Raw genomic sequence first — 72,089 nt, 5'->3', positions numbered from 1 at the left:
TTTATAATTATTTCTATGCATTTACATTTTAAAACATGCAGTAAATCAAAAGTGGAATTAGAAACAAAAATTAAATACATTGGATTTTATATCTGCCCATGTATCTAACGTTAATAAAGATATTTATTTCTTTAAACGTTTTCAAATTACTGTCTAGCGTGCTTTCATTTCCATCTGAAGGACTCCTTTTTTTACTTTTGCAGGGCAGTTCTAGCAGTAATGCACTCCCTCAGCTTTTGTTTATCTGGAATGTCTCTCTCTCTCTCCCTCTCTCTCTCCCTCTCTCTCTCTCTCTCTCTCTCCATATATATCTATATCTATATCTATATCTATATATCTATATATATCTTGCCACCACACCCATCCCCTTTTCTCTCATTTTTGAAGGACAGTGTTGCTGTTTATAAAATTCTTGGCTGACAGTTTTTTATTCTTTTAGCACCTTAAATATGTCAGCTCATCGCCTCTTGGTGATCAGGTTTCTGATGAGAAATCAGCTGTTAATCTTATCAAAGAATTCCTTGTACATGATGAATCACTTCTGTCTTGCTGCTTCCAAGATTCTCTTTTGTCTTTCAACAATTTGTGTCTTGGTATAGTTTTTCTTGTTTAGTTTATCCTACTGAAAAGTTTTTTCGAGGTTCTTGGATTTGTAGATTCATGTCTTTCATCAAACTTGTGAAATTTTTGGACGTTATTTCTTCAAATAAATTTTCTACCTCTTTTTCTCCTCTCCTTTTTGGACTCCCATTATGCATATGTTCATCCACTTGGTGGCACCTTACAGGTCAAAATTAGTACTGAGGAGTGAGGCATTGCTATAAAGATACCTGAGATTGTGGAAGCAACTGCGGAACTGGGTAACAGGCAGAGTTTGGAAGAGTTTGGAGGGCTCAGAAGACAGGAAGGTGAGGGAAAGTTTGAAACTTCTTTGAGACTGGTTAAATTGTTGTGACGAAAATGCTGATAGTGATATGGAAAATGAAATCCAGGCTGATGAGGTCTCAGATGAAAATGAGGAACTATTAGAAACTGGAGCAAAGATCATATGTGTTATGCCTTAGCAAAGAGCTTGGCTGCATTCTGTTTATGCCCTGTGGAGCTGTGGAAGTTTGAACTTTATAGTGATGATATAGGGTACCTGGTAGAAGAAGTTCCCAAGCAGCAAAGCATTCAAGATGTGGCCTGGCTACTTCTAACAACCTATGCTCAGATATGGGAGCAAAGGAATGACTTAAAGTTGGAACTTATATTTAAAAGGGAAGCAGAACATAAAAGTTTGGAAAATTTGCAGCCTGGTCATGTGGAAGAAAAAGAAAAAGCTTTTTAAGGAGAGAAACTCAAGCAGGCTATGGAGCAACCATTTATTAGCAATATTTGCATAACTAAGGAGCCAAGTACTGATAGGCAAGACAATGGAAAAAGGCCATGAAGGCATTTCGGAGACCTATATGGCAGCACCTCCCATCACAGGCCCAGAGGCTGAGAAGGAAAGGATAGTTTCATGGGCCAGACCCAAGGTCTCACTGCTCTATGCAGCCTCAAGGAACTGCTCCTCACATCCCAGCTGCTCCAGCTCCAGCCTCAGCTCAAAGGGCCCCAGGTATAGCTTGAACCACTGCTTCAGAGGGTGCAAGCCATAAGCTTTGGTGGCTCCCATGTGGTGTTAGGCCTGCAAGTGCATAGAGTGCAACAGTTGAGGCTTGGGAGCCTCTGCCTAGATTTCAGAGCATGTAGGAAAAGCCCCGATGTCCAGGCAGAAGCCTGCTGTGGGGTGAAGCCCTCACAGAGAACGTCTACTAGGGCAGTGCCAAGGGGAAATGTGGTGTTGGAGCCCACACACAGAGTTTCCAATGGGGCACTGCCTAGTGGAGCTGTGAGACAGGGGCCACCGTTCTCCAAACCGAAGAATGGTAGATTTACCAGCAGTTCGCACCCTGCACCCAAAAAAGCCACAGGCACTCAACACCAGCCTATGAGAGCAGCCCTGGGGGCTAAACCCTGCAAGAAAGTGAAAAGTAGAACTAAAATGAAAAATTCATTAGAGGGATTCAATAGCATATTTGAGCAGGCAAAAGAAAGAATCTGTGAACTTGAAGATAGGACAACTGAATAACAATTCAACCTTAACAATTGAAATTGTTGACATTGAGGAGCAGAGAGAAAAAATAATAAAGTGAACATAGCCTGATAGATTTTGTGTTAGTTTGTTCTTACATTGCTGTAAAGAAATACCTGAGACTGGGTAATTTATAAGCAGAGAATTTTAATTGGTTCATGGTTCTGCAAGCTGGAGAGGTCTCAGAAAGCTTCCAATCACAACAGAAGGCAAAGGAGGGGCAGGCACATCACATAGTGAGATAGTGAGAACAAGAGCGTGTGCGCGCGCGTGTGTGTGTGTCTGTGTGTGTGTGTGAGAGAGAGAGAGAGAGAGAGGAGCAGGGGTGGTGGAGGTGACACGTACTTTTAAATTATGAGATCTCATGTGAACTTAGAGTAAGAGTTCACTTATCACCAAGGGGATGGCCCAAGCCAATCATGCGGTATCTGCCCCCATGATCCAAACACCTCCCACTAGACCTCATCTCCAACACTGGGGATTATAATTCAGCATAAGATTTGGGCAGGGACAAATATACAAACTATAGCATTCTACCCCAGCCCCTCCCAAATCTCATGTCCTTCTCACATTTCAAAATAGAATCCTGCCTTCCTAATAGTCTCCCAAAGTCTTAACTCATTCTAGCATTAACTCAAAGGTCCAAGGTGCAAAGGCTCATCTGAGATAAGGCAGCTCCCTTCCACCTATGAGCCTATAAAATAAAAAATTAGTTAGCTACTTCCAAGATACAATGGGAGTATAGGCATTGGGTAAACATTCCTCTTTCAAAAGGGAGAAATCAGCCAAAAGAAAGGGGCTACAGGCCCCATGCAAGTTTGAAACCCAGCCGGGCAGCCATTAAATCTTAAAGCTCCAAAATAATCTCCTTTGACTCTATGTCTTATATCCAGGGCACACTGGTGCAAGTGGTGGACTCCCAATGGTCTTATAAATTATCCAGTTTCAGGTATTTCTTTACAGCAATGCAAGAATGAGCTAATACAAAGTCCATCAGGCTATATTCACTTTATTATGCCTGTGGTCTGCAGAATAACGCCCCCCCTAAGATGCCCACCCCAACTCCTGGATCCTGTGAATACACTGCCGTACATGCCAAGATGGATTTTGCAGTTGTACTGGGGGATACAGACCAGAAATGGGGAAATTATGCTAGATTATCCAGTAGGGCCCAATCTAATCACTTGAGTTCCTAAAAGCAAAGTACTCTGCCAGTTGGTGTCAGGGATATCTCAGAAGAGGAAATCAGAGAGATTTGAAGTCTGAGAGGAACTTGACCCTCTGCTGCAGGGGGAGCCAGGTGGAACCCTTGGAAGGGATATGGCACTTTCTTCTAGGGGCAAAGACACCCCTCAACCCTGGCTGAGAGCCAACAAGAAAGGGGACTTCAGTTCTGCAACCACAGGAAGCACTATTGAACCGACAACCTGAATGAGTTTAGCAGCAGATTCATCCTGAGCGCTTCCAGAAAGGAGCACAGCTTGACTGGCACCTGGGTTACAGCCTTGTGAGACCCTAAGCAGGGGACCCTGGTGAGCCTGGAGATACAGAACTTCTGGTTGTCTGGCCCACAGCACTGTAAGAGCATGAATGTGTTGCTCAAAGCTTGTAACTCAAAGCTTGCTCAGTTTGTAGTGATTTGTTATAGCAGGGACAGGAAACCCATGCACCAGGTCACAGGGTCCCTTCCGCCCTTGGTAGCCTGGTGGCAGCTCTGAATTCAGGTTTCTCTGTGGTTCTGCTACTCCCAGCTCTTTTCACAGCCCATGGCCCAGCTGCAGGGCACCAGGAGCTCTTTAAACATGGCCGTGAGGCCACTGGTATTGCCTGTGATTTCCTGACCTGAGCTTATTTCCATTCTACATCTCATCCACCCACAGCAAATTGCAGCCCTTCTCATTATAATCCACCCCCATCTCTTAAATGCTAAATGCATTGCCTGGCCCGGGCACACCCCCGCCCCCCAACTTGGAGGAAGGGGGATTGTAGCAGGTGCATTTCTGCAGCAGCCAGTGGTTTCTGCCACTCCACTCAGCACCAACAGTGGGGTCCCTATGGCCCTGTACCCAGTTGGGGCCCCAACTCCAGAGCCTCACCAAAAATGTGCTTGCTAGGACAATTTTTTTCTTTTTTCTTTTTCTTTTTCTTTCTTTCTTTTTTTTTTTAAGAGACAGAGCCTTGCTCTGGGCAACCTTGCTCTGTCACCCAGCCTGGAGTGCAGTGGCACAGTCATGGCTCACTGCAGCCTCAACCTCCTGTGTTCAAGTGATCCTCTTGCTTTAGCCTCCCCAGTATCTGGGGCTGCAGGCATGCAGTACCACACCCGGCTAATTTGTGTTGTGTTGTGTGTGTGTGTGTGTGTGTGTGTTTTATATATAGAGACAGAGTCTTGTTATGTTACCCAGGCTGGTCTTGAATTCTGGCCTCAAGCGATCCTCCTACCTTGGCCTCCCAAAATGCTGGGGTTACAGTTATAAGCCGTTATGCCCAGACTTGATAGGACAATTTTCAATAACCAATCCCAGAAGCAGAGCCTGAGTTGAGGGCTGGTGTGAAGGTGACTTATGAGGAAAGAGCAGAAAAGGCAGAGGAGCCAAGAAAGGGTGTGAGGCCAGGCAAAGTCCATGATCCCCTCCTGCCGGGCGCTTTTCAAGCCCATTCCAATGTGGAGCGAGGACTGCCACCTTCCCTGCCTGATGGTCACCGGCCGAGGACTGGTAAGACCTGGGGTCTGAATTCTGAGGTGCTCCCCATCCTTCAGGTGTAGACGCAAAGTGGGTTCCAGCAGCTTCAGGGCACCTCTCTCCCTGCAAAGGAGCCTCAGGGGCTGGTAGGGGAGTGGATTTCACCTCGAGACTGTGGGAACAGAGGGTGCAGGAGGCCAGGGCTGGGTGGGACCTGACAGGTCCACTACATCCCAGACTGTGGGAGGTCAGGTGCCTTTGTGTGTTTGCTTAATAAATAGAGGACATTGGGGCAATCCCCCTTTTGGTAGCTTACTCGTAAGAGTGCAGCTGCCCTGTCAGCTCCTGATACTCGGCTGGGTACTGGGCACGGACAGGACCCACCAGATAAGGTCTCTGTCTCAGAGAACCTGGCGGGAGGAAGGGAGTAGCGCTGTGTGTCCAAGTTGGAACAGGTGCTCCATGCATCACAGGGGTACCAGTTCATCCTGGGGTGAGCCGGGGGAGAGGGAGCCAGGGAGAACTTCCCGGAGGAGCAGATGTCTAAGGGGAGACAGATTTACAGTAAAAATAGCAAAGGACTTGTCCTGCCAGAGGAAAGTGTAGAATCCTCTAGTTCCAGGGGCCAGGGAAGGCCTGAGGGTTTGGCTGGGTGGGAAGCCCCATCCTGCTACCTGCCAGCTGTGTCACAGCTACTCTCTGGATCTCAGTGTCCCCACCTGTGAGAGGAGAGAGTGGCCAAGTAGGCGTCCAAGCCCCAGCAGAGCAGGGGGTCAGAGGGACCTGGACTCAGTCATGGGGTGGCTGTGTGAGGGGTCATGGAGTGGCTGTGGGCAGATGTCCTAGTCCCACAGGTTCAGCTCTCAGCCCACGGAACCCAGGGCTGAAGTGCGGCTGGGGCAGCCAGTCAGGCTTTGGACAGTGTGGCAGCTCAGTATTGTGTGTATGTGTGTGGTGCACGTGTGTGCATGTGGTGTGTGAGGCTTGTGTGGTGCATGCGTTCTGTGTGCATGTGATGCATGTGAGATTTCTGTCCTCCCATCCCCTAGGATAAACCCCACCAGCCACAGATCCTTGCTCAGGAGCCAACATGGCCATAAGACCCTCACCCTGTCCCCAGGGCTGTGTTTTCCCTCCAGCCTTGGCCTCCTGGTCAGGGAGCAAGCAGGTGGTAGCACGAGATATCTGAGGCTCAGCTGCTGCTCTGCTCTGGGGTTCTGGGATGGTGGGAGGTGGGATGCAGGGTCAGGACTAGCCGAGAACTCCAGCCTGGCAGCCCACAGCTGACATTTCACCCCCTGCCCAGGCCATGCCACCTGGGGGTGGGCTCCCCAGCAGCTGGCTCTCAGGCTTCTCCCAGGCCAGAGATGGGGGTGGGGACCTGCTGGGCAGGAAATGACCTTGTCCTCTCACTGGCTCTCCAGGGACCTCTGCCCACAGCGCGAGAGTGAACAGAAGACCCTAGGCAAGGCTTGGATTTGGGGGGCTCTCTCTGCACATCCATGTCCACTCCACCTGCCCCACGAGTTCTCACTGGTTGCTCATGGGCGTGAACTCCCCAGAGCCCTGGGTTTCTGATGAAAATGTGTGGAGTGGCCTCAGGCCAGGAGTGGTGCCTGTTGAATAGATCAGAAAACCCCCGGCCCGGTGAGAAGCTCCTGGAAGCCCCAGGAGACTGTGGCCATCGCGACATCCTTGTACTCCACTCTGACAGTATTTCAAAGGGTCTGTGCCTTTTGTGTGTAAAATGGCAGTTGTTATTTTCATCTGGGCCTGTTACCCAGTGCCCTCAGTTGGCGGGGAGTCACCCCTACTGGCTGGCCAGGCAGCCCTCTAATTTAAATTTCGGACTTGTTCCCTTGTTTCCAAATCCCTCCCCAGGAGGCGCCCATTCCTATGTGTTTGGTGTTTCCTTTTGTCTGGAATTTGTTTCTTGAACACATGTTTTGTGCCTGTGAGTTTTTCATGTGGGTATTTTGCTTTTTCTGTTCAGCTCTGTGTCTGCAAAGTTCATCATTGCCTGTTACTGCCATCTGGCCCTCTGAACAGTGCATCAGTTGAATGTCACCGTCCACTGTGCTGGTCACTCAGCTCCTGCTGATCCCTACAGGGCTGAACTCACAACTTTCTCCTTGTCCCCTCTGTGTGAAGTGAGTACATTCTTTAACATAACAAGGCCATTGGTGCTCTGCCCAGAACAAAGGCCTGCACACAGCATCTGATGTGATTTGTTTTGAGCAATCGGCAACCAGGCTTCCAGGGAAAAGTTTGAGAGCAAATTTGGGTCTGAAAATGAAAACTCATAGGGCCAGTGTGATCAAGTGAGTGATACACACATACATGTGCACACACACAAATACATGCCTTGTGTGGACACACAATACACACAAGTGCACACACACCGTATATGCGTGTACATGTGTGTACACACACATACATACATGTGCACACAGAAAACAGATACAATAATATACTCATAAAAACATAGAGATAGACATATCCACACATACACATGTGTAAATGTGCACATATACACATACCCACATAAATACACACACACATTCACACATGTACAACCTGGATAAATATATAATATACATATACATGCACAAATGCATACAAGCTTTTGCATAGCCATACATTTATACATGCATACATATTACAAACATACATGCACACACACATGCATACATATGACAAACAGGTACACACACATATATACACATATGTATGCACACATGTATACATACATACCGTTCTTGCCATCTTCATCATCTTTTTTTCCATCCCCTCCCTTTGTGTCTCACCAGTGCTGGGCTATCAGCTCATCTCCCTGAGGCTCCCTGGTAAGCCTGGGGCAAATTTATTACCACCTTACAGATGAGAAAACTGAGGCCCCGTAAGAACAAATACTCAGGGTCACACAGCCATAAAGGTTGGTGTCAGGGTTTGGTGTGGTATGAGTCTAATGATCATCCAGTGCTCAAACCCCCATGGCTCCATTCAGAACTGAGGGACAGTGAGTTCTGCAGACGTTCCATACACAGATGCCCTTAGGGGCATCCTTGAGCTCCACTGTGTGTCAGGCTCTGGGGACAGATGGCTCCTCCCTCAGAAGGGTTGGAGTCTGAGGGACTTGGGCTCTGGGGACAGAGACTGCACAGGACAGATGTGGGCAGCAGGCACTAATGACAGATTTGTTGCAGATGTGAGTGGTGGTCTCAGGCTTGTTTGAGTGGTTGGGGACACATACAACAAAACACAATGTGCACCTGTAATCCCAGCACTCTAGGATGCCGAGGCAGGTGGATCACCTGAGGTCAGGAGTTCAAGACCAGCCCAGCCAACATGGTGAAACCCTGTCTTTACTAAAAATACAAAAATTAGCTGGGCACGGTGGCACACACCTGTAATCCCAGCTACTCGGGAGGCTGAGGCAGGAGAATCACTTCAACCAGGGAGGTGGAGGCTGCGGTGAGCCAAGATCGTGCCACTGCACTCCAGCCTCGGCAACAGAGAGAGACTCCATCTCAAAACAAAAAACAAAAGCAAACAAACAAAAACCACAATGTGCAATATCATTAATCATCAGGGAAATGCAAATCAAAATCACAATGAGGTATCATCTCACTCCAGTTAGAATGGCCATTACCAAAAAGACAAAAGGCATCAAGTGCTGGTGAGGATGTGGAGAAAAGGGAACTCTTATACAGTGTTGGTGGGAATGTAAACTAGTACAGCCATTATGGAAAACAGCCTGAGTTCCTCAAAAAAATTAAAAATAGAACTACCATATGATGCAGCAATGAAACCAGTATGTTGAAGAGATATCTGCACTCCCACACTTATTGCAGCATTATTCACAACAACAAACAAGATATGGAGTCAATCTAAGAGTCGTCAGCGGTTGAATGGATACAGAAAATGTGGTACATATATGCAATGGAACACTATTCAGCCATAAAAAGAAGGACATCCTGTCATCTTGGCAACATGGATGAACCTGGAGGACATTATGTTAACCGAAATAATCCAGACACAGAAAGACAGATACCACATGATCTTGCCCATATGTGGAATCTAAAAAGGAAAAAAAAGTTGATAATCATAGAAGCAGAGAGTAGAACAGTGGTTACCAGAGACTGGGGAGGGAAGAGTGTGGGGAGGATGGGGAGAGATTAGTCAACAGGTACAAACTTACATTTAGAGAGAAGAAATGAGTTCTGGTGTTCTATTGCATAATAGAGTGCCTATGGTAAAGAGTATAGCATTTTACAAAACAGCTAGAAGGGGGTCTTTTGAATGTTCTCACCACAAATAAATGATAAATGCATAAGGTGATGGATACATTAACTACCCTAATTGGATCATTATACAACATAGATATACATCAAAACATCAAAATGCACCCTATAAATACGTACAATTACAATGTGTCAATTAAAAAGTAAAGTTTGTCATTTAAACAAAAAAGAGCATGTAGTTCAAATTATTAAAATTCAATCCGATGACATTTATCTTTTATGGAAGCATTTGGCCCATGTACATAGAATGTAATTACTGGTATAGCTGGGCTTTAATTTTCCATCTTATTTTCTGCTTTTTATTTGTGGTCTGTTCCATATTTCTTTTCTCTTGTTCCTTTGAATTGATTATTTTTAGCATTTCATTTTTTCCACTACCAGTTTGAAAATTATATACCATTTTTCTTTTGAGATTACTCTAGAAATTACAGTATGTATTATTTCCCAAAGTCTAACATTAATAACTATTTTTGTTCCTTGTAAATAATGTTAAGATCTTACAACACTTTAATTATCTTAACCTGATAGTTAACCTTAATGAATAACGTTATTCATGTGCCCTTTTTATTGAAAAAACTATTTTATAATTGTGAAATATATCAAACATGGGTAAGCATATGTAATGCATGAGGATGTTTTAAAGAAGAAAAATTAAAGGAAAACTCAAACATCCCTAAGCCCACAAAATAAAGCTTTTAAAACCTGACAAACCCGCCTTCACCATGACGTGGGGGATATAGATTCAGGACTGGGGGTTTAGGAGGTCAGAGGGCGCAGAGGAGATGCTTCCAGGAAGTGACCTTAGAAGGCAGGAGCGAGGCTGCAGGACCTGCCCCCAACTCCCCCTCCCTAGCCCCCGCTGGGCAAGGGGGTTGAAGGCTCAAGGGAGCTGCCAGAGAGGAGCACGGAGGTTCTGCTGACACTCCACCGTAGGGCTGGTTCTGGGCTGGGGCCGTCAGGAAATCTCTTTCAGGCTCACTAAAATGAGTGCTGAAGGAAACTGGCCTTTTACATTACACTGCTGCAATGTTCAATGTCCTTGTTATTTGAGTAGCACGAGGGCCTGCAGAGGCCTCTGGCTTCATTCCTGGAGCAGCCCCGGGGCCTGCTGCTAACAGGTGAGGCCAGGGGCCCTGTGAGGGTCCCGCTGTCTGAATTGCAGAGCCCAGCAAGTGGAGAGTGCCTCCCTGGAGGGCCTGGGCACCTGGGGGACAGGAATGTCCCTTGGAAGGGCCTGGGGCCCCCATGCCTGCACCGTGTCCCTGCACCCTGCAGCTCCCCTGCCTGCAGCCCCTCTTGTGCCTACCCCAGTGTCAGGTTCTCAGCTCAGGGACACTGTCCCACCAGGGCAGTGCAGGCAAAACTCAGCTCTAGGAGCCCAGTCAAGTGGGGGTGGAGAGTGACCCAAGAAAATAAGTAAATTCTGTGTGTGTTGGGGGGCACAGTGAAGCAAAATTGCAGGGCCTTGGGCCCACAAGAGACCCCTCTGAAAAGGTAACATTCGGTGGTGATGGAGGGGTCAGAGGTATGGTCTCTGGGATGCTGTGGGGCCAGCTTCTCTCTGAGATGGCCATGGAGGGTCTAGTCTGAGGAGGGATGGTCAGGCTTGGGTGGCCACAGTGGGGACAGGCTGTGGGGGTTAGGGGAGCCAGGGCCTGAAAGGCGGCAGCTGCCACTGTCCAGGATGGGGATGAGGGCTTGACTGGTAGAATTGCAGAGTCTGAGGCCAAGTGGGCAATGGTGAGTGGGGAAGGGAGCAGACACTCTGAGGCCTGTGGCCTGGAGAGGTGGGGCTGACATGCCTGAGATGGACCAGGCAGGTTTCTGGGGAAGATGGACTTTTAACACAGTCCTGCAACATTTCCCCTCCGTATAAAGCCTTCCATTTTCTGGAAGCCTTCTGTTTGTCCACCTGTGGTCCCTGCAGAGATCCCTGGGGATGGGAAGCCAACAAGAGCTGCCTCAGTGAGGAAGGCCCAGGTCTGGTCAGGTGAGATGGCTGGGTCCTGCTGTCACCCACTCACGGCCTGCCTCTAGCAGCGTTGCCCTCTTTGCACCTTGCCCTCCTCTTAGCCTAGCAGATCAGGGCACTCACTCCTCTGTGCAGTGAGGGCCATGCAGACAGCAAGAGGGTTTCATCCCTGTGCCTGTGCGTCCATGGTTCCTCTGCGTGGAATGCTGTTCTCGCCACCTCCATGTGGCCAGTTCCTATTGCTCCTCCCAGACTTCACTCAATTGTCACCACCTCCACGCAGCCCGCCCTGACTTCTCCCACCCCCACCTAAAGACCATGAGCCTTCTTGTGAGCCTCCCGAATGCTTTGTTCATCCTCCACTGCTGCAATCCCCCACCCCTAGGTGAATACTCCTCTGAATCCCCTGGGCAGAAAAGGAAGGAGGAGGTGGAGCCAGGCTCTTTGCAGGGCATGTGTAAGGGGGCAGTTGGAGAGACAGAGATAAGAGAGAGAGATGAAGAGACAAAGAGGGAGAATCAGACAAGGAGAGACAGAGAATCGTACAAGGAGAGAAATACAGAGAAAATCAGAGAGCAGAACACCGGCACACAGAAACTGAGGCCAAGATGACAAAGTAAAAGAACCACAAGCAGGTCCAGAGAGTGAAAGAAAGAAGAAAGAAAGAAGAGATGCAGGGTGAGACAAAGGGAGACAGAGTAGAAGAAAGGGCTAGAGAGAAAGGGGAGAGAGGGAAGCCGGTGAGAAGGTGGAGGAGTGGGGAGAGGGGAGGGGAGGAGGAGGAGTGGGGGAAGGGGCCCGGCCGGCTGGGCTGGGTGTCTCCTGGGGACGCTGACCCCACCGCAGGCGGACCAGCCCACTCACCTCCCAGCTGAGCTCAGATTTCAGGGCTTGGAGCTCACGCAGATTCAGTAACAAATGCATGTGTAACGCATTATGAAGAAAGCCTTAAAAAGCCCTCGTTTATCGCTGTTTACGTTATGTGATTGAGGGGAGAATTTGCCAAGACCAAAGGTTACTGCTGGTGTTTCTGTGACGAATATTACCTCAAACTAAAGCAATTAGCTTCAAGGAACGGTGCATTGTCTTTGGGAGGGTTTTCAAGAGCGAACCCCATAATGTGCCCTGATGGATTTCAACGCTACCAATGTCTCCACGTGGCGCACAACCCACACAATGCACAATCTGCCGTTTTGCTCAGACTTTCCATGGGAGCTGGGTCGGGCCACGTGGCCTCCATGCGCCTCAGCTTCCCTTTCTATAGAATGGGGAAGGGCCTAGACTGGACCCAGGCGTTTTGGGGCTCCCCGTGGCCTGTGTGGTCTGTTTCCATTGGTTTCTGCTCCCGGTGCTGTGCCTTTGGCTTTCCCCCCGCCGAGGCTGTTTCTGCTCACGGTTTGGCTGATCATATCTTTTCTTGAGACAATTATGGAAATTGCCTGAATGGTAATTAGCGAATGGTAATTAGTAAATGTTCTCCTTTCTTTCAAAGAGGACAGGCCTAAGAAATCTGCCCATGGGCCCCTCTTTTCCCTAGCTTCCCAGGCTGGGAGGCAGGGCCTTATGCACCCTCAAACCTGACTGGGCGCCCCTGCTTCCCCATCTGTAAGTACAGTGATGATGGCACCTACACTGCAGGGAGCTGCGACAGAGGGTACCAAGAGTTTCTAACAGTTCCCAGGACACAGGTGGCACTAGTTGAGTGTTGTACCTGCTGCTACCACATTGCTACCTCAGCCAATCAGACTTCCCAGGGTTAGGGTATTGGAGAGAGGCAAGAGAACCCGCTGTGCTCCCTGGGTCCAGCACCTGCTACCTGCTCCTCACTTCTTATCCCAGGCACTTTGCAAACCAACTAGCTGAAGTCATGAAGGTGTTGTATCACACCACACCCCCCTTTGCCACCCACTGAAGGTGAGAGGTGAAGCCAGCTGGACTTCTAGGTCAGGTGGGGACTTAGAGAACTTTGCTGTCTTACAAGAGGCTTGTAAAATGCACCAATCAGCACTCTGTAGCTAGGATTGAAAAACGCACCAATCAGTGCTCTGTGGCTAGCTAGAGGTTTGTAAAATGGACCAATCAGCACTGTAAAATGGACCAGTCAGCACTCTGTAAAATGGGCCAATCAGCTCTCTGTAAAATGGGCAATCAGCAGGATGTGGGGACAAATAAGAGAATAAAAGCTGGCCACCACCACCACCTCCCCTCCGCGCACCCCCCCCGCCCCCCCCCACCACCCAGCTGTCAGCCGGCAACCCTCTGGGGTCAATTTCCATGCTGTGGAAGCTTTGTTCTTTTGCTGTTGCTCACTCTTTGGGTCCGTGCCACCTTTAAAAGCTGTAACACCGCGAAGATCCGTGGCTTCATTCTTGAAGTCAGCCAGACCAAGAACCCACCAGAAAGAACCAACTCTGGACACAAAGGCACATCTTTTGCGTTGCAGTAAGCTGAGACTCTGGCCTGATGTGGTTTGGAGATACCTGGCCCCCAGGCATGCCAAGAGCTAGACTAGCTTCGGAGGGTAGCCAGGCAGCAGGAGTCCACCCCCTGCTCCTCCTCTCACTTTCTGTTGGCACTGGGCAGGTCGCTTTGCTCTCTGGGTTCCTCATTGGAAAACAGGACGAATGGTATCCCTCTCTCATAAAGTTATGGAAAGGGGGCAGTGGATTCTACAGCACGGCACCCAGTAACAGGCACAGAGCAGGCTGTGCACAGTGAGGCCCGTGAGTCCTTGCTAAGCCCCAGAGCCTGGGGGATCAGGATGGGCCCAGAGGACGCTACAGGAAGGACAAAGCCACCAGGGGATGCATGCTGGTGGGGAAAACCCACTCAAAGGAATGGCACTATCACTGCAGGGTCTGGAAACAGCTTTAGATACCAGGCGCCAGGCCTCCAAATTTGGGGAGAGGTCTGGCTGCCTGCCCTCCTACCTCCAGGAGGAGCTGGTGGGCTCCTTCCTGCGGAGGCCCCAGGACAGCCTCACAGCGACATTCCTTCTTGAAACCGCTTCTGAGTCAACTGCAAAGCCTGGAGCTTCAGTTTGTCCCCAACGGAACAGGCAAGACAGTTTTCAGGTGGCATAATGGGCCCAAGTCACAGCTGGGAGCAGGGACAGAGGCGACTCCGGGATGGGGGCCCTGACAAGGTTCTGTGCCCAAAGGGCCACTATTCCGGTCACTGTGACTTCAGCTGTTGGAGACTCACCTCTGCATCCTTCATAGGAAACAGTCTGCCCCAGAGGGTTGTAGAGGGAGGATCAAAACATGCCAGGATGGCCAAGCTCGGCAGCCAGTAGTGGGCAGATGCCACAGGTCCTGGGCAAGAAAGGGGACATCAGGGATCCCCAAACCCACAGCCTGTAGTTTCTTCCTCCCCTGTGATTACCCCATTTTATAGCCGTGGAAACTGAGGCTCAGGGTGGATGTAACCATGCATTCAAGGCTCCAATAGACTTTTGCCAAGTTGCTAAGCGTGTCTTACTCGTTTGGGTTTGGAGCCCCCAGCACCAAGTGCACAGCCGGGCAGGTCCTGGAAGCCCAATGGACACCTTCTTGGCATCTCCACATACGGGTATCAAAGGCACCTCAAGTTCCTTCAGTCCCAAGCCAGTGCACGGCTCACTCTGTGTTGGCACACCCCAACCTCTCCTCTGGGACATTTTCTGATCCCGGATGGCAGCCCCCAGAGCCAGGCCCCCAGGCCGCACGCGGTCTCTTGAGAGCCCAGCAGAGCCCCAGGCACTTTCCGCGGGACCACCCAGCACTCACGAGCCTGTCCATGCCCTCAGTCCCCTCAGCCACCGCCCCCTGGCAGCCCCTGCCCCGCTTCCACGCCTCTGATTCCACGCTCTCCCGAGCTTCCCTCCACGCAGCAGCCAAAGGGGGCTTTTTGCAGCAAACCGCGGACGTGTCCTCCCGGATGGACTCTCCCTTGCTCTCATTGCCCGAGGGTCCCGACTGCTGCCCTCTCAGGCCTCAGGCCTGGATGCCCGGGCCCTTTCCCACCTCTCCAGCGACTTAGCTCCAGACTCGCCGCGCTGCCCCCGCCCTCCGCACCGCCCCGGCTCCTGCCTCAGGGCCTGGGGACAGACGCCCCTGCTGGCTCCTGCCCCCCAGTGGCCCCGCCCCGCCCTCCGCTAGACTCCAGGCTCGACCCACGTGGGTTGATCACCCCCTCCGGGTCACGCCCCCTCCCCGTTTGCATGCTGGCAGCACTGTATGGCCCGATTTGTGCAATCCTTTGCTGCCCTGTAGCGCCGCCGCTCCCCAGGCTGTGTGCTCAGTACACCGGGGTGCCCACCCAAGAGGGACAGCCTGGGCTTCACGGCTAATGGCCAGGAGGGTGCCGGGTCCAGGAGTGTCCACACTGGTCCTCAGGCCCCAGCCCAGGGTTGGCCTCAGCACTGCCAGCCCCTCCTGGGTCAGTGACCACAAACCCTGTAACCCGAGGACACCCGGAGGGACCCGGCAACCAGTCACAACTTAAATTCCCCCTCCAGATGAAGGCAGCTAATTCCTCAAGGTCGCCTGTTCACCTCGGCATAAAGCACCTATTCTTCCTCAGCGTGGGGATCGGGTGGGAAAATATTTTCCAAAGGTCAGTTTTCCAATTATACTTAAAATTTGAAAGTTCATTTTTTTTTTTTTTTTTTTTTTTTTTTTTTGCCTCCCCTCGGTGCAGCCGCGTTCTGCTAATTTCATAAAGATACCATTTAGCTGAGGTAGGTGGGATTCTGGGCATCAGAACAGCTTCCCAACGTCAACAGCCAACCGTAACCGTAACTACCGACTTCCCATCATTTGTGGGGAAAAAAACGTTTTTCTCCCCAAAAATTATGGCCTGTAGGAACCAGACAACATCCCCATTGCCCGGCGGGAAATTACAGAGATTTTCTTATGTACTTAACATTAAGCCCAAGTTTATAAAGTCTACTCGGTTTTAATGACCTGCTCATGGGCCGCCCCGGCCGCTGGGGATGAGGGGCTGTTTGAGGCCATTGCTTTGGTGTGGGGTGATGTGTCTGAATCCCCAAGTCACAGGATGGTAGCCCGGGGTGTCTGGGGGCTGGATCCATAAACAGGGCCATGCAGCTCTGAGGGCAGGTGCAGGGGCTGGGACCCCCAGGCTGGGATGGCGCTACATGCAGCAGCCTCACTCAGTGGCTGAGGTACCAGTCCCAGAGGGGACACAGACGACAGACAGAATTGTCTCTCGAAGGGCTTCTGCCCTTCCCCTCTAAGATGAGGACACCAAAGCACTGCTTCCTGGGTTGCCATGAGGATGAATGAGGGAATGCAATGGAGATAGCATCAGAAGCTGTGGGTGTCAGTCAGGTGGTGGGGCAGGGGGAGTCCAGGAAGGCTGGCTCCAACCAGGAAGGGTGGCCAAACTTTTCTGGGATGGGGAGGGCAGGATGGACCCCCTAACTCCAGAGCTCTCTCATTACCTTTGCCCAGGCTGTGCCAAGGCCCCTCTAAGAATGAATTGGGCTTGAGGTGGTTCCGTCTAGGGCCCAAGGAGGCACCCAGCACAGCTGAGCTGAGCAGAGGACCAGGAGAGGCAGCTGGAAAGAAGTCTGAAACGAGGGCCCTGTTAGGGGCCAGGCTGGAGTCTGTACCCGGAGGATGGGGTGCAGGGGGAATGATGGGCCTCTCTCCTGTGGGGGCCAAGGAGGGCTTGACGCAGGTGTGTGTGAGGTACAGGGTTCAAACGAAACCCACGGAAAGTCCGGCAGGGGTGTGGGTACAAATACCAGGCCTGGTGCATAGGTCTTACCCCCGCTACAGGGCTGAGGCACCTGCCTAGCCCAGTGGGGGTAGGAGCGAGACTCATGACCAGTTTACAGGCTCAGAGATGCCAGCAATACCAGTGTTTAGAAGAAGCTGGGCATCTCGCTTTTGATGTGAAATACCCTCATTTGTCAAGTCTAGCACCCATTTACTATACTTTTTGGGCACATCAGACCACAGGGGACTTTGGGCCTCTTCTGTTCTCTCATTCCCTGTCCTTCCCCTACTCCCACACCCCAGCCACCACTTTGAGTTCCCTGTTCCTGCCTCAGGGCCTTTGCACTTGCTGTTTCCTCTGCCTGGGACACCCTTAACCCATCACTGCAGGGCCAGCTCCTTCTCCCCTCAGAGGGCCCTGGCCTTTGTCACAATGCCACTGCACATTTGTTTTCTTCCCAGCCCTGACCTCAGTTTGACATAATATTATGCACAGTGCTGACTGGCTTGAGTGTTTACTGTGTTTCCCCCACAGCACAGTAAGCTCCTGAAGGCAGGGACTTAGCTGATTTGTTCACCGTATTGCTCTCAGTGACTGAACAGTAGGTGCATGATACATAGTAGGTGCTTAATAAAATCCTAGCAAATAAACAAACAAATAAGCACATGACCTTTCCACCACCTCCTCCCATGGCTGGCAGCACCCTCTGCCCCTCATCATTCCACACTCCTCCCCAGACCTTGGGCACCTCTATCACTGGGTCCTGAGCTGAATCCTGCAGGAAGGGCTTCCTGCTCTAGAAGGAGAAAGGGGCCAGCCTGGGGTGACTTTGCTGGAAGTCCTTCCTGCCCTACCCTGTCTTACTTTGCTTTCAGAGCTATTCACCATCTGAAATGTTTGGGTTTACCAAACATGTCTGTTCAGAAGTCCAGAAGCAGAACCGGCCTTAGCACGTCTGGGGGATGGTCAGGAGGTCAGTCTGTATGTCTGGGCACTGGTGTGAGGTCTCTGATGGAAGTGGCAAGGTCACTGGGGCTGTGGGCACAGTGAAGAGTTGAGATTTTATTCTAGGGAGCCATCGATGGGTCTATATCAAACATGGCGAAATATAGAGAGGAGTACAGAGAGAAATCTGATGGACCAGATCTGTGTCCTCAAAGAGCATCCAGGTGGTGAAGGTGTGCAAGTAGAACAGATACATTTCTTGGCAATGTCTGTGGTTGTCCAAATACAAACACACAAGGTATGGACCTGTCTTCAAAGACCTAAGATTCTAAGGAGGAAGACAGATAGGCAAATAGAATAAACATTAATTAACTCCCACATTGACATATCTACCCACCCATCCATCACCCACCTATCCATCCACCCACTCATCTATCCATCCACCCATCATCCACTTACCCATCTACCTACCCACTGTCCATTATGCACTGATCAGCTCTCCTACCCTTCCAGGTCAGGGTCCCCAGCTGAACATTTGAAAATGGAAAAGATATTGGGCCGTGTTCTCAATGGGCTCACAGTAGAGGGAAAGATTGATAAATAACCCCATAGTTCCCTTTCAGCAGGATTGCCATGATGACCATGAGAAGGAAGGGCCAAGTGTGGCAAAGAAGAGGAATGACTCACTTTGCCTGGCTTATCAGAGGGCAAAATGGAGCATGGTATATCAGAACAGGGTTTTGAAGGACGAATAGGAGCTTGTCAGATGGACATTGGAGGGAATTTTTTCTGTGTGGTAAAACATATTGTGCAAGCCTGAGAAGGCAGGAAAGAACCAGAAGTGTTCACACAAAATGTTTAGCTTTGGAAGGGTGGGGGCAGAGGCACATGAGATCAGTGGAGGGAGAAGTCACTGGAGATGGAGTGAGACCAAATTATGGAGAATGTTGTGCTCTGGGTGAGGAGCTTGGACCTTGTCCTGTCAGTAGTGGGGAGCTGGGTGGGGGCATGGCCAGGGAATGGGCAGGCTTACATTTTACAAGGGTCATGATGAGGGCTAACAGGCAGAGACCAGAAAGGACAAAACAACATAAAATCATCCTTCCCAAGCATGTTCATAAATGACCTCTCATTTTTATCCTCAAGGAACACATTTCCCCATTCTGTGATAAGAAGACAGTTTTAACAGGAATGAGATACCTAAGGTAGCAAAGGAGTAGAAGCAGCACTGAGATTGGAAGGCAGATTCTGTGAGTCCAAATGCACCCATCATGGCAACTCCTAACAGTTTCCTGGAGGCTCCCAGGCTGTACTGAAGGACTTGGCTTCGCTGGCCTCCTGGCTGTCTGGACTATCCCCTGTGCTTACTCTTCCAAGATGGGAATTCCAGTGGGCAAAAGGCAACATTCCCAGGCTCTGGACCAAAGGTTCCGTTACTGTAGCACTGAGTGGGGAGGACAAAAATAAAAAAACATTTTTGAGCACTTACATGATAGTATGGACTTGTAGAAGGCACTCTAGAGGAGCAATTTCATTCAATTCTCAAAGCTGTCTTATGAGGGAAGGATTATCCTCTTTATTTTGCCTATAAGAAACTGGAGAGCAGAGAGATTAAGTCAGCTTACCCAAAGTCACAGAACTAGTAAGTAGCTGAGCCAGTATGCACACCAAGGGTTAGTTCATTTCAAACTGTCAGAACCCTGGTGAGAGGGAGAGGGAAAGGGAGAGTGGTTGGCAGGCTGTGAGGTGGTAGTGCATAAGCTGAACAGGCGAGTCAGGCACTGCCTGCACTGGGGATGTTTTACACCAACATTTGAAGAAGTTAATATAAAAATAATATATACACAAGGTGAAAAATTTAAATATAAAATTTGAACAATAAAGAGGGAGTTTGTACCTCCAGCTATGGTCACGATGGAGTACAGAGTATCAGATTTACCCTACCCATAAGCAGCATAAGCAGCTGTAAAACTAGACCAAATATATATGAAGCAACTGCCTTCAAGCATTGGGCAGCAGAGAAAGCAGAACTGTGATTCTTGGGAGAAGGAAACGCACAGGCGAGCTCCACATTTGCTCTGGCTTTTTGCCTGGGAGCATTTTTCAAACTGTGGCACAGGGATATAAACGTACAAAGCGAGCTCCATGGGCAGAGGAAAGACTGGAGGTTGGGACTTCTGAGGCAGATGGAGTTTGAAGGGCAGAGTACTGGGAAGGAGGAAGCTATGCAGAGAAGTAGTAGAATTCTGTACGGAAGAACTGAGTCTCTAGCAGAATGCTAAGCTGCAAATGCATTAGGGTGAGATTCTGCGAGATTTAGCACAGAACCACTGCTAGATGGTTGAGAGGTAAATGGAGATTCTAGAGGTCGGACAATTCTTAGAGACATTGGAATTCTGCCCAGCTAGTGTGAAGGGCTACTCTAGGCCCACCATAAAAAGCCTAACAAGTACCAATCATTTTCCAGTAAACTAAGTGCCTCTCAGAAAACTAGTCAACACTCTTTAAACAACACCCAGGCTCTCAATATCACAGCATCCACAATGTTTAAAATGCAACAAAAAATTACCAGATATGCAAAAACAAAACCAAAAAACAGGGAAAGGGGAACCAAAAACCAGGAGAAAAAAAAGTCAACATAAAGAGATAGAAATAAATCATTTGTTGGATTGACAGAAAAAAACTTTAAGTAATCTATCCTCTTAAGTATAACTTAAGTTATACTTATGCTCATAGTATATATACTTATGCTCACAGTATAACTTATAGTTATACTCATAGTATAACTATATATAACAGTATAGTATACATAGTATAACATATATACATAGTATAGTATATATACTATATAGTATATATATTACATAGTATATATAGTATAGTATATATATAATATATATAGTATATATATAGTATAGTATAACATATATACATACTATAGTATAACATAGTATAGTGTACATAGTATAACATAGTATAACATAGTATAGTTATGCTCATAGTATAACTTAAGTTATACTATGCTCAAGAATTTAAAGAGGGGAGTGGACACAATGAGTGAACAAATGAGAAATCTCAGTAGAAAAACTGAAACTACAGAAATGGATCAAGTGGAAATTCAAGAACTGATAAATAACATATTTGCAAAGTGAAATTTGGACATGTCAGAAGAAAGGACCAGGTTTGAACTTGAAGACAAGGCAATAGAAGCTATTCAAAATGAAGCATACACGGGAAAAGACCAGAAAAAAACCATCTAGAGCCTCAGAGACATGTGGGACAATGTCAATCAGTCTAACATGCATGCAGCTGAGGTCCCAAAAGAAGCGGTAAGAGATTGGGGCGGGAAAAAATATTTGAAGAAATATTGGAGAAAATGTTTGAACTTGGATAAAAACTGTAAACCCCACAGATGCAGGAAGCTCAATTAAATTGCAGCAGAATAAATACAAAGAAAACCATATCAGGACTCATCATATTCAGATGGCTAAAAAGCAAAGTTAAAGAGAAACATTTCAGCCAGGCAAAAGACACAATTATAATATGGGGTAGCCAAAGACTTAAAACAAAACAAAACAAAACAAAAACACCAAAACACTGCTGAGTATCAGAAACAAGGCGAGTCAATAGAATGATATCTCTGAAATTCTAAAAGAAAAAAAAACTTGTCAATTTAGAATTCTACAGACTGCAAAAACATCCCTTAAAAATAAAGGAAAAATAAAGATATTTTCATATGAACAAAAGCTGAGAGAATTCATAACCAGTAGATTTGACCTACTAGAAATGTTAAAAGTAGTTTCTTTGAATTGAAAAGGAATGACATCAGGTGGAAACAGACTTGTATGAAGAAATGAGGAATGTCAGGAATGGTAACTGTGGGAAAATGTAAAAGACACGAAAACTAGAGAAAGAGAATCAATTTATAATGCTAAGAGTTAATTCTATAAAAAGACATAGTGACGCTAAACACAAACACACCTAATAACAGACACTCAAAATGCAGAGAAGCATTTTGACAGAACTAAATGACAAAACTAATGACAAATAGAATTAACAAACATGGTTGGAGAGTTAACCTTCCTTTCTAAGTAACTGATTAAAAAATAATTCTGTAAAGATATAGAACAATTGAACAACATTAAGAACCAGTTAACCAAATTGACATTTATAGAAAACTATATTGGAAATATGCATTTTTTCCAAGTGTACTTGGAACATTCACCAAAACAAGTCTTAATAAAGTAAAATAATTTAAAGCATATAGAATATATTTTCTAGCCTTAACAGAGTTAAATTAGAAATCCATAATAATAAGATACTAAGGAAACCCTCAAATATTTAAAAGTGGCACATTTCTATAGCCTACAGATCAAAGAGGAAATCACAAGGGAAATTAGAAAATGTTCTGACTAATGAAATTAAAACAGAACATGTCAAAATTTGTGGAATGCAGGTAAAGTTGTGCTTAAAGGGAAATTTATAGCTTTACATGCTTATATTAGCAAAGAAGAAAGGCCTAAAATCAATTATCTAAGTAACCACCTTAAGAATCCAGAAAAAGAAGAAATCAAATTCAAAACAGAAAGAAGGAAATAAAGATAAGAACAGAAATCAATGAAATACTGCAAAGCAAAAAATAAATAAATAAATAAATAAAATAAAGAGTAAACAGATAACCTATAAAATGGAAGAAAGTATTTGCAGATTATGCCTCCAACAAAGTACTAATATACAGAATCTACAGGGACTTAAACAACTCAACAAGAAAAAAAAAGCCTCATTAAAAACTAGGCAAAGGACATGAATAGACATTTCTCAAAAGAAGAAATACAAGTGGCCAACTAACACATGAAAAAATACTCATCACTAATTATCAGATAAATGCAAATTAAAATCGCAACAAAATATCATCTTACACCAGTCAGAATGGCTATTAATTAAAAAGTCAAAAAAAAAAAACAAAAACCACAAACAGATTCTAGTGTAAATGCAGAGAAAAAGGAAAGTTTATACACCACTGGTAGAAATGTAAATTAGCTCAGCCTGTATGGAAAACAGTATGGAGATTTCTCAAAGAACTAAAAATAGAACTGGCATTTGACGCAGCAATCCCACTACTGGGTAGCTACCCAAAGCAAATCATTATGTAAAAAAAAAAAAAAACTTGCACTTATATGTTCATTGATTGCAGCACTATTCACAGTAGCAAAGTCATAGAACCAACTTTTAAGTGTTCACTAATGGTTGACTGGATAAAGAAAGTGTTACACACACACACACACCACACCACAGAATACTATGCAGCCATAAAGAAGAATGGACTCATGCCTTTTGTAGCAACATGGGTGGAGCTGGAGGCCATTATCCTAAGCGAACTAACTCAAAAACAGAAAATCAAATACCACATGGTATCACTTTGAACTGGGAGCTAAACAATGGGTACACATGGACATAAAGACAGAAATAATAGACACTGAGGGTTCCAAAAGTGGAGAGGATGAGAGGGGGAACAAGAGCTGAAAAATTACCTATCACGTTCAAGGTTCACTGTTTGGGTAATGGGTGCAGTAGAAGCCCAATCCCCACCAGTATGTAATATACCCATGTAATAAACATGCACATGTACCCCCTGAATCTAAAATAATAAAATAAAAAGTGAACAAAAAAGAGAGCAAATCAATGAAATTGAAAGTTGGTTATTTGAAAAGATCTATAAAATTGATCTCTTTCTCTATCTCAACTGTTAATATATCCGATATAATAAGCCATTACAACTCAATAAAAATAATCCAATAAAAATGGGTAAAAGGCTTAAAAAAGAAAATGTACAGATGGTCAGCAAAAACGTGAAAGTGCTCCTCACTTTAAAAACAACATGAGATACCACTACTACACACCCACCAGAATAGCTAAAACTAAACGGAAAATACAAAGTGTAGGCGAGGGTGTAGAGCAACTGCATACTTCATATATTGCTGATAGGAATGTAAAACAGTAAAATCATGCTGGGAAAGGTTTGGCAGTTTCTCATAAAGTTAAAAGTATATTTACCACATGATTCAGCAATAGGCTCCCAAGCATTGGCCCAGAAGAAATGAAATCACGTATCCATCCAAAGACTTGTATAAAATGTTCATAGAAACTTTGTTAAGAATTCTCACATGTTGGAAACGACTTAGATTCCCATCAGCAGGAGACTGGATAAAGTGGAGTGTACCCACACAGTGCACCCAGCAACAAAAAGGAGCCAACTGTTGACACATGCAGCAACAGGGATGAATCTCAGAAAAATAGTGTTAAGGGAAAGAAGCCAGATCCAGCGGATTCCATAATGTATGACTCCATTTATATGAAAGTGAAAAACAGGGATTTGCATGGCTTGATACAATGCAGCATGTGTTGAACTCTGTCTGCACCTAGTCTTTTCCACCTCACAATACATCCTGGTCACTGGTCCCTATCAGGATGTTTGGATCTGCCTTTGCCTGTTCATCTGCAGCATGGTGTTCCATTGGGTAAAAGGAGCATGAATTATTTACTGCTGCTATCGGAGGACATAGATCGTTTTCAATCTTTTGTTCTCATGCCACCACAGTGAAACTCATTGTAGGTTTTCTTGTGATTGTTGACAAGTCTAGCTAGCTGGGGACAAACTCCTAGAATGGATGTCTGAGGTCAAAGAATGCACTGACTTTTTCCTTGGGAAGCCAGAACACAGTCCCAGGCAATCTGGGCAGCAAGGGCTCTCCTGGGCCATCTCAAGGTTACAGCCAAGGGCCCTGCATTCAGAACTGCTAGTATGAATAGGCATTATGAGTCACTGACAGCCACCAAGATCATGCTGGCAGCCTCCGGTGACTGCTGAGGTGTGCTGGTAATACCCAACTATGGCTATATCATGTACCAGACCTCAGGTGCTCCTGCCCACCTGCAGGTGAGCAGGTAGGAAGTGGGCACAGACACGTGGGACAGGATGTGCCTAGGACAGAGCCTTTTCTGGACACCAAAGGGGGTCTAAGAGGAGTCACAGGTGCCCTACCCCAGGGAGGAGGCAGCCAGAGCCCTATGCAGAGCCCTTCCTGCCAGGTCTCCAACCACCCTGGGCCACAGGGCTGGAGCAGTGACCATGAAAGCCTCCACACTTGTCTCTAGGTCTGGTTCTGCTCCCTCAAACTCTAGCCTTCCAGTCCACACCTCCATACCTCCCCAAGGCAATCATTCTTTATACAAATAAACTTATGGAGTTAAATTATAAAAAGCCTTCAGCTTCTGGCCAAGATAGAATGATAGTACGAATTTACCTTTCTCCCTGAAACAACCTAAAGAATAAACGGGGTGTATGAAACAATGGTTTTTCAAGACACTGGACATCAGGCATTGAAGGACAGTGATCTGTAACAGCCAGGAAATAAAGGAGACAAACTCTACAATTACTCCAGATCACTGCCTTTGAGAGTTTCCAGGCCATGGTATAGAGAGAAGGAACTGCATGGAGTCTTGAGGTCTCACTGACTTGAGAGACAGAGGTAAGAGTCTGGAGAGACTAGGTGGCTACAGTTTGTAAGACACAGTACTAGAGAGTAGAGAGGTGCACAGACAGAGAACTCCAAAGAACTGTGGAGAGTCTCTCCAAAGTATTCAACAGAGTCTGGATCAGCACATGCATGTGAAGAAACTACTCAAGGATGGAAAAAGAATCACCTGAAAGGATTAGCAGTAACAATACCCAGTACTCACACAGGACCAGGAATAGTGCCTGTACCCACCAGACAGATTGGAAAACGTCATGATTAACAGGGCATTACGTAGACTATGCAGAAAAGTCTTGCCTCATTAGTAGAGAATAATTTGCTCTAGACTGAACACTGCCCTGTCTCCACCTAAGAAAGCTTAAAAGCAAGACCCTAAATCATCACACTGTTTCCAACTAACTTTACTGTGTTTCAGAACAAAGCTTAATCTTTGCAGGAATAAAAAAATCACTCAGCACCCGACAAGGTCAAATTCACAATGACTACCATCCAATAAAAAATTACCAGGCATGAAAAGAAACAGGAATATACAACCCATAATGAGGAGAAAAGTTGATCAATCAAAACTGACCTAGAAGTGACACAAATGCTAGAATTGGCAAAGAAGAATATTAAAACAGTTATTGTAATTGTATTCTGTACGTTCAAAAGGTTAAGACATGGAAAATATAAGAAAGACACCAAATCAAACTTTTTTCTGAAAAAGAAAAACAAAATTGGGGGACAAACATTATCTGATTACAAAACTTATCATAAAGTCACAGTAATCAAAAACTATGTCACTGGCAAAATAGAAAATACATCAGTGGAACAGAAAATGTCCAGAAACAAATTCTCACAAATATATTTAGCTGAATTTTGACTACAGATAAAGGCAGTTCAGTGGAGAAAGGACAATCTTTCAACAAATGGTGCTGGAAAAATTGGATCAAGTAGGCAAAATACTGAAATTCAAACTAAAATTTATACCCTAAATTTAGTCCCCATATAAAACATACTGAAATGTAAACCTCCAAACTATAAAATGTCTAGAAGAAAACATGGCAGAAAACTTTGTGACCTTGGGCTAAGCAAAGATTTACTAGCTACAACAGCAAGAGCACCATACATAAAATAACACATTGATAACTTCAGCTTCATCAAAATTAAAACCTTTTGCTTTGCAATAGACACTGTTAATAGAATGAAAAGACAAGCCACAGATTGGGGAAAAAAAAACTTTGCAAAGCATCTCTCAAAACTAAATAAATAAGAAAAATTCTAATTTAAAAATAGGCAAGAGCTTTGAACAGGCAGTTCACCAATGAATATATATGGATAGCAAATAGGCACATGAAAAGGTGCCCAACATCGAACTCATCAGGAGATGCAAATCAAAAACACAATGAAGGTCAGGCAAGGTGGGTCATGCCTGTAATCCCAGCACTTTGGGAGCCCAAGGCGGGCAGATCATGAGGTCAAGAGATCGAGACCATCCTGGCCAACATGGTGAAACCCCCTCTCTACTGAAAATACAAAAATTAGCTGGGTGTGGTGGTATGTGCCTGTATTCCCAGCTACTCAGGAGGCTGAGGCAGGAGAATCACTTGAACCCGGGAGACAGAGGTTGCAGCGAGCCGAGATTGCACCACTGCCCTCCAGCCTGGTGACAGAGTGAGACTCCGTCTCAAAAAACAAACGAACAAACAAAACAAAACAAAAAAGAAACACACACACACAATGAGATACTACTATACATCTATCAGCTGAATAGACTCCATTGTGTATATGTACCACATTTTCTTTATCCATTCATCTGTTGATAGACACATAGGTTGCTTTCAAATCTTGGCTATTGCGAATATTGCTACAATAAACATGGGAGTACAGATATCTCTTTGATATACTGATTTCCTTTCTTTTGGGTCTATACTTAGCAGTGGGATTGCTGGATCATATGGTAGCTCTATTTTTAGTTTTTTGAGGAATCTTCAAACTGTTCTCCATAGTGGTTGCATTAATTTATATTCCCACCAACAGCATATTGGGGTTCCCTTTTCTCCACATTCTTACCGGAATTTGCTATTGTACATTTTTTGGATAAAAGCCATTTTAACTGGGGTGAGATGATACCTCATTGCATTTGATTTGCATTTCTCCGATGATCAACAATGTTGAGCACCTTTTCATATACCTGTTTTCCATTTGTGTCTTCTTTTGAGAAATGTCTCTTCAGATCTTTTGCCCATTTTTAATCAGATTATTCTATGTTTTCCTCTTGAGTTGTTTAATTCTGGTTATTAATTCGTTGTCAGATTACATATCTATTAGAATGGCTAAAATGAAAGAGGCTGACGATATGAATTGTTGCTAAGAATGAGGAGAAACTAGAACTGGTGGGAATGTAACAGGGTACAAACACTTACGAAAACAATTTGTCAGTTTACTGAGAAGCTATAGTGGGATGTTAGAATATGAATCTTTGCAGACTCACTTCCAGTGAAAAAAGCAAAACTAGACCAGGTATGGTGGCACATGCCTGAATTCCCAGCTACTTGGGAGGCTGAGGCAGGAGGATCATTTGAGCCCAGGAATTCAGGCCTGTAGTGCACTATGATTGTACCTGTGAATAGCCACTTTACTCCAGCCTGGCAACGTTGCAAAACCCCATCACAAAAAAAAAGGAAGACTGTCAACAGCTATTTTTTTAAAAAACGTTTCTTTAAGAAGTCATTAAAAGTCTCTGGAAATTGTCCTGCAGCATACAGCAAATAAAGAAATATTTATTCAAGAAAACATATTAAAACTCAGTAAGAATAGCAAGAATCTGTGGCATTGAGCCATGGCCCATTCCCTCCCCACACCCCCCTACCCCAGCTTCCTCTCTATTCAGCTTCACAGAAGCTCCACTCTGAGTGAGTATGATCAAAATATGGTACTCCCTCTCCCTCTTCCTCCCAACCAAGTTGTTCCATGCCTTACTGAGAAGGGCAGACCACCAGCATTTCTAATTCCCTTCAATTCCAAGTTGAAGAGTTCCTGGTGAATGTGACTGAGAGATACGGAGCTTCCTTCCTCTATCGATAGGACAGAAGCTCTACCCTAGCACATCAGGCCAAGGATACTGGCACCGTAACCACCGTTGCCTCAGCTGAAGGCAGAGTGTTTACACCAAAATAGGCAAGCAATGAAGATAGAGGCCACAGGCCCATTTAGGGCTCAGAGACTGTGCCAAGGGAGAGGTGGTACATAGAAAAAGCTCTCCACGAAGGACCTGACATTATTTGAAAGAGACTGGAGAAGTTTAAGCCTAAGGATGCTCTCAAAATCAATAGTTGCTCTTAATTAAGAGGAACAAGCTAAACCATAGGCCATCTAGGTCACCAGGGAGAATCTGGGAAAGAGATAGCTAAGAAGACTTCCACTGGGTACAGAATAAACCTTAAAGACTGAGCTCAAAATCTAGCCCTTTCCAAATTTAATTGGATTGGACTGCTCAGAAATTAACGTTTCAGGGCACTGTCAAAAAAGACATAAAGCAATCAGTTGGTAATTAGTGGAGTCTAAAGGATGGAGAGTAATACCAGATGAAACAGACAGCTTAACAGAGAGATCAGAAAAGGGACAAAGAGAGTGTGCTAAAACCACCCTCATCCCAAGGTAACTGTATGCATGTCCCAGGCTGTGTCTTTTGATGAGCAATACCAAAGACTTCATTCTGTGAGTGAAACGGACTTCACTAAGATAGTCTAGCCAAGTCATAAAACACATAAGCAAACAAAATTAAGCTTCAGAGAGGGAGAAGGGCAATTAGTCTCCAAAGTTGCTATATTACCAGAAATGTTCTCATTTCCAACAAAATATTATAAGACATGCAAAAAAACAGGAACATGGACCCATACACAGGAAAAACGTAGGCAACAGAAATTGCCTGTGAGAAACTCCAGATGTTATACTTAACAGACAAAGTCTTCAAAGTATGCATTATGAATATGTTTGGAAAACTAAAGGAAGCCATGCTTAAAGAAGTTATAAAAGATAGGAAGATCATGTTTCATCAAATGGAGAATATTAATAGAGATAGGAACTATAAAAAAAACAAAAGTTCTGTGGTTTAAAAGTGTAATAAATAAAATGAAAAATTCATTAGAGGGGCTCAACAGTAGATTTTAACTAGCAAAAGAAATACACATTGAACTTAAAAATAGATCAATAGAGACCATGCAATCTGAAGAACAGAGTAAAGATAGACTGAAAAAAATGAGCAGAGCCTCAGAGTAATGTGGGACACCTTTAGACACACAAACACACACATAACAGAAATATCGGGAGGAGAGAAGAAATAAACAGAAATAATATTAGATGAAATAATGGCTGAGGCCGGGTGCGGTGGCTCATGTCTGTAATCCCAGCACTTTGGGAGGCCAAAAGATGGATCACCTGAGGTCAGGAGTTCGAGACCAACCTGGCCAACACGGTGAAACCCCATCTCTACTAAAAAAAAAACACAAAAATTAGCCAGGCATGATGGCGGGCACCTGTAATCCCAGCTACTCGGGAGGCTGAGGCAGGAGAATCGCTTGACCCCAGGAGGTGGAGGTTGCAGTGAGCTGAGATCACACTACTGTACTCCAGCCTGGGTGACAGAGCGAGACTGTCTCAAAAAAAAAAAAAAAAAAAAAATTGTAGCTGAAAACTTCCAAGTGCTGAAAAACATTAATCTGCATATCCATGAAACTCAGCAAAGTCTGATTAGGATGAATACAAAGACAGCCACACCCAAACACATAATAAAAGTGCTGAAAGCCAAAACCACGGATAAAATCTTGACAGCAACAAGAAAAGATTATATACAAGGGAACCCCAATAAGATGAACAGCTGACTCCTTAGTAGTATGACATATTTAAAGTGCTCAAAGAAAAATATTTACCATGAATCTTATATTAAGCAAATGTATCTTTCAAAAATGAAGGTGAAATACAACCATTCCCAGATAAACAAAACTTGAGATAATTTACTGCTGTCAGGTTCACCTTATAAGAAATATTAAAGGAAATCAGTCAGGCTAAAAGCAAGTAAACCCAGATGAAAATTTGAACCCACATTAAAAAAAGAGCCCTGTTAAAGGTAGTTATGCAATTATTAATAAATAAACAAATGCATATTTTCTTCTTCTCTTACCTGATTTTAAAAGCAATTGTATGAAACACAATGTATATATGCATACATATGTATATACATGTATACATGTGTATGACACTAACATATAGGTATTGTTAGGCCTATACATGTGATATGTTTAACAATAACAGCACAAAGGAGGTATGTAGGTACTGGAGTAAGGAAATGATTCCAGATGGTAACTCAAACCCACAGGAACCAATAAAGAGAACCAGAAATGATAAATAAGAAGGCAAATATAATAAGCTAAAAAAAATTTACTTGCTCTCTATACAGAAGTGTCCATATATAAAGTAATAATTATAACAGTGTATTGGTAGGTTTATGACATATTCTGATGCAATATGTATAACAATAGTAGCACAAAAAGGAAAAGAGGACACAGAGTTTACTAGAATTAACATTTCTATAGTTCACTGAAATTAAATTAGAAGAACTCTAAGTAGATTCTGATAAATTTAGACTCTATGGAAGCCCTAGACCAACCACCAAAGAAATAACTCAGAAAATATAGAGATTTGGAGTACTTCTGGTTCCAAAATCATGGTGTAGAAGTAAGCTGGCTTTACCTCCTCCCACAGAAAACTAAAAACAAATAGACAGCATGGACATTATCACCAGCAATATTCCAGAACTCAAATATCAGGAGAATATATGTGGTTCCCTGGGCCACAGAGAAGTAAACAAACTCTGAGCAGACAGTAAGAAAATTGGATTTTCATATCCACAATGTCCCTCCCCACAATCCATCCAGCACCTAGCGCATAGAAAATTTTCCCCAACTCACAGTTGGAAAAATACTGGAAAAAATAAGATCAAGGTGGTAAACCAACTTCCTCATCCTCTTGGGTTCACTTGCAGAAGACCCATTCCTGTTTCAACCATGGGAAGTATCAGGAGTGCCTGAAAGAAGAAAGATCACTGAGGATAGCCAGAGACAAAAGAGGGAGGCTAGACTACCAGCCCCAGCCTTGGAAACTTAACCCTGTAACTTGATCAAAGGAGACACCAAATCACAGTTCTGTTCACTAGCACCATGCTGTAGGAGGTTCATCCCACAGGTCCCCTGGGCATGAGCCTATAGCCAGCAGTTCCACACTGCTGAGTCATCCCCTTTGAGACCTCCCCTATTTGAGACCAGTGACACTAATTGTTTATTAGAACTGAGGCAAACCTGGGCTTAAGGCACCATCTAGTGCAAAGAAGGAGGCAGAAACCTAGCAGAGAAAAAAAGAAAGAAAATCATTGGGTAAACTACAAAGAATCTCTGAGGAAACATATCCAATAAACAACCAAACAAGCCTGATAAGACTGGGACAAATAACTAAGCCTTCAATGCAAAGATATAGGCATACATCAACAAGAAACAACAGCCAACAGGGACCCATGATTTCTCTAGATGTACAAAGCAAGAAATCAGAAACTGACCCTAATGAGATGGCAATATGTGAACTCTCTGATCAAAAATTCAAAATAGGCCAGGTACAGTGGCTCACCCCTATAATCTCAGCACTTTGGGAGACCAAAGTGGGAAGATCACTTGAACCCAGGAATTTGAGACCACCCTAGGCAACATAGTGAGACTTGTCTCTACAAAAAAATTTTAAAAATTAGCTGAATGTGGTGACACATACCTGTGATTCCAGCTACTCAGAAGGCTAAGGTAGAAGGATTGCTTAAGCCTGCAAAGTCAAGGATAGAGTGAGTCATGATCATGCCACTGCACTGCAACCTGGGTGACAGAGCAAGACCCATATAAAACTACTCCAATGCATAATCAAACTCTCAAAGGTCAAGGACAAAGAGGATCCAAAAAGTAACAAGAGAAAAGAAGCAAATAACATACAAAGAAACTCCAATTTGTCTGGCAACAGATTTCTCAACAGGAACCATATAGGCCAGGAGGGAGTGGTATAACATTTTCAAAGTGCTGAAAGAAAAAAAATAACTGTCAGCTAATAATACTATATCTAGCAAAGCTGTCCTTCAAGTATGAAGGAAAGATAAAGTCGTCCTCAGACAAACAAAAACAGAATTCACCACCATCAGACCCATCTTCCAAGAAATGCTAATGAGAGTTCTTCAATTTGAAAGAAGAAAAACACTAATGAACAGAATGAAAACATTTCAATGTATAAAACTCACTTATAAAACTAAGTATACAGACAAACCCAGAATACTCTAATTGTGGTGTGCAATCCACTCTTAACTCTAGTATAAAGCCCAAAAGACAAATCTATCAAAAACAACAATAGCTATAGAAACCTGTTAAGAGATAGGCGTTATATGTAAATTGAGACAACATAAAGTCAAAATGTTGAGAGAATGGAGTTAATTTGTAGAGTTTCTAAAAATGTTTTATTTGTTTCTATTCTTCTCTGTGTTCTCTCTCTCTCTCTCTCTCTCTCTCTCTCTCTCTCTCTCTTTCAACAGGGTCTTATTCTGGCCCCCAGGCTGCAGTGCAGTGGTATGATCGTGACTCACTGCAGCTTTAAATTCCAGGGCTCAAGTGATCCTCCTACTTCAACCTCCCAAGTAGCTGGATTACGGGCACACATCACCATGCCTGGCTAATTTTTTAAAAAACATTTTTTGTAGAGACAGGGTCTCACTGTGTTGCCCAGACTGGTCTCAAACTCCTGGACTTAAGCAATCCTCCCACCTCAGACTTCCAAAGTATTGAGATTACAGGCATGAACCACTGTGCACAGCAGTTGTCATCTCTTCAAAATAATTTGTTATATATCTGTGATTTTTTTGTAAGCCTCATGGTAACCATAATGCAAAAACCTATAATAGATTCACTAAAAATAAAAAAAGAATTAAAACATAATGCCAAAGAATATCACTTAACCACAAAGGAAGACTGTAGGAAAGGAAGAAAGGATGCGGAGTTACAAAACAACCAGAAAACAAGCAACAAAATGGCAACAATAAGTCCACATTTAATCAATAATAACATTGAATGTCAATGGACTCAATTCTCCAATTAAAAGGCATAGTGTGGCTGAATGGATAAAGAAATAATACCCAACTATATGCTACCTACAAGAAACTCACCTCATATATGAAAACACACATAGACTGAAAGTGAAGGAGTGGGGAAAGATATTTTATACTAACCAAAAATGCTACTATATGCTAACCAAAAAAGAGCAGGAGTATCTATAGTTATATTAGATTGAATAGAGTACAAATCAGAGACTGTAAAAAGGGACTAAGAAGGTAACCATATGATGATAAAGGGGTCAATTAAGTAAGATAATATAACAATTATAAATATATATGCACCCAATTAACTCTAGCTTCCAAGAATATAAAGCAAACATTAGTAGATCTAAAGGAAGAGATGGATTGCAATACAATAATGGTAGAGGATTTTAACACCCTACCCTTACTAATGGGCCGATTATCCAGACAGATAATTAGCAAAGAAACATCTAAGTTAGAAAAATACAGGATATCAATGAAATGAAAAGTTGATTTTTTGAGAAGATAAAATCAACAAACTTTTAGCTAGACTAAAAGAGAGAGAAAGAAGTCCTAAATAAATAAAATCAGAAACAAAAAAGAACTCATAACAACTGAGACCACAGAATTACAAAGAATCATTAGAGGCTGCTATAAACAACTATATGCCAACAAATTGGAAAACCCAGAAGAAATGGATAATTTCCTGGACACATACAATCTATTAAGATTGAACCATGAAGAAATAGAAAACCTCAACAAACTGAGAATAAGAAACAGCATTGAAGATGTGATAAAAAGTCTCACATTAGAGAAAAGCCCAGGACCTGATGGCTTTACTGCTGAATTCTACCAAACATTTAAAGAAGAACTAATACCCTCTTTTTCTATTGATTGGAGTAGTTTCAGAAGGAATGGTACCAGCTCCTCCTTGTACCTCTGGTAGAATTCGGCTATGAATCCATCTGGTCCTGGACTTTTTTTGGTTGGTAAGCTATTAATTATTGCCTCAATTTCAGAGCCTGTTATTGGTCTATTCAGAGATTCACCTTCTTCCTGGTTTAGTCTTGGGAGGGTGTATGTGTTGAGGAATTTATCCATTTCTTCTAGATTTTCTAGTTTATTTGCATAGAGGTGTTTATAGTATTCTCCGATGGTAGTTTGTATTTCTGTGGGATCAGCTTCTGAAACTATTCCAATCAATAGAAAAAGAGGGAATCCTCCCTAACTCATTTTATGGGCCAGCATCATCCTGATACCAAAGCTGGGCAGAGACAACAAAAAAAGAGAATTTTAGACCAATATCCCTGATGAACATTGATGCAAAAATCCTCAATAAAATACTGGCAAACTGAATCCAGCAGCACATCAAAAAGCTTATCCACCATGATCAAGTGGGCTGCATCCCTGAGACGCAAGGCTGGTTCAACATACAAAAATCAATCAACGTACCCCAGCATATAAACAGAACCAAAGACAAAAACCACATGATTATCTCAATAGATACAGAAAAGGCCTTTGACGAAATTCAACAACCCTTCATGCTAAAAACTCTCAATAAATTAGGTATTGATGGGACGTATCTCAAAATAATCAGAGCTATCTATGACAAACCCACAGCCAATATCATACTGAATGGACAAAAACTGGAAGCATTCCCTTTGAAAACTGGCACAAGACAGGGATGCCCTCTCTCACCACTCCTGTTCAACATAGTGTTGGAAGTTCTGGCTGGGGCAATCAGGCAGGAGAAGGAAATAAAGGGGATTCAATTAGGAAAAGAGGAAGTCAAATTGTCCCTGTTTGCAGATGACATGATTGTATATCTAGAAAACCCCATTGTCTCAGCCCAAAATCTCCTTAAGCTGATAAGCAACTTCGGCAAAGTCTCAGGATACAAAATCAATGTGCAAAAATCACAAGCATTCTTATACACCAATAACAGACAGACAGAGAGCCAAATCATGAGTGAACTCCCATTCACAATTGCTTCAAAGAGAATAAAATACCTAGGAATCCAACTTACAAGGGATGTGAAGGACCTCTTCAAGGAGGACTAGAAACCACTGCTTAATGAAATAAAAGAGGATACAAACAAATGGAAGAACATTCCATGCTCACGGGTAGGAAGAATCAATATTGTGAAAATGGCCATACTGCCCAAGGTAATTTATAGATTCAATGCCATCCCCATCAAGCTACCAATGACTTTCTTCACAGAATTGGAAAAAACTACTTTAAAGTTCATATGGAACCAAAAAAAGAGCCCGCATTGCCAAGTCAATCCCAAGCCAAAAGAACAAAGCTGGAGGCATCACGCTACCTGACTTCAAACTATACTACAAGGCTATAGTAACCAAAACAGCATGGTACTGGTACCAAAACAGAGATACAGACCAATGGAACAGAACAGAGCCCTCAGAAATAATGCCGCATATCTACAACTATCTGATCTTTGACAAACCTGACAAAAACAAGCAATGGGGAAAGGATTCCCTATTTAATAAATGGTGCTGGGAAAACTGGCTAGCCATATGTAGAAAGCTGAAACTGGATCCCTTCCTTACACCGTATACAAAAATTAATTCAAGATGGATTAAAGACTGAAATGTTAGACCTAAATCCATAAAAACCCTAGAAGAAAACCTAGGCAATACCATTCAGGACATAGGCATGGGCAAGGACTTCATGTCTAAAACACCAAAAGCAATGGCAACAAAAGCCAAAATTGACAAATGGGATCTAATTAAACTAAAGAGCTTCTGCACAGCAAAAGAAACTACCATCAGAGTGAACAGGCAACCTACAGAATGGGAGAAAATTTTTGCAAGCTACTCATCTTACAAAGGGCTAATATCCAGAATCTACAATGAACTCCAACAAATTTACAAGAAAAAAACAAACAACCCCATCAAAAAGTGGGTGAAGGACATGAACAGACACTTCTCAAAAGAAGACATTTATGCAGCCAAAAGACACATGAAAAAATGCTCATCATCACTGGCCATCAGAGAAATGCAAATCAAAACCACAATGAGATACCATCTCCCACCAGTTAGAATGGCGATCATTAAAAAATCAGGAAACAACAGGTGCTGGAGAGGATGTGGAGAAATAGGAACACTTTTACACTGTTGGTGGGACTGTAAACTAGTTCAACCATGGTGGAAGTCAGTGTGGTGATTCCTCAGGCATCGAGAACTAGAAATATCATTTGACTCAGACATCCCATTACTGGGTATATACCCAAAGGATTATAAATCATGCTGCTATAAAGACACATGCACACGTATGTTTATTGCGGCACTATTCACAATAGCAAAGACTTGGAACCAAGCCAAATGTCCAACAATGATAGACTGGATTAAGAAAATGTGGCACATACACACTATGGAATACTATGCAGCCATAAAAAATGATGAGTTCATGTCCTTTGTAGGGACATAGATGAAGCTGGAAACCATCATTCTCAGCAAACTATTGCAAGGACAAAAAACCAAACACCACATGTTCTCACTGATAGGTGGGAATTGAACAATGAGAACACATGGCACAGGAAGGGGAACATCACACACCGAGAACTGTTGTGGCGTGGGGGGAGTGGGGAGGGATGGCATTAGGAGATATACCTAATGCTAAATGATGAGTTAATGGGTGCAGCACACCAACATGGCACATGTATACATATGTAACAAACCTGCACATTGTGCACATGTACCCTAAAACTTAAAGTATAATAATAATACAATTTAAAAAAAATAAAAATAAAATAATAAAAAAAGAAGCCCAAATTTCAGCATCATGCAATATACTTATGAAACAAATCTGCACATGTGCCCTATGAGTCTAAAAATAAATTAAATTTTTAAATTTAAAAAAAAGAAGAACTATACTGATTCTACTCAAACTCATCAAAAGATTAAACAGGAGGGAATACTTCCAAACTAATTCTATGAGGCCAGAATAAGACAATACAACATAAAAGAACATAACAGGTCAATATCACTGATGGATATAGATGCAAAAATTCTCAACAAAATACTAGCAAACCAAATTCAACAACACATTAAAAAGATTGTTCACCATGATCAAGTGTGATTTATCCTAGATATGCAAGGATGGTTTAATATATTCAAATCAATAAACATGTTACATCACATTAACAAAACCAAGAATAAAAACCATATGATCATTTCAATGATGCTGAGAAAGCATTCAATAAAATTCAGCATCCCTTTATGTTAAATTTTTATGCTAAAAAGTTAAGAGTTAAGAATTTTTATGTTAAAAACTCTCAACAAACTGGGTATTAAAGGCACATATTTCAAAATAATAAAGGCCATATATGACAAACCCACAACTAACCTCATACTGAGTAGGGAAAAATTGAAAGCCTTTCCTCTAAGATTTGGAACAAGGCAGAGTCCACTTTCACCACTTTTATCCAACATAATACTTGAAGTCCTGTCCAGAGCTATTAGCTAAAAGAAATACAGAAAAGAGACCAAATTAGAAAGTAAGAAGTCAAGTTAGCCTTGTTCACAGATGACATGATCTTATACTTAGAAAAACCTAAAGATTCCACCAAAAAACTTCTAGGATTGATAAACAAATTCAGTAAAGCTGTAGGATTGGTAGAACTTATATACACTAACAGTGAACAATCTGAAAAGGAAATTAAGGAAGCAACTCTACTTACAATAGCTACAAAAATATAAAATACATAGGAATCAATTTAACCAAAGAAGTGAAAGATCTATATAAGGAAATCTATAAAACACTGATGAAGGAAATTGGAGAGGACACAGACACACACACACACACACATACACACACAAATTGAAAGATATTCCATACTCATGGACTGGAAGTATTAATATTGTTAAAATGACAATATAACTCAAAGCAACCTACAGATTCAATGCAATCCCTATAAAATAACATTGACATACCTCACAGAAATTTTTTAAATAATAAAATGTACATGGAGCCACATCTATTTGATGAAGAAATTTTGAGCAAAGAGAACAAAGCTGGAGGCATCATATGGCCTTTGAAACATACTACAATCAGCATGGTAGTATATACAGCAAAATATACCACCAAATCAGCATAGTACTGGCATTTAAAAAAGACACATAGACCAATGGAACAGCATAGAGAACCCACATATACGTCTATTATTTTTAACAAAGGCACAAAGAACATACACTGCGGAAGGGGCAGCCTCTTCCATAAATGGTTCTAGAAAGCTGGATAATCATATGCAGAAGAATGAAACTAGACCCCTATCTCTCACCATATACAAAAATCAAATCAAAATGGATTAAAGGCTTAAACCTAAGACCTGAAACTAGGAAACTACTAGAAGAAAACACTGGGGAACTGCTCCAGGACATTGGTCTGGGCAAAGATTTTTGTGTGTGTAAGATCGCAAAAGCACAATCAAAGCAAAAATAGACAAATGGGATTACATCAAGCTAAAAAGCTCTGCACAGGAAAGGAAACAATCAACAAAGTGTGAAGACAAGCTACAAAATGGAAGAAAATATTTGCAAACTACCCATCAGACAAGAAATTAATAACTGGAATATATAAGGAGCTCAAACAACTCGATAGCAAAAAACTGCAAATAATCCAATTTTAAAATGGGCCAAATATCTGAAGAGACATTTCTCAAAAGGAGTCATACAAATGACCAAAAGGTATATGAAGAAAATGCTCAACTTCGCTGTCAGAGAAATTCAAATCAAAATCACAGTGAGAGATCATTTCACCCCAGCTAAAATGGCTTTTATAAAGAAGACAGGGAATAACAGATGCAGGTGAGAATGTAGAGAAAGGAGAGCCCTTCTACACTGTTGGCAGGAATGTAAATTAGTACAGCCAGTATAGAAAACTGTATGAAGGTTTCTCAAAAAACTAAAAATGGAACTATCACATGATCCAGCAATTTCACTACTGGGTATATATCCAAAAGAAATGAAATTAATATATCACAGAGACATATGAACTCCCACATTTATTGTAGCACTGTTCACAGTAGACAAAATATGGAATTGACCTAAGTGCCCGTCGGTAGATGAATGGATAAAGAAAATGTGGTGTATATATACGCAATGGAATATATTCAGCCATTAAAAAAAAATTCAGTCATTTGCAGCAACATGGATGGAACTGGAGGTCACTATGTTAAGTGAAAAAAACCAAGTACAGAAAGACAAATGTCACATGTTCTCATTCATACATGGGAGTTTAAAAAAGTGGGTCTCATAAAGATAAAAAGTACATTGGTGATTATCAGAGACCAGGAAGGTGGAGGCAGGAGAAAAGGGTTTAATTAATGAGTCTAAATACACAATTTGACAGAAGAAAGAAGATCTAATGTTTGACAGGTTGGTAGGGTGACTGTAGTTTCTAATAATCTATTGCATATTTCAAAATAACTAGAAGAGAATAATTCAAATGTTTCTAGCATAATAAAAGAACAAATATTCAAGGTAATGAATATCCCAATTATACTAAATGCATCTTTATAAATTATATAAATGTATTAATTTATCACATATATCCTGAAAATATGTATATCTATTATGTGTCAACAAATTTTCTAATATAAAGGAAAAATCATTAAAGGTATTAAAATGTTATACTATAAAATATTAACTGCACACAAAAGAAAGAAATCAAGGAGGAATAGAGGAACAAAATAAAGGAGACATATAGTAAACAAAAATGAAATGTCAGATATAAGTCCAACAATATCAATAACAACATTAACTTAGAATGGATTAAACAATCCAATCAAAAAGCAGAATTGTCATACTGAATAAAGCACATAATCCAATCACATGTTGGCTTTAGGAGATATGTTTGATTCAAAGATACAAATAGGTTGAAAGTGAAAGGATGGAAAAGATATATCATGCATATAGCAACCATAAGAAAGCTGGAGTGGCTATATTAATATCATATAAAATAGCTTTAATTTTTTTTTCCCTGAAGATAAATAGGGATATTTTATAATGATAAAAGTGTCAGTCCATCACGAAGTTGTAACAATTATAAACATATGTGCACCTAACAACAGAGCCCTGTGATATATGAAGCAAACTCTAACAGAATTGAAGGTGGAAATAGACAATTCAACAATAACAATTAGAAACTTCAATACTCTATATAATGGATAGAACAACTTGGCAAAAGGTCAACAAGGAAATAGAAGACTTAAACAGCAATATACACAAACTAGACTTAACAGATATGCATAGAACACTGTGCCTAACAAGAATCACATTATTCTCAAGCACAAATGAAACATTCTACAGGACAGACAACAGGGCAGATCACCAAGCAAGCCTAAATAAATTTAAAATAATTGAAATTTGCAGGACCTCCAATTACAATGGAGTGAAATTGAAAACTAATAACAAAAAGAAATTTGGGAAATTCATAAATATGTGAGAATTAAACAACATACTATGAAATACCGATGGGTCAAAAATCACAAAGGAAATTAGAAAAATACTTTGAGATAGGTAAAAATGAAAACACAACACATGAAAATTTCTGGAATGCAGCTAACATACTGCTTAGAGGGAGATTTACAGATGTGAATTACATGAAATAAAAATAAAGATCTCAAATCAATATCCTTCCACCTTAAGAACCTGGAATAAGAAGTGCAAACTGAGTCCAAAGCAAGCAGCAGAAAGGAAATAATGATTACAGTGAAAATTAATGAATCAGAGAGTACAAAAATAATAGAGAAAATCAACTAAATCAAGCATTGGTTCTCAAAAAAGATTAACAAAATTAACAGACAACAAAATTTACACTTAGTCATGGTACAGAATCCTTTTTACACTAAGGAGTAGTGTAAATTCTTTTTTACACTAAGGAGTAGTGTAAATTCTTTTTTACACTAAGGACTAGTATAAATCATTTTTACACTAAGGGCTACATCTAGACTGACTAAGAAAAAAAGAGATGACTCAAAATTCCAAAATCAGAAGTGAAATAGGAGATATAACTACTGACTTTACAGAAATAAACACAACTACAAAGGAATACTATGAAAAACTGTGTGCCAAAAATTATATAACTTAGATGAAATGGACAAATTCCTAGAAAAAAGAGCAACTGAAGCTGACATGAGAAGAAATAGAAAATCTGAATATACTTATACAAGTAAAGAGTTTGGCTTAGTAATAAAAAAAAAAAAAAAACTTCTGCCAAAAAAGCCCAAGACCAAATGGCTTCACTGGTAAATTCTACCAAGCACTTAAAGAAGAATTAATAGTATTTTTTCACAAACTCTTGCAAAAATAAAAGAGGTTGGAGCACTTTCCACCCCATTCTATGAGACCAGTATTGCCCTTATTTCAAAACTAGACAGATACACCACAGGAAAACCATATTTCATTCATTCTCACTTTTTATGAATATAGACACCAAAATATTCAACAAAACACTATCAAATAGAATCCAGCGATGTACAAAAAGAATTATATACTATGATCAAATGAGATCTATCTCAGGAATGCAAAATTGTCTTATCATCTGAAAATCAGTTAAAGTAATACACTACATCAACAGAATGAAGGGAAAACCCACATTTTCATCTCAATTGATGAAAAAAAGACAGTTGACAAAATCTAACACCTTTTTAAGATAAAAACACTGAACAAACCGAGAATAGAAGGAAACCAATGAAAAACCCATGAAGTTAACTTCATATATAATAATGAAAAGCTGACTTATTTTCTCTTAAGATCAAGAAAAAAACGAGGATGTCTGTTCTCACCACTTCCATTCAACTTTTACTGGAGGTTCTAACCAGGGAAATTAAGAAAAAAAAATGTATCTAGATTGAAAAGTAAGAAATAAAATGATCTCTATTTGAAGAAGAAATGAACTTTTATACATAAACTCCTAAGGAATTTGCTAAAAAAACTATTATTAGAACTAATAAACAAGTTCAACACAGTTGCAGAATATAGGATCGATATGTGAAAATCAAATATATTTCTAAACAACTCTATTTACAATAACATGAACAAGAATAAAATACTTAAGAATAAGTTTAACAAAAGAAGTGCAAAATTTTACTTTCAAAACTACAAAATATTGTTGAAAGAAATTAAAGAAGACCTAAATAAATGGAAAAACATCCCATATTCATCCCATATTCATGGACCAAAGACTTACTATTGTCATGAAGGCAATGTTATCCAAAATGATGTGCAGATTCATTGCAATCCCTATCAAAATTTCAGCTGATTTATTTTTGGAAATTGATAAGCTGATCCTAAAATTTATAAAGAAATTCAAAGGACCTGAAATTGTCAAAATAATCTTGGAAAAGGAACAAAGTTGGAAGAGTCATTCTTTTCCTATTTCAAAACTTACTACAAAGCAATAGTGATCAAGACATTTTGGCAGTGGCATAGGAAAGACCTTTATTTAAATGGAATAGAACTATGAGTCCAGAAATGGGCTCTCACTTTTATCATCAATTGATTTATGATGAGGGTAGAAAGATGATTCAATGGAGGAAGAATAATCTTCTTAGCAAATGGTACTAGGACAACTGAATATCCACATGCAAAAGAATGAAGGAGTATCCCTACCTCACACCGTATACCAAAATTACCTCAAAATGGATCAAAGACCTAAATGTAAAAGCTAAAACTATATGTCTTAGAAGAAAACACAGGTGTAAATCTTCAGAATCTTAAATGGGAAATAGTTTCTTAGATTGACATCAAAAGCACAAGCAGCAAAAAAAAAAAAAAAAGACTGAACATCATCAAAATTAGAACTTTTTACACTTCAAAAGACACCATCAAGAAAGTAAAAAAAAAAACACAAAGTGAGATAAAATATTTGCAAATTGTTTATCTTATAAGAGATTTGCATCCAGAATATAAAAACAAATTACTATGAAATAACAAAATGACAAGTAACCCAATCTATAGATGGGCAAAGTGTCTAAATTGACATTTCTTTAAGGAAGATATACAATAGACATTAAGAATATAAAAAGATGTTTGCCATCATTAGTCATCAGGCAAATGCCAGTCAAAATCATGAGCTATACCACTTCACATCCACTAAAATGACCAGAATAAAAAAGACAATAGCAAGTATGTAGAGAAATTATAACCCTTATGCACAGTTGGTGGGAATGCAAAATTGTGCAATTGCTTTGGAAAACTGTTTAGTAGTTCCTTAAGATATTAGAGTTTCCATATTGCCCAGCAATTATATACCTAGGTATACACTCAAGAGAAATGATGACTTGCATATGAGTGTTCAGAGAAACTATTTAATAACCAGAATTAATAGCCCCAAACTGGAACCAACCCAAGTATCCTTTAGCAGGTGAATGATCAAACTACTGTGTAGTGTATTCACACCATGGAATCCTACTCAGCAATAAAAAAGAATAAAGTATTTATACATGCAACAGCATGGATAAATTTCCATGCAATTAGGCTGAATGAAAAAAAGCTACACATGAAAAATTTTAGGGGGTGATTTATATGTTCAGTATTTTCATTGTGGTGAGGATTCCATAGATAGATAGATAGATAGATAGATAGATAGATAGATAGATGATAGATAGATAGATAGATAGACACAAACACACACACATATGTACAGAAGCATATCAATTTTTATTAAGAAAAAGACAAATTACAGAATGGAAGAGAGTTATTTGCAAACCACATATCTGATAAGGGTTTAATATCCAGAATATATAAAAACCCTTACAACTCAACAACAAAAAGACAATCCAATTAAATAATGGGCAAATAGCCAACAAGACATGAAAAGATGCTTGACATCATTAGCCATTAGAAAAATACAAATCAAAACCAGAGTGAGATACCACTTTACACTTACTAGGATGGCTATAACTAAAAAAAACAGAAAGTAGCAAATGTTGACAAAGAGGTGGTGAAATGGAACCCTCATACATGCCTGGTGAGAATGTAAAATGGTACCAACACCATGGAAAAGTTTTGAAGTTCCTCAAACAACTAAACATAGAGTTATCATATAACCCAGCGATTTCAGTCCTAGCTATATACTTAAAAGAATTGACAACAGGAACTTGAACAGATACTTGTTTGCCAGTGGTTATTGTAGCATTATTCACAATTAGCCAAAGGGTGGAAACAACCCACCCTTAGAGGAATGTGGTTTATCCATACGATGGAATATTATTCCACAATAAAAAGGAAGAAAATTCTGATACATACTATAGCATAGATGAACTTTGAAAACATGCTAAGTGGAATAAGCCAGACACAAAAGGACACGTACTCTGATTCCACTTACATTAAATATCTATAATAGGCAAAATCATAGAGACAAAAATTAGAGTTTACCAGGGGCTAGAGGGGAGGGGAAATGGAGAGTTACTGTTTCATGGGTACAGTTTCTGTTTGGGGCGATGGTTGCACAACAATGTATATTACTTAATGTCACTGAATTATACACTTAAAATAGTTAAGATGGCAAATTTTGTGTTATATATACTCTACCACAATTTAAAAAATAATTAATAATGTAATATACCAAAAATCACTGAATTTTACACTTTAAATGGGTGAATTGTATGGTATGTGAATTATATCTCAAAAAAGCTGTTTTAAGACCTTATCAACTTTCATACTTTACATGTTTGCATTTTACTACGTATCAGTTATACTTCAATAAAGCAGTTAACAAAATGCTGCAATACATGACTTTGATAAAAATAAAAATTAAATTGTAAGGAAAAAATTAAATTCCAAATGCAGTCTCTTAATCACTCCAATAATACGGATTGATACAGTGCAGAAACATGCAGTCCCTCTGCATTTCCCTGCTTCCCTGAAATCCACTCATTTATATAAGAATAGTGTGTGCCTCACTCAGCCCGTGCCAGCGGGCTGTGACCTCCAGCACACCATGCCTGAGTTTATTTACACTGGTCTTAGGAGGTAAGTGCTGAGGCACTGAGATTCAAGGGACATAGATGGGACAATGGTGACTTAAGCTCAACAAGCCTTGGTTTCTTTATCTATGAAATGGGAATAATAATATCTGCTTCTAAGGATTAATGAAGGCATCTTTCCAAAAGGCTTGCTTAGTGGTGTGTGGCACGTGGAAGAGGCTGCCTACACACAGCTTTGAGTAAGTGGGGGTCTGATATCCTCCTGTGAAGAACACATGGTCCTTGCCTGGACTTCCACATCGAGGGAGGGAGGAGAGAACTCAGAAGGGAAGGGCGAGGGGAGCAGAGTGGCCTGGGATTGGTGTGGAGTCCATGTGCTTCTCAGCCCCTAAGAAGTTGTGGAGTGATGGGTGAGTGTGACTCGAGAGGGGTGGGCAGCACCTGGAGGAGAGTGGGGAGCTGAATATCAGACAACAGAGGGGCCCGAAGTGGAGACAGAGTCCCCCGGACAGTAGGCTTCTCAAAGTCCCTTCGGGCAAATGCTGGCCTCTGTCCCCAGGCCCACTGTTAGTATTTTATTCCATCCCATCCCTGCAGCGTGCCTCCTATCCTCACCTGCAAGAGGCAGTGAAGCTACCTGGCAAGGGGGTACAGAGGAGGAAGGGGCTCAAGTTGCACTGCCACCCACCCTCTTCCCAGCCCACAGGCTCTGCTACTATAGCACCCCCTTCCTGCACATTGTCCCCTCAACCAGGGAGGCTGTGCAGTACCAGATACCCCTGGCTGGGCAGTTGGTGGCAAGGGGCTCTCTCTCTGTCCCTCGGTCTCCCCACCCCTGGGCTGTGATCTCCCCACAGCTCTCCTGGCTGGGACCTAGCCATGCCCCCTGCCACCCTCCCAGATCTGTCCATCCCTCCAGGCCTTCAGCCCCCCAGGACCTAGCTCTGGACAGCCAGGCTGGGCTATGAATAGCACACAGCCCTTTTCCTTTCCAAATATAAAATGTTTGCTTTCAATCAGGGGCGTCTGGGGAAATGGAAATTATAGGATTGGAGAGTGTCCTTGGGTAAAGAAATACCTCGAATGCCGAAACCTCGCAGGGCCTCTGATTAGGGCTGGAATAATTCCTGCTGTAATATAAACAAGCCTCACTAGGCTAATGGGGGGCAGGGAGCGGGGCCGGGAAATAGGGGCACATGCCTCGTCTTTGTTCCCTTTCCTCCCAGCATGCCAGTACAGGAGGGCCCGGGGGCCCGGGGCATGGAGCAGCTCTGGGGGCCCCTCAGGACATCAGAAACCTTAGCTTCGTGGTGTGCTGAGTGACCACAGGCAGGTGGCTGTCCTGAGGCCTGGTGATCCCACAGGGGTGGGTTGGGATAGATGGGGCATCCATCTTAAAGGCTCTCTGGTCTAGACCTGGCTCCATGAACCCCTCCATGCTTCTGGGCCTTAGGCTGGCTCTGGGATTTGGTGGAGTGACCAGGGCTGAAGCCAGCAAGGCAGATGGGCTGGGGCCAGAGAGAAAAGAGGGGAGCCTGGGGAAGCAGTGCCAAGCAGAAATTTCCCAAATGGTCAGTCAGTCAACAAACATTGGTTGGCATCTTCTCGAGGCACCAGGATGTAATGGGGGTGAAAATGCTGTCCCCATCCTCAAGGGGCACAGAGTTGAGTGAAAAAATAAACACACCAACCGTGTTAGCAGCGTGGCACAGGGTGGAGGCCTGGGGAGGGAGGGTCTTGTTCCCAGGGTGGGGACAGGAGGGAACAGCTCCTCATGCCTTGGAGGGCTTGGCCCTCTCCTTAGCACTGTGCTGCCACCTCCTCATGGCATTCCCTGTCAAGGGCTCCCGTTAGACCAACACCTCAATTTCCCAGAGCAGGGAAAGTCCTCGGAATTACCAAAGATGCTTGATAACACCCAGCGTTAAAGCGCAGACTCATTATTTGTTTTCTTTTTTTGCAGAGTGCTAACTGCTAACTGCTAACTGCTCTTGCTTGGCATCCAGTGCTAAGTTGTGCGGCCACCTCCACACAAAGCATTCAGAGAAAGGAGGCAGGCCCAGGTGAGCGCAGCGAATGAAACAGACAGATTGGGAAACTCTGGAGAGCGTTCATAAAAACTCAAAGGTCTCAAAATATGTGGTCATGTAGTTTAGGAACCTCAGAGGCCTGCAGAGGAACAGGACACGGTGGGTGTTGGGTCGCGGGGGTCGGGTGGGGGTGCTTCATTTCATTTCTGGCTCCCTGTCTCTGTGGCTTCAGGCAGCTCCTTCTCCATTCTAAACCTCAGTCTCTCATCTGTAAAATGGGTACAGTTGGTAAAGAAAAAGCCATCTGAGGTGATACTGAGGAAGAAGGATCATCAGGACATTGGGGGTGAGCAGGCTGAAAGCCCTGGAGCCCCCCAATCCACGGCACAGGCTGGCTGCGGTGTCTTGGTTAGCACCAGCTCTCCGAGAGGCCACCCAGCTTGGCTCAATGTGTACTGGAGGCCCAGACAGGTCAGGGAGGAGGCAGAGGCCTCAGCTGGTATCTTTGGAGATAAGCGGAGGTGCCAGCAGTGTGCACAAATCACCTTGTTTTGTCCTTGGGATAGCCTGGGGGGAAAGTTGAGAGCCCCTAGGTCTTGGGGTTGGGGGAAGCCTTGGGAACTGGGACCCGCAGGTGAGGGAGGGGGCGGGAAAGTGCCCCAACTCCTCTTCCCCTGCCTCCAGGGGCTGAGCTCTGTCAGGATGAGGATGAGATCCACTGTCCAGAGCAGGAAGGGGGAGGGGAAGAGGCAGCCAGGCCCAGCGTGGGACACCTGCCCAGTCTCCCCCTGGGTGGAAAAGAGCCCTGCCAAGGCCTGCCAGGGGCTGCTGCGGACCCCTGCTGAGTGACTGAGGCGGGACTCACCCTTCACGCCCCTGTTCAGCATCTTGGGTGAAAAACTTGAGAACGTGGCAGGCTGCAGCCGCAGGCCTCAGAACCAGCAGGGCCCAGCAGGAGGAAGCCGGCACCTGGAGGAGCAGGCTTGGCCCGGGATAAGGGCAAGGGGTGGGAACCCTCCCCAGGAGGGTGGGAGCGGGAACACGCCCCAGGAATGTGATGGCAGCCTCGGCAGATGGCCCCCTGCCCGCCCGCCCGCCCTGGGCCGCCAGCGGTTCCGTATTTACACTACATTAATAATGGTTTAAACGTTCTCATAAATAGATGCTGATTAATTGGCAATCCATTTGCTGAAGCCCGGCCTGCCAGACGGTTTCCTGGAGGCCCGTTCCACATCCCTATAAACACCATCAGCGAGCAAAGCAGGCGCTAATGTACCGGGCGCCCAGCCCGCCCCCTGGCCCCCGGAGCAATTCCTCAGGCCTGAAAGGGCCACCGACCCGCAGCTGCACCGGCTGCCTGGAATTCCCGGCCTCGGCCGTGGGAGGACGACTCCAAGGGCCCCTTCGGGGCAAAAGGGTTCCACTGGGTGGCAGGGAGGGCAGAGGCACGGTGGCGCGGCAGCCGGTGCAGTGGGGCGCAGCTGGCCCCCGCAGGCTGTGCCGGCAGAAGCTTGCTGGCTGAGCTTGTCCCGCCTGAGCCGGGGGCGGCTCCTCTCTGCTGCCCCCAGTGGCCTGCAGACCGCCATTGCAGTGGTCACTCTATACCACCGGGTCCAGGCCCTTGGGTCTCTAGGGATCCGGAGACCATTCTGGGAGAGTGGGCTGAGTCCCTCCATGCCGGGGTGAACAAAGCCCGGGCTCATGGCTGCTTTAGGGAGCAGTCACTGCCCTTCACTGCCCGTGGGCAGTCCGGCACCTCCCTGCTCTCTCTCGGTCTCCCTGGCCTGCGTGTGCCCTCTCTTCTGTTGACCCGGCAGAGGCCTCTCTTCTGTACATTGGGAACCAGGTTGCGCCTTGTGCACAGGGTGTCGGGAGGAAGGGTACGCATTCATGCAAAAAGCAGAGCCGCTGCAACCTACCTGACCTCTTGGCCCTCCTCTACAAAGCTCCTGTCCCTTAGGGGGAGGGCTGAAGGAGGGCTCGCCCCCTGCCCCTGCGGCCCCGCCTTCCTCAGCACCTCACCAACATCAACTCTTCTCTGCGTGCCTCCTGCATCCATTTCGCAGATGGGAACACTGACGCTTGACAGTCACCTGCCCAAGGTCGCCGGCTGGCAAGTGACAGTGTCAGAACTCAAATCCGACATCTGCCCCAGGGGCCCTGACCAGGGAGTCCTGCTGCCCTAGGATGGGTTGTTGAAAGAATGAATGGGAGTGAATGAATGAATTTTACAAACCCAGGTCCAGGGAGGGAAAAGATGGGGGAGGGGAGAGCCGAGGAGAGGGAGCCCCTCCCACCCCTTCCCTGATGATTGGTTTTTAAAGCTCGGGCAGACCCAGCCCGAGTGGGGAGGTCAAAGGTGGCCACTGATGGCTGTCACTCAAGCAAAATAGCCCCGTTTTCATTTTTCACTTGGGCCCAGACCCCTCCAAACAGACAGTGATTAGGCCCTGATTGAGCCTTTCCTCCGCCTGATGACTCCCACATGTGACCCGCTCCCAAATTACATGCAAATGTTCCGCGGACGAGCTGCTGAAAGCACCCGCCCGCCCCTGCCTCCGCCCGCACCCCCAGGAGGGGCGGCAACCCACCCCGCGCAGACCTCCTCCCCCGCAGGTGCGCGTCCGGGTTCGTGTCGGCCTGGCTTTACCTTACCTGCGTCCCCTCCGTCGTTTCCCGTGCAGGTGCGAGGCCTCGCGCACCGCAGCGCCGCCTGCCGGTGACGTCTGGCCTCCGTTTGCTCATCTGTGAAGAGGGCACGATGATGGAGGCCGAAGGGTGCCTGTGGGCTTTGGCACAGCCTGTGCGCGGTGCATTGTGTTCTCCAACCGGAACAGAAATGGCGGCGGCGGCGAAGGCCATGACTGTAATTGCTGTTAGAGTCATACAGCTGAAATGCTATGAGCACCGACTGTGAGGCCAGAGTGCTAGGCTCAGAGGAGGCGCAGCACGCAGTGCCAGCCTAGCCTGCGGCAAGTCACTGGATCTGGCTGCCCCCGATTCTCGCCGATGGAATAGGGGTCACAAGAATGCCCACCTCACAGAGGTGTGGAGAAACAGAATAAACACACTCATCTGCAGTGCTTACAACGGCACCGGCCACACAGTATTACGTTTATAACTGACGCTGCACAATTCTGGAGGCGCAGCGCATACAGAGGGGACTTTGTGAGCAACAGCCTGGGACGGGGCAATCATGCAGCGGGAACGGCCCCGATGTCTCACTGCCCCACGCAGTGATCCCAGCAGCCGCTGTCCTGGAGTCTCCTGGGCACCAGTCAGTCCTGGAAGCACCTCTGTGGCCAGCTGCTTCATCCTCAGGTCGGTCCTGTGAGGTTGGTAACACCACGATTTTCATTTTCAGAGGAGGACATTGTGGCCCAGAGAGGTTCGGCAGCTGGTCAGTGGTGGAGGTATCCTGAGGCTGACCTCACCTGCAACTTGGGAGCTGAGGCCCTGGCCTGCAGAGGGCAGAGAGGACAGCTAGAGGAGGCTACCATGGGGTCAGCCTAGAGGCCTCAGCTTATCCTAGGCCAACACCTCCTTAGATTATCCCACCTAGGCCCTCAAAGGACAGGACTCCTCTCTGCAGCATCCTAGGGGTGCAGCCGTACAGGCCCTGGTTACATGCCTGGTGTGAGGGGGAGCTCAGTCTCATGCCTGGGAGAGCACTGCACCCCTGAGCCAGGGAAGGGAAAGGCCTTTCCGTTGCACAAAGCCTCCTTAGCTTCAGGAGCCATGCTTGTCTCACTCCCTTGGGTCAATCACTATGAAAGACACACTGAACACACATACACACACGGAGAGGAGGAGGGAGAAGGAGAGAAAGTAAGACAGAGAGGAGAGAGGCCCACTCATGGACCCAGGGAGAGGTGCAGGTCTGGGAGGGAGATGATCAGGGTGTGCAGTAAGTCCCCAGGGCAAAGGGCTTTCAGAGAGAGATTGGGTTGGGGATGGGAGAATTTGTGCTTTGGACTGGGGAAGAGGGGAGTGAGGCTGAGGCAGAGAGGAAGGCAGGTCTTGGAGGCAGCAGAGCTCAAGAAGGAAGGAGCAGGCAGGTGGGGGGCAGAGAGATGGGGCCTTTGACTTCACCCATTTGAAGTGACCAAGAGCTCTTTCTGGGGACAGGCTGAGTGGGCAGAATGAGGAGGAAGGAGATGAAGACATGAGCACAGCCAGGCTGCAGAGGGCTGTTGGGCAGGTTGTGCACTGCACACAGGAGCTCCAAGGAGTCCAGCCAGCTCCTGCTGGACACACTCAAGGTTGTAGCCTGTGGCCAAGAGGGGCATCTTCCCCTGAATCCCACAAAGGTACCCTAAGGCTAGCAGGTCCTTGGGCAGGCTCTGGGGGAAGGGAGGGCACTTGGGAAGACTGAACTGCTGGCTGGTGGGTTTGTCTGTGAATTTTGAGATGAAAAGGACCAGGGCCTGTGCAAATACTGGTTGGGGAGCAAATCAGGACAGAGAAGGGACCCTGTGGTGACTTGCCCTGGGTCACAGGGCCAGCAGTGACACAGGTGGGAATTGCCCCCACCCTCTAACCATGCTGGCCACCCCTGCCCCTTGCACAGTGGCCCTCCATTTCTGGGCAGGAAGCCGGCCGAGCCCCTCCCTCACCGGCAGGTGGGTGGCCCCTCATCAGCCTGATGTGGAAAGTGAAATAACTTCTCCCAATTACCCTCGAATCTGGAAACTTTTTGTGCCTCCGACATTTCCTCCAGCCTGGGAGTTAATCAGCCCCTTGGCCGTCCCCTTGCTGGGGCCGGGTGTGGGGGCACCAGGGGCAGTTGTGCCCTAGAAAATTATTTCTCATCACCAATTATTGCCCATTAGAGCTAATGGTTGCGCTTAATCACCGTACACTTATCTGGGGTTTTTTAAGCCACTGGAACAGCCTCCCTTCCACCTCCTCCCCCCAACCCAGTTCTCTCTTGAGCAAAGCTGAAGCCATTGCCAGAAATATATATTTTTTTAACCAAATCACACATCTGATACCGTTTTGTTTGAAAAATGAGCTGCCCTCCCCTTTCTCGTGTCTGCTGGTCACACAGCCCGTGAAGTTGTGGGACAGCAATGGGACCTCTGTGGGGTGCATTCCCAAGGCCTCTGGGGGAGGTGAGACTCTTCCTCCCCAACAACTCTGCAAGGGGGAGGGGACTTAACCCCAGTGACAGATTAGAAAACTGAGGCTCGGAGGGATGTGATGAAGGTCGCCAAGGAGTGATGTGAGGCGGCATGAGTCAACCCCGAGCTCTTTCTGCTTCAGTCTAGGTGCCAGAGAAGGAGCAGGAAGGCAGCCCTGGGGAATTCTCACGCTGTTGGAATTGGGACCAGGTGAGTCAGATGGAATGTGGCTCACCCACAGCAGCCCTGCTAGGCCAGGACATCAAATCAAAAATTCTTTTGAAAACATTATTTACATGTCCAACCAAGAAATGGACAGGCTCAGATGTTCCACTCTGCACACACAAAACCTTTGGCTCATGAGGGCAATTCATGATTTTCTTGGGCAGAAATCTGCTCCACAATCTCTTTCCAAAGAGGCCAGAGCCTCTTTGAGCCTTGGTTTCCTAATCTGCAAAATGGGGCTCTGATTCCTGAAAGATTAGGACTGCTGTGAGGACTCCAGGTGCTGCCTTGAACATGTAGCTAGTGTGGAGAGTCAAGGAATGGGCACAGAGGGGCCTGGGAGCAGCTCTGTCCCTAGAGGGCTGGCCTGAGGAGGGCTGGAGACAGGTACCAGGGACATAGGGCTGTTGCCTACTGCCACAAGTCAGGGCCTGAGACCACACTGTCCAACAAGCTAACTTGTTCCATGGACCCTTGCTGGGAACCTGAGAGCCTCAGGCAAAGCCTTGTGGGGCCTACGGAAGTGGGTTCACTCATTTGAAAGTTCTTAAAGATCTCCAAGCTGGGCACACAGCAAGAGAAAAGACAGGAGGCCAATCCCCACTTCCAGGGCACTTAGGAATGGATCAGGGAGAGGGAGGATAAATAGATGTCAGATTAGTCACCAGGATCATTCCAGCTCAACCTACAGAAAACGATGATGGAATGACAAGCTATTATAGAATACGATGTGGTGTGTGTATGTAAGGTCTTGAATGCATGCACACATCTTGTGTATCTGGCTCTGTCTGCTGAGAGACCTCTGAAGCAGACACCTCAGTGGCAGTGAGCACATCCTGTACCCAGATGTTGGTCTCTGATACCATTCTTGGGAATAGGATCCAGGGCTCCTTGGAGAAATGGCTGATTCCAAACTTGGGACAGGATCAATACATTATAAGCCTGGAATATGTTGTTATGCACTAAAAAAGGAAGATTATACACTATGTATACAGGTATATAATACCTGACCTCGGATCAGATGTGGTGGTGAAGGGGAAAGACATGCTATAAAGGGCAGCATTGCATCAGGGCAGCATTGCATCAGTTGACAAAACTGTGGCAGGCTTGTGGCTTGAAAAAAAGGCCTCTCTCCTCCCCCATTTCCCAGTTGAGAGCCAGCTGGGAAATGTTGGGGGAGGATTTGGGTGGAAAAATCAACGTTTTGCAAGCATTGTGGCAAAGATTGGCTCAGGCAAGAGTCATCAATGGCTGATAAAGCCGGTGGAAAGCTTTGACAAGGATTAGGGTGTTTGCACGCTCTGCAGGTGTCTCCTCATAGACCAGGTATTCAATGCAGGGAGGGGGGAAAAGTTATACAGTGGAGAAATCAGGACCTACCCTGGCAGGGTGACAAAATCGACCACTGACCACCATGGAGGTGCATGCGGGCACTGGGGGCCACCAGTTGTGATGCCCTACAAGTGGACATCCCTAACACCACTGACACCAGGTAGGAAGGCACAACCCATACCCAAACAGGAGGAAATGCAGACAAACTCCAAGTGAGAAACATTTCACTAAAAACACTGTGTTCTTCAAAAATGTCAATGCAATATAAGGCAACGAAAGATTATGGACACCATTTCAGGCTGAAGGAGACCAAAGAGACAAAACGACTGAATCCAATACCTGACCCTGGATCAGATGGGGTGATGGAGGGGAAAGACATGCTACAAAGGGCGGCATTGCGTCAGGGCAGCATTGTGTCAGTTGACAAAATTGGCACGTGGATGGCAGATTAAAGTGTTTTGTCAATGTTAATGTTAATTTCAATATTACCAAAGTTAAGAACGGAGCTGTAGTTACATAAGAGCATAATTCTATTTTTGGGAAACCCACACCAAAGTATTTTGGGGTCAAGGGCTATGATATTTGCAATTTACCCTCAAAATGTGTGTGTTTGTGAGAGAGGCAGACACAGAGGAGAGACACAGTGATAGAGACAGAGAGAAAGAACAAGAGCAAATAACAGTAAATAATAAAAAGTTAACAGTAGGTGAGGAGTATGCAGGTGTTTTTGGTCCCATTCTCATCCCTGCAAATTTTCCATAAATTGTATATTGTTTTCAAATAAAATGTTTTTTTAAAAGTGATGTGGGTAGGGGACGCCTTGAGATGCAAGTGGTCAGGGATGAATGCTCTGAGGAAAAACATTTGGGCAGAGGCCTGCAACATGAGAAGAAATCATCCAGTGCTGCAGAGAAAGGGAATGGCATGTGTAAAGGCCGTGGGGTGGGAGATAGGCTGGGCGTGCTTGTGTTCGAGACAGGGTGGTGTGGGGAGGAGCAGGGAGACAATGAGGCTAAGGATGTTGGTGGGGACCAGGCAGGTCCTGGTAGGGAGTTGGGGATTTAGTCTTAGTGCAATAGACGCAATAGGTGGCTGCCCATAACCCCAAGGATGCCACTGGGTGAGAGAGAGTTCCTCCTTCATTCACTTATTCAACAAATATGTATTGAGCCCCTCTCATATCCTGGACTACTTGGGAAAGGTGATGGTGCAGAGAGAGCTTCCAGTGCTTTGGGAACAGTCACTAGGTAGTTGGAGAACATTCTGCTACGAAGAAGGGCAGGGATTTGCCCTGATTATAGTTTCAGGGTCTAACATTCAGGGTGGGCTGGGTTCTATTGCAGCAACAAACAAGCTCAACATCTCATGTCTGCACACAGAAAAATGCATTTTTCAGTCAGTTACATGATGTGCCTTCATGGGACAGCCCATCAGTCACCCAGGGAAAGGGGACGGGGCTTCTACCCTGAAGCTGCACGTGTTCCTTCTGCTCACATTTCATTTGCCAAGCAAGTCACATGGCCACACCTAACTTCAAAGGGACTAGGGACATGCCCAGAATGAAAGGGAGAAGCAGGTGTTTAGGAATAGCTGCAAAGACAGCCACAGGGACAGAAGGAAGCTTGCAGTCTATACAGCTGTCTCCCCAGTGTTTGGGTGGGAATGCGCCGTAAGGACTAGCAGTAATGCTTTGGTCTGGCACCGAACAGATTCCAGACCAGCAAGGCTTTCTGCCCCCAAGTGGTCGAAGTGGGCAGTTAGGTGAGCTAAATGAGCATTAGTGGCAAGGAGAATGGCCTGGGACTGGGACCCTGGGGAGGGACACCAGCATGTCCACAGCAGGCAGCTAAAGTGATGAAGGGCCTGGAGACCCCAACCCCTGGGGAGCTGGGGCTGCTAGACTCAACTAACAGCCTAAGTAGAAAGTAGTGAAATCTACTCACTGTCCCCCATCTCTGAGGGCCAGTCCTGGGGCAGGAAGAGCTGATGGAGTCCTAGGGCCAGGAGAGCAGAGCTGGGTCCCCAGGAGGGGTGGGGGCATGGCAGAGATCAGCAGTAAGGACACAAAAATGGGGAGGGCTGCTTGACGGGTGATGAGCTCCCCGTCATGCAGGGCATGCAAGTAGAGCAGCAGATGCCCAACATCTAGGGAAGCTGTAGAGGAACTTCCTGGGATCCAAGGGCCCTTCCTTTCTCCCAGAGTCTACATTTCTAGCGAGAATAGTGGGGGAGAGCCAGGTCAAAGAGGGAGTGTGTGTTTGGAGAAAGCAGGTAGTGGGAAGGGCAGTAAAACTAGGGCCATTGGGGGGAAATGAGGAATCATCTTAGCCATCTCCACCAGTTCTCTACCTCTCCCTAGCTTGGGGGCCACCCCTCCAACTCAGTGACTGTGGGTCCCCTCTGTCTGTGGCCAGGCCCTCTGAGCCTCGCGTCATGAACAATGCTCCTGAGAGACCCTAAGGTGTGTTGCAGGAATGAGCAGAAGACAGGCTGCTCACATCATCCCTTCTAACACCATGGGGCATGGCCTTAGCATGTTTCAGTCTTGCCCTGAGTGCCTTAGGGATGTCAGCGGCTCTACATAAAGTCAGGCCACGGTGCCATCCAAGGGCTGTGATGTGCGGCCAGCAGCAGGCAGTCAGAAGAGCTTGGTGAGTTCATTATTTCTCTCTCCAGCCCTCAGTTCAGAACACAGGGGTACAACCCTGAATGCCACGAGGAGGAATCAAGCCAGTTATCCGTGGTCAGACCTGGAGGTTGCAGAGAGATAACTTTGTTTGGTTTGTACAGGGGTCCCTGGAAAAATCAGAAAAAACAGCCGTTCTGAATTCAGACCGCTGAGTGGCCTGGCTGGCCATAGTATTGCCACTTTCTACTGCCCCAAGGGAAGCCCTGTGCTTGGCTGGGCTGGTGTTCTATCTGTGACCAGGAGAGATACAAAAAGGCTACAGCCATAGGGGAGGGAGCAGGTTTCTGTGGAACTAAGGAAGCTCCAGAGAGTCTATTGTACAGTGTGTCTTGGTCACCTCCATCTGTAGACCCTGAAAGCACTTGGCTTCATTACCTCACTCTCAGCTCTGAATCGCACAGTTCAGGGCTGCAGCCACAGCAGAACAACTCTGCCTCCACCCAGATGTTCCTGCTGAAGCTCCCGGCGTCACCCTCAGGGCATCCTGAGCTGTGGCACCTCCACAGTGGAGACCCATCCATCACAGAGCCCATCAACGGCCCAGCGCCACCCGGAAGGGGCCAACGCCGATGTCAACTAGGGCCACTCTGAAAGCCGCCAGGGCGCGGCCCCAAGGGCAAGATGGATGGGCGGAACCAGCCACTTTAAGGCTGTGTTTATGGGACACCCAAACAGCTGGTCAATCCCCTGGGACCATCACTCACCCAGCTACCAGGGGTCCCTGACAGGCTTGGAGATTGCGTTGCCGCCTTAACTCCAGCAGCACTTAGAGTCTTAGCCTATCAGGCTGAGGGGTCCTGTTCCAGCCACCGGCTCTTGACAGATGAGGCACCTGAGCCCCAGCAAGGAGGGCACGTGGCTGCCAGGATCACCCAGGCTGTGAGCAGAAGATGGGCTTGAACCTGGTCCCCCCTCCAGCCAGGGCTCCGAGGGCCCTCTAGTCTCCTGTGCACACACGCAGGCCTTGGCTTGTCTCTGGCACTTTTAGTAATGGAGGGCTTGTCCACCTGAATGTATGAGCTCTCTCTAGAGACATACCTGATTTTTGGTTTAGTCATGTTCTCATGTTCTACTCAGGGGAGACCAGAGAGGAGCTGAACTTTTACTTCCTCGAGGAAATGACCTCCCCTCCCTCCCTCCATCCCTCCCTCCCTTCCTTCCTTCCCTCTTTCCCTTTCTTCCCTCTTTCCCTTCTTTCCCTTTTCCTTCCTTCCTCCTTCCCTCTTTCCTTCTTTCCTTCCCTCTTTCCCTCCCTTCCTTCCTTTTCTCTTCCTTACCTCTTTTCCTTTCCTTCCTTCCTTCTTTCTCTTCCTTCCTTTCCTTCCTTCCTTCTCTTCCTTTCCTTCCTTCCTTCTTTCCCTCCCCTTCCTTCCTTCCTCCCTCCCTCTTTCCCTTCCTTCCTTCCTTTTTTCTTCCTTCCCTCTTTCCCTTCCTTCCCTCTTTCCCTTCCTTTCTTCCCTCTTTCCCTTCCTTCCTTCCTTTTTTCTTCCTTCCCTCTTTCCCTTCCTTCCCTCTTTCCCTTCCTTCCCTCTTTCCCTTCCTTTCTTCCCTCTTTCCCTTCCTTCCTTCCCTCCCTTCCTTCCCTATTTCCTTCCCTCCCTCCCTCCCTTCCTTCCTTTCATCCCTCTTTCCCTTCCTTCCTTCTTTCCATCCCTTTCCTTCCCTCCTTCCTTTCTTCTCTCTTTCCCTTCCTTCCTTTTTTCCCTTCACTTTCCTTCCTTCCTTCCTTCCCTCTTTCTCTTCCTTCCCTCCCTCCCTTCCCTCTTTTCTTCCCTCCCTTCCTTCCTCCCTTCCTTCCTTCCTTGCTTCCTTCCTTCCCTCTTTCCCTCCCTCCCTTCTTTCCTTGCTTCCTTCCTTCCTTCCCTCTTTCCCTCCTTCCCTTCACTCCTTCCCCCTCTCTCCCTCCTTCCTTTTGACAGATGAGGCTGTTGACGTAGGAAACAGAGAGCATAGAATATCTAGCCCAAAGTCACTACCTACATCTCAAACAGCCCAAATAAGTCAGTAGATTGGGGTTTCTGAGGAAGAAAGAATCTGGTGAGTAAGGAGGTCACCCCACTTCATAGCAAAGCTTGTTTTTTCCTGGGGAGGAGGGCAGGAGGGTTAAGGGAAGAACATAGGCTCACCTCACTCTGTCCCTTTGATTTTACCTCCTCCTCACAAGTCTCCATGTCTCCATCTGTGAAGTGGGGTCACTAACATGTATAGGGCTAGGTGAGCGGGGAATGAAATGATGGGTGTGCCATTGATTTCCTTATGATGAGACACCTTCCAAAACCAACAAGTATTGTTACTAATAAAAACAACATGAGCCAGACACCACAACTGTTTCTCATAAAGTGCCATTTTAAGGTAGTCAGCTTTAGAAAGAAATTTGTTACAAAGAACAATATACAAACCCACCATATGCAAAAATTATCTCAAAGTGGATCAAAGACCTAAATGTAGGAGATAAAACTACAAAGCTCTTAGAAGAAAACTAGAAGTAAATCTTTGTGTCCTTGCATTCTTAGATATGACACCAGAAACATAAGCAACAAAAGAAAAAACAGATACATTGGACTTCGTCAAAATTAAAAACTTTTGTGCCTCAAAGAACACCATCAGGAAGGTAAAAAGAGAACTCACAGAGTGGGAAAAAATATTTGCAAGCTATATATCTGATAAAGGTCTTTTGTCCAGAATATAAGAAGAACTTAACAGTAAAGACAAATTTTCTTCAGTGGGCAAAGGATCTGAATAAATATTTATTCAAATATTTTTCCAAATATTGGCAATACAAATGCCAATAAGCACATGAAAAGATGCTCAATACCACTGTGCAGATGAAGTCCACACCGAGATACCCCTTCATACCCACGAGGGTGGCTAACATCAAAAGGACAGATGATAACAAGCATTGGTGAGGATGCAGATAAGGTGAAACCCTCATATAGTGTTAATGGGAACACAAAATGGTGCTGCTACTATGGAAAACAGTTTAGCAATTCCTCAAAATGTTAAAAAGAGTTACTGTATGACCTCAATCCACTTCTAGGTGCATGCCCAGGAGAAATGAAAACGTCCACATAAAAATGCATACATATGTTTATTGCAGCATTCTTCACAATAGCCAACAGCTGAAAACAATCCAAGAGTTAACCAACAGATGACTGGATAAGGAAAATGTGTCAGATGCATACAATGGAATATTATTTGCCCACAAAAAGGAATGAAGTGCTGATTCATGCTTCAATGTCAATGGACCTTAAAACGTCATACTAAGTGAATGAAGCCAGGCACGAAAGGACAAATAGCATATGATTCATGTATACAAAATGTCCAGAATAGGCAAATCCATAGAGGCAGAAAGGAGATTGGGGGTTGTCAGGGGCTTTGGGGACACAGGGTATGAATTAGGAGTGACTGCTAATTGGCATGGTGTTTCCTTTTAGGGGGATAAAATGCTCTGGAATTAGTGATGATGACTGCATAACTCTGAATACTAAAGCCATTGAATTGTACACTTTAAAACAGTGAATTTTATGTTATGGGAATTATATCTCAATAAAGCTATTATATCTATTAAAAAGTAGTTATCTGAGCTGGCGCTAGGCAATGCCTCAAAGCCATTTTTGAAAATTCCTGCTTTTTTCATTCGGGCTGCAAGTTGCTGTCAGGTGGGTGAGGGCTGCAGGATTTTATAGGCGAGTAGGGATTCTTCCACCATTTGGTTCCAAACCTCCTTTAAAACCCTGCAATCATTGGGAATAATTAATGACTACTTGGAATTTTTTAACAGCGAGACCAGCCCACATGTGGTTAATAAATAAAGGGCAAAATTGTCCATCAGAACCTACAATGATAAGTGAGTTTAGCGTGCTTCAATATTTGCAATGGAGACATTAAAAACATTGGAAGCAGCCCTCCCAAATGCTCATAGTCCTTGGCAAAGTAATCCCCCTCTCGAGAATATCTGTTGTATCATAATTACTTAAAAAGCAAAAAGCTGTATGCATATGGTGACCTATCTTAGGGCTGGAGGAACAACAGACCCTTCCCATGTCACAAATCAGAGTACCGAGGTGTAGAGAGGTCATGGCCAGCTTGGGAACATCCAGTGGGTGAGTGGCGTGGCTGGGGATGGCCATGGTGTCATAACCCTTTCTGAGCTATGTCCACCTCTTCATGTCAAACAAGCGTCACAGAAATTAGAGGAAGCTTAAATCCCAGGGGGTGTGGCAAAGTCAAGGGTGGCCTACAGATTAGGCAGAAGAGCATGAAAACTTTGAAAAGGCAGGAAGGGAAAGCTTTACAGCAGAGGAAAATGCCCATGGAGGACTTGAGAGGGATAGACGTTATGCGTGTGTTGGCTTCTCACAGCATACCTGAGGCCAGCAGGGGCTGGAGGATGGGGCTCAGCCCACAGAGGGAGTCACGGAAAGCCCTCACGTGTTTAGAATACAAGGCATTTAAGGCAGAGAACTGGTTGCACATCCTAGAGGAAGGTGGGCTGCACTTAGTGCCAGCAGGAAGCTGCTGCCACCAAAGCTGGAGGACAGAGAGCAGTGGCACCACTGGTTCAAATCATTCATGGCACCTGCAGCGTGCTTGGGCCATGCACATCTCTGGGCACAGATAAGAAGGAGGGACACCCGCCGGCTTCTCTCCTCCACCTCTGTCTCCCACCAGGAAGGGAGGTGAGGAAGGGCTCGAAGGACAATGGGCCAGTGGAAAGGGGAAGTGGCAGAGCCTAGAGGAGAGGAGCGTGCCCCTTCTGCCGGGCCACTGTGCAAATCAGGGTCCCAAACTGGGTTTGGATGCAGATTGATGGAGCTAGGGAGGTCAGGGTGACTGACCACTGTCTATATCTCATGTCACAAGCCCCTGCAGGCTCTGCCACACCCTCCACTATGATTCACCCCTTTTCTCTTCCATGGATTTCTTTATTTTCCTTAAATGAATTTACTTCAAAGGAGTCTTTTTACCACTACTATAAAACCCAACAGAACTTGCCATAAACTGAAGCATAGCCAGGAAAGTGAAGACAACAGGAAGCAAAGGATGAGATTAAATTCTAGCATTGCAGAGCTTGGAGCCTGAGAGATGGGCTGCTGTGGGCTTGCTCTCAGAGGTGCCCAGAAGGTTGGCAGGGGTGCCGCCCCCTCCGCAGGGCCCACACTGTTAGGACGCCCTGTGTCTGTGCACTCTGAGCTGATGGGCAATGCCACAGGCATGAGTTCTCCACTCTACGAAGCACCGAGGTCAGGGAAACCAGAGAGAGTGGGAAGGGGACCCACTCAGGGCTGCAAGCCAGGTGCTGCCAGTGCTAGGACCCAACTGGGCCCTCCATGTCCCCTCATGAGGTTGAAGCATTTCTTTTGTGGGTGTGGCTGCTTGCTCTGCTCCTCTGCTCCCCTTCCTGAGAACATCCACGTCCCACTGGTGGGTGAAGCATCCCCCAGTGCTGCAGAGCAGAGCTCTTCCTGCCTCCATGCAGGGCATTTTGTTCAGAGCCATCCTTTGTGTGACTCTGCAGGTGGGGGTGGGGGCTTGAAGCAAGAGATTGTAGCCTAGTGTCACCGGGAGTCAAAAGCCTTTCCTGAAAGCATCCTGCAGCTGTCAGAGGGCCGGCCTCGGCAGGCGGCTGGTCCATTAGTGGAGGCAGGTGATTTGTATTGCTGGCTGCTGCTTGTGTAAACAGAGGGCTTAGGGAGCTCAAGGGGGGCGAGGAAGGTGGGGGTTGCACCCTGTGCACCTGAGCCGGGAGGGCTTGGCCTGGCAGCTGCCCCAGTCACTGGGTGTCTTCCCTCAACACATACCAGGGTCTGTCTGTTCTCTGCCCACATCAGCACTTGGGCACAGTGACCAGGCCAGGTGCCACATCAGGGTGTGTGGCTGCACACTGGGAGAGAGCCAGGTAGAAATATATGACCAGTTCAACCACACCTATGTTCCTGTTAGCACCTGGGATGGAGACTCCAAGCCTGTGGGGATACCCTGCAGGGTCCTGATGCCCCAAATCCTCTCCCACCTCCTGGCCTGGACACCCTGCAGAGATGTCTGCACGAAATTGGTGTCCAGTTCATTTCAGCTCAGCTGGGCTTCACGTGGCAGCTTCTCTGTCCTCCCCCGATCCAAGGGGGGGTGCTCAGATGCCTCCTCCAGGGTCTCTCATCAGCCTGTGCCCCCACTCCCAGCACTTACAGCGGGGCTTCATGATGGTCTGTTTACAAGTCTGTCTTCCGCACCAGACTGAGCGGTTCTTGAGGGATTTTAATGACCTCCACCTCCCACCGTCAGCACTAATCAGTGTTTCTTGAATGAATGGATAAAGGAATGAATGAATTCTTGAACATGTACCATTTGCCAGGCTCTGTGTGGAGACTGCAAACAAGACAGAGAACCATATGTTGGATGGTAAGGTGGTGGTTGATGGGGTGCAAGATTCTGGGAGACATGTTGGGATGGGGTGGGGGCTTCCTGAGCAACGAGCTTAGAACAAAGACCTGAGGAGGTGAGGAAAGGAGCTTTGTGAATGGACATCTGGGGAAGAGTGCTCCAGGGAATAGCATGTGCAAAAGCCCTGCGGCAAGATCAGCCTGGGGGATTCAAGGAACAGTGAGAAGGCTAGCTAACATGACCAGAGTCCAGTGAGGGAGGGAGGAAAGCAAGGTTCAATTCCCACCCTGGAGAAGCTCCTGGCTTAGTGGGCTGATCCCATTCCATCCATTCCATCTCATAGGAAATGTGGTTTTAGTTGGTTTCACCTGTAATTTGCTAGCCCTGGATAGGAGCCATAGGAATGATATTGAACTTCATTAATCCTAGTCCATCAGATCTGTGACTGCTTTCCTCAGAGCTGTGAAGTGTTTTGTTTCTTCTCCAACTGCAATTACATGTGTGAAAAACGTCTGGAGAATCTGCTGGGGCCACCTCTTTCCCGGAACCTGCCCTCCCGGGGCTCCTGGGTTCCTCCCTGGGCTCCTGGGTTCCTCCCTGGGCTCCTGGGCTCCAGGCCATCAGCACTCAAGAGAACTCTTCTCAAACTTGGGCCCCAATGGGCTGGGCCCCTGAGAAGAACCAGCGGGAGGCTCCTACCACTTTCAGCAATGTTTCCCCAGGGGAGGGGTCCCAAGAACGTGGTCCCATGAGATGCTCTTGGAGAAAAAAAGAGTCAGATACCTTTAGGAAGTGCCTGGCAGTAAGCCTCACAGATTCTGACAGGTCCTGCCCAGAAGCCTGTCCAGCCCATCCCCACAGCCAGCCCCACATCCTCTCCCCACTCTCACTGGAAGGGCAAGAGAGCCAGACCCTCACTTTAATTTCCAGTCAAGGAGGGTGGGAAAGGGGCAGGCAGTTCTGGCCAGTGAGACAATGTAGAAAAAACTCCCTCTGAAGGAGGTGTCTGAAAGAGATTCATCCTCCCTAAGGAGATGAAAGAGGCTGTTCCAGGTGCCACCTCCAGCCTCAGATACACACACTACATGTCCTTGCCTTTGGCCGCGGTCCTGTGTACATGTGATGTCTGGAGCTGTGGCAGCCACCTCATGCCCATGAGTGAAAGGCCAGGAGTACTTCAGAATTCCTGGCCTGGCAGCCTCATGGGAAGAACAGCTGAATCCCCCAATGCTGTATGAGTCCCGGCTCTGGCTTGTGTCACAGGATTCTGACCCATGTCACCTCCCCAGGAAGCCCTCCTGGGCCACCTGAGCCAGAGTTCTTGACCTCCTGGTCCATGACTTGTGTGACTTTCTTCAACTCGCTCTCTCTTTAAAAGGATTGTTTTCTGTCTAGATGTCTCCTTTTGGCTTTCCTCCTCGGAACATCAGTTCAGGGGCTCAGAGCTTGCGCTTGTTTCGCTCACATGTACCTCTGCTGCTTGGAGCAGGGCCTGACACAGAGCAGGTGCCCAAATATTTGTTTAGTAAATGAGTGAGTACTCTGACTGCAAGAGTGCGCACTGGGTGGGACCATCAGTAGGTGGCTCTCCCACCTCTTCTGTTCCTGTTGGAGTTGGGAAGGGAGATCTGTGAGCTGAGCACAGTGACTCCCTGCAGGCTGCAAGCCCATAAGTGGTGGGAGGGAAAGGGGAGAAATTTGTGGACCCCTCAGCCTGCCCACCTGCCCAGTCAGAACCAGCACCCACCTCCTGATGAATTTTCTGACATCCTGTTACCACATAATACCTCAACTGCAATTAAGGAAGGCAAAGGAAATTAACACTTAACCTTTTAAAAGGTGCATTTCAAGGCTGGGTGCGGTGACTCATGCCTGTAATCCCAGCACTTTGGGAGGCCGAGGTGGGCAGATCACAGTCAGGAGTTCCAGACCAGTCCGGCCAATATAGTGAAACCCCGTCTCTACTAAAAATACAAAAATTAGCCGAGCTAAAAATACAAAAATTAGCTGGGTATGGTGGCAGGCGCCTGTAGCCCCAGCTCCTCGGGAGGTTGAGGCAGATGAATCACTTGAATCCGGAAAGAAGAGGTTGCAGGTTGCAATGAGGGGAGATGGTACCACTGCACTCCAGCATGGGCGACAGAGCAAGACTCCGTCTCAAAAAAAAAAAAAAAAAAAAAAAAAGATGCATTTCAATAGACAAGTGTCAAGGCGTGGAGACACTAGACGACGTCAGGTGGCCCTCAGACGCCTACACAATGAGGCAAGTAGAAGTCGGAATTAAAGGAAGTCAGAGGCGCAACCACGTCCCGCCAACACCTTCTCTAGTAGGCATGTGCAACCTGGGAACTGCGGCTGGTGACAACAACGGCGCAGCTGTGCGGGCCTTGCGTAGTGCCAGGCACGCTGCTGTTTCCCAGGAGACCCAGCAGCGCTTTACGAAGTAGGGAGTGACTGTACCACGTCTCCCATAGGCATTGCCTTCTTGGAAAAGTCAGAATACATGGGAACCATGGAAAAACCACTCATGTTTTTGTATAAAACAGTGTATAAACAGGAGTGCAGGCACGGATACTGACTCCACTGTACTCTCCCCAAGTGGGTGTATGTGGGACCCTGTCTAGGGGAGGACGCTGAGCTGGCCCCGGCACTGGGAGCCCTGCACCTTCAATGTCGCAGCCCCTCTCAAACGGTCGCCGCTGGTCTCCAGCCTGCCGCTGCTCTGGACCCCCCAGACCTGTCTCCCCTCGGCCCTTTCTTGCAGCAGTCCCTCCCCTACTGGGGTGCTGGATCCTAGTCCCCCAGTTCCCAGGAGACAGGCCGGGCCTACCCGGGCCCAAGGCCAGGAGCTCCTGGTGTCAGGCTGCGCGAACCCCCCTGCTGGGGCTGGGCACTGGCGGAGCAGGCCTCCGGCGCCCCCCAAGATAGGCCTCCCCGAGGCGCACCCTGACCTGCCCGGCACAGTCAGGGGCTCGGCAGGCGGTGATGGATGGGTGGAGGAGGCTCCGTTCCGCCGGCCTCGCAGACATTCCTCCCCGCAGATAAACGCGGAGGCGGCGGACGCCCCTGCAGGTCCAGGGGAGGGGCGCTCCTGAGAGGCAGGAGATGAGGGGCCTCTGTATATAATAAAGGTGAACGATTGTCATCCAGACATTTTTATGCTCTATCCGAGGCCCCAACTGCCGTGAGGCTGGAAGGAAGGACCCAGGGCTCTTAGCGAGTGGCTGGAAAAGTGGCTGCTTTGAGGAAGCCGGAGAAGAGCTCGGGAATGGAGGCACAGCCTGGGGCCCCCTCTGCAACCGGAGTCAGCTCCAACCCCTCCTCTGCAGAAATTCTGGAGATGCCTGCAGGTGCCGTTGGCGGCTTGCTGGGGCACTCTGAGCTGGTGTCTGTGCACACTTAGCCAGCAGGACCAGGTCAGTGGCAGTTCCAGCCCAGCTCCCCACGTGGGCGCCTCAGGCTGCCCCTAGCAGGGCTGTGGGCCAATTGCCTGAGCCAGGTTTGAGCATCGCCCAGCTTGTCACAGCGTCAGGGTGCCGAGCATCGTCCTGTAACACAGATGCTCAGAGGCCTGGGCATAATCTGCCTGTGACTCGAGGCCCATTCTGGTACGGTGTAGGGGTGGGTGAGACCCCCTTACAATGGGGCTGGCACTTAGTGGGTGCTCACTAACATTTTAGCTCTCTACCCTTCATTGCCCCCTCCCTCCCTCTCTCCCAGGTCTGCAGTGGATGGGGAATGGAGTCTCACACATGAGAACCCAAGGCTCAGGCCGCCTGAGGCCACAAGTAGGGAGAGGACCGCAGAGCTGGGGCTGAGGACTCTCACCAGCAAAGGCCCCAGCCGTCTGAGTGTCCAGGGCAAGGGACTCGTTCATCCTCACAGGCCAGGTGCCCTCTCTTCAGCCAGCACCCAGGTCTGTTCAGCCCACCCACCGCCTTGGTGTCGGGATCCTCTCAGTCCATCAGCCTGTTACTCTACAGCTCTGGGGCAGCCCCCAAATGTAAGGGTAAGATAATGTGCAAGGAACCCCAGGGACAGGGGTTGAATGGACCCATGGAGAGGAGGGGCCTCCAGTCTGGAGCTGCTGGAGGCAAGGGTCCTACAGGAAGATCCCGAGGCCCCATGCGAAGCTGGGGGACCCAACATGCCCTCAAGGCAACCCCGCAACACCAGCATTATTATTCCCATTTTATAGAGGAGTAAAGTGAGGGAAAAGAAGTGAACAGCTCTGCTCAAGATGTCAAAAGGGCAGGGTTTTGGATTCAAACCTGTGTGCATCTGCCTCGAAATCTAGAATTCTTTGCACCACCCCACACAGCATGATCCCTCAGCCAACAGACATTAAGTGCTTGCTAAATGAATGAAAAAAGAAGCTCCTCTTGGAAAAGGAAATTGGAAATGGTCTAGCATTTGATCAATAGCACAGAGCTGACCCAATGCCAGGCAAGGGCCTATATAGATCTCAGAGTTTTCCAGAAAAGCAGCTGAATGGATATTTGTTATGAGCCACTCAGGAGTGGAAGAAACAGCATATTCTTCAGCTTTTTAGTACCATCCTAATCCTGATGGCGAGCCCCATCCCACTGGGCCAGATCAGTATTGGGATCCCGACCTTCAGGGGTCCCCAGCAATGGGCCCTGATCCTCTAGGGACCCCTGAGAAGCCAATCGTTTCAGCTCCTTGCCATCCCAAAGCAACCCGACTATGTAAGTGGGAGCAGGTGGGGCTCCTGGCTCCTTCAGAGGAGGACTGAGAGGGCCCCAATCCCCTATAAACTCTGCTGCCTTATCCTCTCCTTGTCCCCAACAGCCTGAGCTTGTAGAAGACCTGCGGGATGTGGCTGTGAGGTGGAGAGCGAGCCTTTCCCAAGGATATTGTAGCTGGAAACTGCTGCACCTGCAGCAAACCCCACCCCACCACCCCGACTTCTCAGCCCAAACCCCACCCCCAACCCCGACTTCTCAGCCCAAACCCCATCCCCCTACCCCGACTTCTCAGCCCACAGCCAATCGCTCCCTCTGTCCTCTAACAGTGGAGTTGGGTTCATACCAGGCAGGTCACAAAGCCATCACCATGGTCCTTTCTTAGAAAGTCCTTGATGCTGAGAGCTCTGCTGCTTGGAGATAACAAATGGCAGTGGGTTCGTGTTAGGGCCATTTGGGTCTGTCCTTGATGACACAGAGTGAGCAGCTCTGGGGAGGCTTCTCCCTAACTTTTAAAAAGTGATAGGTCCATGAAATCCCATGACTAGGAGCTCCTGGGCCCACTGGCCCTAAGAGCCTTCAGAGGGGAGGGTCAACAGATTGAGGCTGTGTTCATGCCCTGTGTCCTCACAGTGAGGTCCTGGCCAAGTGGCCTTGGCAACAGCAGAGTCCCATGCTGTTCACTAGATGCTTTTACATCAAAGCAGGTGTCTCTGACTGTCAGGAGCCATCCAAGCCTCAGCTGAAAAGGCAATGTGTTGTTTATTTTAAATTTTGGATCGATAATGCAGTACCTGGTTCAAAATGTGAAAAATACCAAGTGGCAAACAGTGAACAATCTCCATCCCATCCCCTGGTCCAGCCACGTTCTGTGGCCATGGGGCAGTTGCTGTCCCTCTGGGCTTTAGTTTCTGAGTCTCTGAGATGAATTAGGCCCATCCCTCACACTCAGTCAAGAGGAACCCATGGACACCGCACTGAAGCCCCCAGCCCTGGAGCCTCCAGCACAGGCCAGCAGGGCCTCTGCCAGGTTTGGGGACTGGACGCTCAGCTCCAAGCAGCCATCACCACCCACCCGCCCGCGGCCACGGGTCAGGTTTCCATCCGCCGTCATTAGGCAGATGTCAAACTGGAAGGGGCAGCAGTAATTTGGACAATTACAGCTGCTATTATTGCTTCCTCTTCTTAAACGGGGGCCAAATTACTCACTTAAACACAACCACCAGTCACTCCCCACAGGCGGAGGGGACAATGGATGGGGGAGGGGACACATGGGAGGGGAAGGGACAGCTGTCAGGGGAGGATTCAGAAACTCCAGCAGCCCATCTGTCTGTGACTGTCCTGTTTGAGCGCCTACTGTGTGACATCAGCATGTCTGTCCGCACTGCCTGGGACTTGGTGGTATCATTGGCAGGGGAGGTGGAGACTGGTGCCCTGGGGGAGGGGGTGGCCACGCTGCCCTGCTGGTCACTGCAGGACCAGGCTGGAAGCAGGTTAGGGTTCCAAGTCTAGAGTGGCATTGCCCCCTCTGAAACCTCTACATGGTGTGAGCTGAGCGTCCGCCCAGGGCAGGCTTAGGAGGGGCCAGGAAGCCTCAGGCTGGCCCAGGATGCCCACTGCCCAGGAGGAGATAAACCTGCAGCTGAGGCTCATTCCTCAGGGGCCAGGCAGGCCAAGGTGGCTCTTCTGTGGATGTAGGCAGGCAGACCTGGGCACCCGGCTCCCTGGCTAAGTGACAAATGGGGACAAGGGCCCTAATGGGCACCATGCAGGGAGAGAAGGTAAGTCCAGGCCTATTCCACTTCTTAGAGCTAATCACAGCCACACCTGAAAGTACAGACAAAAGTCACTCTAATGACAGGAAGCACTTATATAGCACCTGCTATGTGTCCAGCACTCTGTTTACATATAGTAACTAATTGAATCTTCAGAACAAAGCTTTGAGGTAGGCATTCTTATCACCCTCATTTTACAGAGGATGCTGAGGTACAGAGAGCCTAATTAACTTACCAGGGGTCACACAGTACCTCAGCAGAGAGCTGACCCCCTTCCTAGAGCCATAGGACTGAGCACCTTAACCTGCTGAGTTGCAGGCTGCTATGAAGCAGAAGGAAGCCTTGCAAGGTATTTCCTTTTTTAAAATTTTTAATATATTTATTTATTTATTTAAAAAAAATGGAATACATGTGCAGAATGTGCAGGTTTGTTACCCAGATATACATGTGCCATGGTGGTTTGCTGTACCTATTGGTCCATCCTCTAAGTTTCCTCCCCTCACTCCCTACTTCCCCAACAGGCCCTGATGTGCATTGTTCTCCTCTCTGTGTCCATGTGTTCTTTTTTTTTTTTTTTTTTGAGGCAGAGTCTTGCTCTGTCACCCAGGCTGGAGTGCAGTGGCGCGATCTCGGCTCACTGTAGGCTCCGCCTCCCGGGTTCACGCCATTCTCCTGCCTCAGCCTCCTGAGTATTCAACTCTCACTTATGAGTGAGAAAAGGCAGTGTTTGGTTTTCTGTTCTTGTGTTAGTTTTCTGAGGATGATGGCTTCCAGCTTCATCCATGTCCCTGCAAAGGACATGATCTCATTCCTTTTTATGGCTGCATAGTATTCCATGGTATATATGTGCCACATTTTCTTTATCCAGTCTATCATTGATGGGGATTTGGGTTGGTTCCATGTCTTTGCTATTGTAAATAGTGCTGCAGCAAACATACATGTGCATGTGTCTTTGTAGTACAATGATTTATATTCCTTTGGGTATATACCCAGTCACGGGATTTCTGGGCCAAATGGTATTTCTGGTTCTAGATCCTTGAGGAATCGCCATACTGTTTTCCACAATGGTTGAACCAATTTACATTCCCACCAACAGTGTAAAAGCATTCCTATTTCTCCCTAGCCCAGCCAGCATCTATCGTTTCCTAACTTTTTAATAATCACCATTCTGACTGATGTGAGATAGTATCTCATTGTGGTCTTGATTTGCATTTCTCTGATGATCAGTGATGTTGAGCTCTTTTTAATGTTTGTTGGAGGCAATGTTTAATGGAGGCAAAGTGGAGGTCCCTGAGCTTCCAGGCCTGCATAAATGTCTTCCTTTGAGAAGTGTCTGTTCATATCCTTTGCCCACTTTTTGATGGGGTTGGTTTTTTTTTTCTTGTAAATATGCTTAAGTTCTTGTAAATTCTGAATATTAGGCCTTTGTCAGATGGGTACATTGCAAAACTTTTCTCCCATTCTGTAGGTTGCCTGCTCACTCTGATGATACTTTCTTTCTTTAGTTTAGTTAGATCCCGTTTGTCAATTTTGGCTATTGTTGCAATTGCTTTTGGCATTTTTGTCATGAAGTCTTTGCACATACCTGTGTCCTGAAAGGTATTGCCTAGGTTTATAGGTTTTCTTCTAGGGTGTTTTATGGTTTGGGGTTTTACATTTAAATCTTTAATCCATCTTGAGTTAATTTTTGTATAAGGTGTAAGGAAGGGGTCCAGTTTCAGTTTTCTGCAAATGGCTAGCCAGTTTTCCTAGCACAATTTACTGAATAGGAGATCCTTTCCCCATTGCTTGTTTTTATCAGGTTTGTCGATGATCAGACGGTTGTAGATGTGTAGTGTTATTTCTGAGGCCTCTGTTCTGTTCCATTGGTCTATATATCTGTTTTGGTACCACTACCATGCTGTTTTGGTTACTGTAGCCTTATAGCATAGTTTGAAGTTAGGTAGTGTGATGCCTCCAGCTTTGTTGTTTTTGCTTAGGATTGTCTTGGCTATATGGGGTCTTTGATTCCATATGAAATTCAAAACGGGTTTTTCTAATTCTGTGAAGAATGTCAATGGTAGCTTGATGGGCAGTAGGGCCATTTTCTTTCTTTATTAAAAAATTATTTTTATTATATTTTAAGTTCTGGGATACATGTGCAGAACTTGCAGGTTTTTTACATAGATATACACGTGCCATGGTGGTTTGCTACAGCCATCAACCCATCATCTACATTAGGTATTTCTCCTAACGCTATCCCTCCCCTACCCCTCCACCCCCTGACAGGTCCCAGGGTGTGATGTTCCTCTCCCTGTGTCCATGTGTTCTCATTGTTCAACTCCCACTTAGGAGTGAGAACATGTGGTGTTTGGTTTTCTGTTCTTTTGTTAGTTTGCTGAGAATGATAGTTTCCAGCTTCATCCATGTCCCTGCAAAGGACATGAACTCATTCATTTTTGTGGCTGCATAGTATTCCACG

At 45.8% G+C, this 72,089-nt stretch overlaps 1 long non-coding RNA gene across 1 annotated transcript; it reads right to left on the bottom strand.

Annotated features, from left to right (window-relative positions):
* Nucleotides 1-17,842: 17,842 nt before the first annotated feature.
* LOC134737974 (uncharacterized) lies at nucleotides 17,843-68,432 on the bottom strand. Its single transcript, XR_010123453.1, has 4 exons — nucleotides 68,200-68,432; nucleotides 50,053-50,858; nucleotides 18,952-19,195; nucleotides 17,843-18,071 (listed from the first exon to the last, which is right to left on the bottom strand). It is a non-coding gene; the product is annotated as an uncharacterized LOC134737974 (long non-coding RNA).
* Between the last annotated feature and the right edge of the window lie 3,657 nt (nucleotides 68,433-72,089).

This window comes from Pongo pygmaeus, chromosome 13 (assembly GCF_028885625.2).
Source record: "Pongo pygmaeus isolate AG05252 chromosome 13, NHGRI_mPonPyg2-v2.0_pri, whole genome shotgun sequence".
Taxonomy (NCBI): domain Eukaryota; kingdom Metazoa; phylum Chordata; class Mammalia; order Primates; family Hominidae; genus Pongo; species Pongo pygmaeus.
This window is presented reverse-complemented; position numbering and strand designations above follow the sequence as displayed.